Below are 72,089 nucleotides of genomic sequence, written 5' to 3'. Positions count from 1 at the left end.
TCTTTTTTGTTGTAAATGTATATAATATTGTGTGTATTTGTTTAATCTTATAGTGTAAATCTTACATTGATCGAACAATTTTATAGTGTAAAGCAATAAATAAATTTAATAAATTTATGTACGAATTGGAGGGTTTGTACTTCGTAGAATTAAGAATTAGACTAATAACTAAATAAATTAACCAAGAAACAAGTCAACAACACGTAGGAGGTCCAATTTTTTTTTTTTTTTTTTTAAGGGATTGCATTAACATTAGCTGGCCATAAAAGGCGAAGTTCTAGCTGAAAGCCTTAAGGAGTACAAACGAACGACATCTGCATTTAAAATATTACATAAGTCATTAGCAGGCGGTGAATCTAACACCACAAAATTTCCAGAAAAGGAGCAGCCTGCTCTAGCTAGGTTGTTGGCACATCTATTCACCTCCCTAAACACATGGGTGACCTTGACACCCTGGAACTGCTCCAGGAGGTACCTACGATCATTGAGCAGAAAGGAGCATGAGTTGTAAATAGGTTTCTTAGATAGAACAAGATTCACAATAACTTAAAGCATCTAGTTCTACAAGCAGATGGGTGGTGCCAAATTGGGCTGCAAGCATCAACTCGTCTCTCAAGGCCTAAAACTTGGCCACAATGCTTGTAGCATGACCAATATTCCTCATGAATCTCTTAATCCACTTCCCATGATGGTCACGGATGAGACCACCCCCACCAGCTCTCCCTGGGTTCCCCTGAGAAGCCCCATCAGAATTCAACTTGAACCATCCTTGATCAGGTCTGAGCCAGCAGATCGGGTTGACAGTGTAGTGCCTAGTTTTTTGCCTCTTGCTCACACAATAAAAGAACTCACGGGCTAGTTGGATGCACATCAAATGGAGGCTGGGATTGGCAGGTGCATTCTCGAAAACCACTTTGTTCCTATGCTTCCACAGGCACTAGATTGCAAAAGGAAATTGTGTATTCCAGGAAAAACCATTAGCTAGGACTTGGTTGCTGCATAAATAGCTTTGCTTGATCCAGTCTAGCAGATTCAATTGGAGGAAGTTTGTGAAAGTTTGGGGGGGTTCCAAGTTGTTTCCAGAATTTAAGTGCAAAGGGGCAATCTCTTAAAAGGTGGAGGATGGACTCATCTTGGCTTTGGCAAATGGGGCATGTTGTGTGGCAAAGTATGCCTCTGTCTGCAAGAACTTGTCACACCGGGACGCTATTGTGGTAGCATAGCCATATGAAGTGTTGGATTTTTGGTATGGTGTCAAGCTTCCATAGCCAACACCCCGAGAAAGAGCTGGGGCTTGTATTGTCATATGTAGCCAGGTCATAAGCCGAAGCATTATTGAATTCTCCATTCTAGGAAAATTTCCAAATCAAGGAGTCCTCTTTCTCACCAAAAATATGCATGGGGACTGCTAGGAGTTTTTCCAAAACCGCCCTTGGCAAATTAAAGGATATTTTTTTCCCAACACCATTTTCCATCTTGGAAGACACTGCAATAGTTAAATTTGTTTCTGATTGTGTGAGCAAACCCTCAATCAGCTCTCTAGTTGAGCCCCCCTTAATCCATTTACTTCCCCAAAATTGGAGGTTTGAGTTAGTCCCAACATTCCAACATACGCCTTTTTCAAACACAAGAAAGCCCACCTTGATGGCAGTCCACACAAAGGAGCATGGAAGCTTGTTAGGGTCTTTGGAATTCCTTCTTGACCATGAGAAATATTTGTTTAGCACAGTCTTAGCCCATAGTGAGTCTTTCTCATGATAGTCTCCAATTGAGTTTAGTGAGGAGGGCAATGTTCTTCGCCTATGCTTGTTGTATGCCTAGTCCACCTTCCTCCTTTGGCTTGATAATCTTGTTCCAACCAACAAGGTGTAGTTTTTTCTTTTCCACGGAAGAACCCCACATAAATTCCCTACTGATTTTTATCAATTTTGTCACAGAGATGCACTGGTAAAGTTGCTCCCTGCATCACATAGTTGGGAATAACTGTTAGGACAGACTTAAACAACATAGACCTGCCTGCAAAGGAGAGGAACCGAGCTTTCTAGCTAGCAAGTTTGGAGAGAACTCTTTGTGCAATATAATTATATTGAGATCTAGCTGCTCCTTTGTGCTTTAAAGGCATTCCCAAATATTTTACTAGACAAGTAGTTGCTTGAATGCCCAAAGATGCGTAGATTCTATCCTTAACACCTTCATGAATGTTTGGTGAGAAGTAGACCCGTGATTTCTCAATGCTAATTAGTTGTCCCGATTCATCGCAAAACTTAGCTAGCACCTCCTTAATGGCTTCAGCTCCTATTTCATTTGCTTTAGCAAAAAGCATTAGATCATCGACGAAGAACAAATGCAAGATCTCCACATTATCCTTAGAGGCTTTCATAGGTAACCATTTCTTCTCCATGCAACTCTTATTAATGAGGAAACCAAGATACTCCATACAAAGAATAAAAAGGAATGGAGAGAGAGGGTTTCCTTGACAAAGCCCTCTTAAAGGTTTAAAAGGATTCAGCTTCCCCCCATTGAACAAAATTGAAATGCTTGTTGAGGGGATGCAACTCATGATCAAGTCTATAAGCATTTGGGGCAAATGAGAGGCTCTAAGGACTTTGTGAATGAATGGCCATTCAAGATGGTCATAGACCTTGGCAAGGTCAACTTTTATAGCCATGAAACCCACCTTACCTCTCTTGTTATCCAAAGAGTGGATAAGTTCTTAAGCAATGAAAAAGTTATCTAACCCTTTTCTCCAAGGTACAAAGGTTGCTTGATTTGGGGAGATTACCTTATCGAGGAATGGTCTGATTTTCCCCACTATAATTTTAGTAACCACTTTATAAATGGTATTACATAGGCTGATCGACCTATAATTATTGAAGCTCTCTGGGTTAAGGCATTTCAGAATAAGGGAAATCATGGTTTCATTTTGAAAGTCTGGCACCACATTTGACTAAAAAACACCCATTACTTCCTTGCAAACTGATCCTTTTACATCAGCCCAAAAATTGGAAAAATCCTATGTGGAGGCCATCCAATCCTGGGGCTTTGAAGGGTTTCAAGGACCACAAACCCTGTCTAATCTCCTCTTCCATGACAAGGGCACTTAAGCAATCCTTCTCCTCCTCAGAAAAAAATAGCAAGGAAAATTATGAAGACCTATTAAGGGGATAGAAGCAAACAGCCCTGTCTTAAAAAGTTTTTGATATTCCAACAGAATGAAATTTTTAATTCCATCCTCGTTTGTTAACCATTCACCCCACGGAGTTTTTAATGCTCCTTATCTTATTGCTGTGCTTCCGAACAAGAGTTGAAACATGAAAAAAGGATGTGTTACAGTCCCTATAAGCAGCCCAATTAATTCAAGACTTCAGGGTCCAATATTCCTCTTCTTGTTACATGATTGCAAAATATTCCCTTGTGAGGTCCTTTTCAAGTTGAATGAGGAACTAATTGGGCCCATTAGAAAGTGCTTTTTGGACCCCATTTATTCTTGTCAACAGTCCTCTTTTGGGAAAAAAGGTTTCCAAAAACTGATCTATTCCATTGTTTAGCATTATCTGTGAATTTTTTGATAGCCAAGCCTAAGTTTAACTCTGAGCCCCAAGCTCTCTTCATAACCTCAAGGAACTCGAGATGGTGTAACCACATGGTTTGGAACCTAAAAGGCTTGTCATGCTTGGCAAAGGGGGGCCTATAAAGTTCAAGGAGCACCGGGCAATGGTCTGAAAACACCCTGAGAAGGTGGGTTACAGATGATTCCAGGGAAGAGGACCCTTCATTTGGGATTTGCAAAGCATCTGTCTATGTGCTCTAAAACCAAATCAGTAATTTGTCTTAAGTTAGACCAAGTGAATTTAGGTCTAGAGAATCCAAAGTCCAAAAAATTACATGCATCCAAACAATATTTAAATTCAAGGGCTCTATTAAGATTGATCCGCCTACCCCCAAATTTATCCTTGCCACAAAGAACCTCATTGAAGTCCCCTAGGAGTAACTAGGGGAGTTTATGAAGTTGTGCTACTTTAGATAAGTTAGACCTCAAAATTTTCCTCTCAACCAAACATGGGCTAGCATATATAGGGGAAATAAGCCAAGTTAAATTTGAATTACGTACCTTAACGGTGGCATGGATCTCCTACTCCATTGCTGAAAGCATAAAGACATCAACCTCATCTCTTTTCCACAGAAGCCAAAGACCACCTACGTATCCAATAGTCTCAGTGGTGAAGAAACCATCAAAAGGGAGCTCCTCAATTATTCTAATAGCTCGATCACCACCCAGCCTAGTCTCAATGATGATCATGATAGAGGGAAAGTGATTCACCATCATATCTAAAACTCATCTCCTAAAATCCAACCCCAGAGCACCTCTGCAATTCCACAACAAATATTCATTTTTACACAATGGTTGTTGGGGATCTCCACAGGTTCAGTTCCCATCCTGGCTGAGGCAATCATGCTCCATCCCAACCTCCTCAACAAGTCCTTGGAGGCCACCCATTCTAGCTTCCACATCGCCATATAAGTTAGAATTCCCTGAATGTCCTTTCTGCAACACAAGAGCAGGTCGCATTTCTTGACTTGGTTGAGAATTTGGAACAACTTCAAGGTGGGAAAATTCCTAAGGGGAGATGCAGTCGAGCCCTTGAAGTCGATCACTTTTCTATCTTGTATCAACCATCCCGATTCGTCCAAGTGGGGCACTACCAATGGCCTCTTAGGCTTGTTCAACTCCTGTGCTTTTGCCTTTGAGATTAGTGGTGCATCCGTGAGAAACTTCCACCATGGGTTCGGTGTTGCCTCCCATGTCGGATGGTCCAACGGCAAATTCCCTGTTCTTACACTTATTGGAGTTATCAGAAATATGTGCTTCCATGTCACAGTCAAGTCCTCGTCGAACCACCCCATTGTGTCCGTCAGAGCAGCTCTGATTTAGGCTATCACCTTGTCTAGAATGGCAATGGCCTTATTTCTGTGCCATATCGCCCATCCCATTATGGGCAGAGGGGGAGAGGGGTGGTCGGTGTGGGACATTGGCAGGATTGGAGCTTCCTTTAGGTAAGAATGATTTTTGGCTAGAGGATGAGTCTGAGGTGGGGCGTTTCAAGGATTTCTTTCCTTTCGCATGTGAGCTTTTCTTTTCATGAGAAGACAATGTGGCTTTTCCCTTTCTATTTACTTGTCCTTCCTTTTGATCTGATTAAACATCATGCCCACTGCTCGATGGGTTCAGACTACTGTAACTGTTACTCTTTGTGGTTTTAACACATCCTTTATGCGTGTAGGATCCTCCAAAATCACATGGTTCAGACATGGTGCCCACTGTTCCAACGACTCCTAAGGCCTGCCCTGCTTTGAATTGAAAGGTCAACTCAAGGTTAAAAGGTGTTAGGTTGCTACTGAAAATTCCTTCTTTGCCCTTAGTTGCTCTAGAATTAGAATCAAGTTGCTAGCGAGGGAGTTTAGTTCCACTGCCTTGTCCAGACTGAACCGACCTTTTCTTTTTTGTGACCAACATCCATTCTCTGAAGTTTGTGTTGTTAGGTTGGTCCTTTTGGTTCCCAACAGAGTGAGAGGGAGGTTCAACCTCTCCGGCCTTTGTCGTTGCCTGAATATGGTAACTACAATTTTCTAGTTTATGCCCCAGTATACCACAGCAGAAACAAAAAGATGAAACACCTTCATACATGATTTTTTGACGCAATTTGCCCACTCTAACTGTTGTTATCAATGGTATGGTGAGGTTAATCTGAATGCATAGGCGTGCATAACTCGCCCTCATACCCGTAGTAGTATAAAAGTCAATCCTAAGAACAGGTCCAATGGCTTCTCCAATCTCTCAAAGAACTAAGGAGTCATAGAACTCTATAGGGAGCTTAGGGAAGTGAATACACATAGTCACAGCAGAGAACGTGGCTTCTAAAGCCTTGAAGTATGGCTCCCAAGGTTTAATCGCGAGAAAATGCTCCCCGATAAACCATGCACCTGCTCGGAGAACTTTGTCATAGTCTAAATCATCACTAAATTTTATAAGGAAAAAATCTTGCCCTAAATTTACACAGTCCATCCTAGCATTTGGTTTCCATAAGGTATTGATTTTGAAAGTGAGATAGCTGTATCCAACAGATTTACCATACACTTTCACTATCAAGGCCTTTGCCCAAGGAGCTCTAATACGAGCTTTGGTTTCCTTTGAGAGTTTGACATCCACCATACCCTCAACGAGATCATCAAGTTCTGAGTCTGACTTTTCCTCATTTCCTTCAGCTTTGTCAAAACTGAAGGCCTGAGCATAAGCTCCAGGAATATCACCAATTAAGCTATCCTTATAACTCACCTATTTGCGAAAAGGAACAAAAGGTTTTTCTCTAGTGTAATCCTTGAACTTCTTCACACTCCTTACCAGCTCTGCTTCTTCTTCACTTGAACACTGGGTTGGTTGTTGGAATTCAGGCTCTATGCTAGTTCTCTCAATTAGAATTGGGCATAAAGAAGGTTTTGATTTCAATAAGAATAAGGAAGGAAAAATGTAAACAAGGTTATAGTAACAGGAAGCCAATGAGATATCAAGCTCATTGTGTCGCAATCTCATGTGGTGTGCAAGCTTTAAGTAAAAATAATAATAATAATAATAATTCACAACCACAAGTCCACTGTCTGGTACCCACATGAAGAGCTTTCAAATCTCACTTTTATCTCTTCTCTCATTAGATATCCTTTTCTCAAATCCTTCTTTTCTCTCAAGAAAGTATACCATGTTTCAGTAATACCAACTCAGCACCTGTTTTGGTATTTCTTACCTAATAAATGAGTGATACCTGTTCCAAGAGAACCACATCAGCCTGTTGCACTGGACCAAAGCAAAAGACAATTTTATCCTAAAAAATTTCAAATCGGCACCACTTTCTTCCACACTACCAAACCTAAAATTGCAAAACCCATATGTTTCTCTCTGTCTCAAATACTCCCTCTCCTTTCTCTCTCTCTCACCTTAGACCTCGTTGCCAAATATAGCCATTACCATGCATCTCTGGTCCAGCGAGATCGGAATTTTTATCCTCTAAAAACCTCAAAAATCATCTTTATTCTATTTCTAGTGTCATCGTCAAAACCCACACCACTTTCTTAGTCACCGATTCCAACACCCAACGACTCAAAGGGGTAATTTTTCCTTTTTATCTGCTTCTTTTCAATACCTTTTCAAATCTTATTTTTCATTTTCTTTTTATTTACTTGCAAACTACTGCTAGGAGGCATATTTGAGTGTGGAAATGAGACAAATTTTTATTTTCTTTTTATTTCTTTGCAACTGCGGATGGGAGACACTTTTTTTTTTCTTTTCTAATAAAAGTTTAGAAGATAGGAGGAACATTTAAGTGTAATAAGGAGATCGGTTTTTCAATTTCTCTTTATTTCTTTACAACTATAGATGGGTTTGTTCACTTATCACCACACAAAATAATGCAAATGCTCGTTTTAGCGTGGAAATGAGATAGATATGAATACTAGAACCTGAAACTTGTTGTATATGTGATAGCCTAAACAGGAAGTTTATTTTTGATATATATCCCAGTTTTTGTGAAACAAAGAGTTTAAGAAACTCATCTAGATATTGAAAATGATCTGTGAATTTGGTATTGGTGCAGGGATGTGATGCTTCTGTTCTATTCGGTTTGTTGAAGGAATTGATTCCAATAGTTAGTCTCTTTCTAAAAGTCTCCGCTAAGGTATTCAATCTATCTCTTCCTTTGTCTTTTTTTTTTTTTTTAGTTTAAGTCTCTGGTTGTGTAATTATGGAAAACTATGAGTTTTGTCTATTGAAGTTGTTCATTGGATATTCTTTTTCATGATTAGGCTAGACTAGTCATGGATTTTTCAGAAAATGCTCTTGATATAGTTGGTGACAATGAAAAAAAAGTGAAAATCATGAAATATAATATTTAGTAAATACTATGAAATTAAACTTGGAATGCTAGTGAGTTCCTAAGGAGAAGCATATAACATTTATAATAAGTATGCTTTAAACAAGGGGTTTGGCGTTCGAAAAGGGGAGATGGTGGATCAAAATTAGATTATGACTGTTTTGAGAATGCTATTTTTTATACCACTTATTGAACTAATAAGTATAACTTAATATGTGCACCATTTGTGGGAATCAACCATCATTGGAACATTGTTTTAATTGGTTGTGCCTTGTTAACAGATGAGACTATTGAGAAAAAGTGTAAAATATGCAACTAGTTCACTAGCTCTACAAGCTAGTTCTATGATACATGTTATGTTCAAAATTACTATTTTAATCTCTCTCTTTTTTCTTAGCTTTTCTTGTTAAGTTAAACCATTTGTTACTATTTCCTCTTTTTCTTAGGAGATATTCAATCATCATTATTTTCCCTAGAGTTGTCTATTGCTTATCCCATGTTTAGTTATACATGAATGCTTCAAGAAAGTACCTTAATGTCACACATGAGATAGGTACAATATGTTACTTTATAAACTTTTTACATTAGGAAGAAAAAAAAAAGGCCCTTTAACATATAAATTTTTTTCCCAAGGCCCTACCACAAGATTCTAAAGAATGATGGAGAACATTTTTGGACAGTTTTTTTGAATAGCAAACTGCACAGATATATGCATAACTAGTGGACAATATTTTTGGGCAACATATTTGACTTGGACAGCTTTTTAGATGGCATATCTAACAATTTGGACAATTGATACCTTTTGTACAACTCTTTTGGATACATTTTGTAACTAATGTGGCTAAACAAAAATGTTAGATTCGATATGAAAATGATTAATATTTTTAAATGTAATGGTAAAGTTCATTTCTATACATGCATCTTTGAATAAGACAATTGTAGATGAAGGTCGTAAAATTCATTAAGGGAGAGGCTGATAATTTTGGAGGGTGATTACAGTTCCTCCCATCTAGATAATTTGCAAATAGCCTTGAAGATGACTTTGGAGTTCTCATTTTCTTTTGCTTAAAATTAACCTTTCAAAGGACTTTTGTTGAATATGAGCAAAATTTAATTGTATTAAGATGAACTAAATACATTGATGTGCTCTCTAATTTGTGTTGCCAAAATCTTTAGCCATTCAATCTTCAATTTTTCTCAAATCCAACAATTATGATCAATTTACAAAACAATTTAATACATCAAATTTGAATTTGAGCTTTATGAGCAAATTGTTGTGCAATCATAAAATTCTGCTTAAAACTAGATTAGTCTTTACTTCAGAATTTTTTTCACCTTTGGGCGAGGTCCACCTCTATATATAAAGATGAAAACTCAAGCATGCTTAATTGTATCCTAATTGGTTTGAAGATAACATTTGCACTTACAAACTTGAAAACAATATCTCAGTGAAAAAGAAAAAAATATAATTGTCCACTATTCATATATGAAAGTTGTATGACAAACATTAAATGAAACAATCTACTTATAAGACTTTTTTCTTAAATTATGGCTCTCAAAACAACTTGCGATCATACAATTGCCTAAGTAGAAGAAATCAAATGTCTTCTTTTCTCAACATTCATAAATATAGATAGTGAGACAATTTGCAAATTACATATTCCATCAATAATGCAGCATAAGCTACTTGATATTCTCTTTCAATGTTTTACAGCATTTAAGCTCCAACCTTAGAGACTTATCTGTGCCAAAAAAAAAAAAGGGAGAAGAAGAAGGCACTCACATAAGAATAAGAAATTAAATTACCTAACACAATCATAGGCATTAAACAGTACTAGTAATTGCAGAGTAAAATAAAAAAAAAATATGAACAGATTTGCCACTACAAATTTCCAACAAATCTGATGGTATCAAAAACAAATTCAAAGAAAGAAAACATAATTTCATTCATTCATTTTGGGAATAATTAAACCCCAAAATTTTACTAAATGAAATTTATAAATTCAGTAAAACGAAAATGATATCCACCAATGAAACAATCATGAAAGAAATTGGTAATAGCTGTGTAGTAAATATCACCAGCAACAATGACATTGAAGACACAATTAAGAACATCAAACGTGCTAATAAGCACTTATGTGTTATATCATACCTTTACGGCTTTACCAACAGTAAACTAAGACAAAGTATTGTACCTGTCAAAAAATATGTCTAATTCTTCTTATCAAAATTATCCATTGACTGCTCACCTTCTCTTACAATGAGCTGTCTGCATACAAAACTTCCTTGCAACCACCTTTTCATTTGTACCACAACTCTACTGAGCCTAACACCACGTTAGGTTGATAGTCCACTCCTTAAATTTTCAAAAACCAAATAAATAAACAACAGATGTTAGGTTCTAAAGACTTAGGATTTTATGTATTTAAACTCTAATGTGTATTGTTGGTAAACCATGATCAAAACAATATGTTTAGCCGTGTTTAGACTTGCTCAAAGTTGGTTCATTTATGTAAAGTTGGAATAAACTGTTGCAGAAGTTATTTAAGCTTCTCGGCCTGGTTTGATCGATCGAAACTTAGGCTCGATTAATCGAAAATCAGGTCAGAGGCGTTTTTCTGTAGAATTCCAACTCAGCCCAAGTTTGTTTAAAACGTTTAGGGTTTTCTAATTTTCCCTAGGTATAAAAGTCAAACCTTAGCCACGTTTTAGGGTTGCTCATATTGCTGTTTGTGTAAATCTCTTGTGTGATCTGTGAGGAGCTTTCCTTTACACAAGTTTAGGATTATCAAGAAGGAGATTTCTTCAAAAGCTTGATGATCGTTCAGTTGCTGCCATAAGAGCTTAAAGAAACACAAGCGGGTGTGCTTGTACTTGCTGGAGAATCCAAGAAAAAAGGAGTCCGTGGATTCGGAGCTTGTACGTGGTCGTGTCAGTAAGTTCTACTGGTGGGTAGCAATAAGGAGTCGAGCGTGGGGGCTTGTAAGTCTTATTGTATGAACTTCGATTCTTTTAAGATAGTGGATTCAGGTTTATCTTGAGGATAGTTAGCTTAAATCCTCCCCAATTTTTTACCGGTTTGGTTTCCTGGATGATCATATCTTTGTGTTATTTATCTTTCTGCTGCTATGCGTGATATAATTGTTTGATTGTGATAACCTAGATTTGGAATTTGGACTAAGTCACAACTTGGCTAACCTAGATTAATCCAATTGTGTTTTTAAGTGGTCTAAAAACTATCAACAGAAAATAAAAATATTTTATTAACATAACTGATAATGGAAACAAAATTAACAGGAAAACTATATATATAATTGTAAGGACAAAAATTGGATTGGTCCCAAAGCAGGATTGGGCTCAATCCTAAGCGGCCCTAGACAATAAATTTGTAGAGCGTGGATGGAAGAACTAGATCTATTCCAGAAGAAAAACGATTAGATTTGGTGGTTTAAGACTGTAAAACACACGTAAGATTAGAAAATCTATCCTCGGAATAGCTCAAGTAGTTTGTATCATATGGTTTTGTTGAACAATAACATTGTACAAGAGTCACAGTTCTGATCTTAGATAATCCTTTTATTTTTTTACCTCCCTTTTCTTTAGTACATCTTTCCATGTTATATATCCCAATCTTGGTGTTGCCCCTATCACACACGTGTAGGTTAGATTCGGGGAACTCCTTCCTGTCCCATCCAGCACTTCCTAGAACCATTAACTAGTAGTTGTAAGGTTGCTTGATCACTATTCAGGCATCACTTCCACATTAATGCGGCCAGAGAGTTGGTTGGGAGTCATTTAATGCGGAAGTAGCAGCTTTTTGAAGATATTTGTTGCCCTTCTCCTTTCTTATCCCTTATCCGACATCTAACTCTTAGTGATGATGTAACTCTGAAGTAAGTCCATGATAATATGGCACTCATACTGACCTCAGACACATGTTACCGAGATGGATTTTATCCTCGGACACCTGTTGGACTTATCTCACATTATCTCCACTCCTCTCTTTACTCCGTTCTCCTTATAATCTTATCTGACCTCCTCGAATGGTCTAACGTCCTCGGATAGGGCCATAGGCCCAGTTAGTACTGCCTTAATAGTATTTCCTGATTAATTGGCCCCCATAATAGCCCCTCAAAATCTTGCTTTTCGACTCCTCGGGAGGAAAGGATGATTTTGACGTTTTCAGCCCATCTTGTTTATGTTCCTATTCCATGTTCCTAGCTTCCTATATGTCTTTCTACCTGCTTAAGGGACGCTCTTGACGCTTCGGCATCCAGAGCGTGCCAGCATTAAATTTTGGTGATGCTCCTATCCCCCACGTTCAACGGTAAGATGTAAATCGAACGGTGGAGGATTTTTCTTGTTTTACCAGCGGGAACTTTCCCGCTTGTAACTTCTACGCTACTATAAATAGCTTTCCAAATCAATTCTCTTTCTTATTTTCAGCAATCACACAATCCTAAAGCTCATACACTGAACCTGTCTCTTTCTTTCGTTTCCCTGTGCATCTACAAATACTAGAACTTTGTTTGAGGATCCTCTTTCAAACTTGTAAGTCTTCTTAAAAACCTTTTTAGCTTTCAGCTTAAACTTGTTAATTTTTCTTCGAAACCTCTTAGGAAAATGGGTAAGTTCCAATGTTTGGTTGAGTCCGAGGAGGGTATGAGAAGTTTCAAGGCTAAGTATAGGTTCCCACCAACAGTGGGCATGAGGTACGCTGCCCAGGGGGAGTGGGTCGGTGCTAGGAAAACAGGGGAGGTGGTCATTCCCATGATTGCCTTCATCGAGGGTGGGATGACCATTCCCACTGGTACTATTACTAGGAATTACCTTAGGTTTTTTAGGTTATCTCCCACACAGTGTGCCCCAAACATGTTTAAGGTCTTGGGAAGTATAGAAGCTTTAAACGAGAGAATGAACCTAAACCTAACCTACCATGATGTGAATTGGGTGTACAATCTGCACAATTTGAAAGGGTAGGGATATTACCTCAAGTCGAGGTATCTCGCAGTAAGGCTAATCCAATGCCTTCCCACTTCAAACAAGAATTTAAAAGAGGATTTCCTTATCTTCTCCGGGGAATGGCATGATGGCCTACCTTGTCCAATGGAGGAGGGAGAACTAGGTGAGGGTATAGTTGTAGATTCATGAATTTTGATTTACGTTTCTTTTTGTGTCTCAATGTCCTTGTTTCTAAAAAAGCCTCATTCTAATTTGATGATTTTGCAGACAAGCATGCTACCAAGCCCAAATTCAGCTTAGTTAACAAGGCAAGCTTCGATAGGATCTTGCAAGCCGAGGTGTATGTGAACGAAGTTGACGGTCAACTCCGAGCAGCTCATCTGATCCTTGGATACACACCCCTTTCATTCGCCTTCCAAGCTCCTAAATACGTGATCAAAGCTCGCGACCCTCAGCTCCACTGCATTTGCATTGCTTACCAAGGGTTTGTCGTTCCAGAGGGTGTTCCACTCCCTAAAGATACTTCCTACATCCAACCACTTTTCGTTGCTACTCCTTCAGTAGGAGTATCCTCATCCCAGTTCGTTCTTAAGGAAGAGGAGGGAAGAAAAGAAGAGGAAGAAGAGGAAGAAGAAGAAGAAGAAGAAGAAGAAGTAGGAAATCTAAAGGAAGTTGTAGATTTGTCAGATTCTTTGGAAGAATTCGAGGTTTTTAACCAGACTCTATCTCCCAAGGACGTTTTTGACAAAATGGGTATCCAAAGGAAGCCTCAAAGGAGTTTAATGGAGTTGATAGAAAATCAGCCTGGAAAAGGTGCACCGGGGAAACCCACCTAGTCTTAGATTCCCCCTCCTCTTCCCAAATCTCCTCCTCCTGCTCCTCACCCATCTCAGCGCATCAGACCTAAACCTACTAGTCCAAAAAGGAAGAGGGAGCAGAAAGAGAAGGATGTGGTGGAGACAAGAAGGTCCCACCCGACCCAGGAAAAGGAGGCTCAACGAGTTGCAAAGCAGCAAAGGGTCAGCCACACATCACAACGAGGCTGGGAGAGGTCGGACACTTAGCCTCTAGAGCCACAAGCTTGGTTTCCAGCACCCATGCACGATAGGAAGCCCTTGAGGGATGATGCATCACTCAGGGACTTCAACGGGGGCATTGGATGCCACATTACCTCGGCCGTGGAGGAGGCTTTGTTGCTTCCCAAGGACATGAATGAGCTGAAGAACTTGAGGAAGAATGAGGTCTTTCTCAATTGCAAAAGATATTTGGGCATGGTATAATATTAACCCCCCCCTTTTTTTTTACTTATAATCATCATTTATAGACATATACTTTCCGTTGGCTGTGGCACTAATCCTTTTCTTTTAGGCTATCCAAGCCACTTTCAGGCTGGAGGAGATTACCAATTACTGCTATCAGCAGCTGGAAGATGATAGGAAAAAACAAACGGCAGCCACACAAACCTTGATCATATCTGAAAATAACATTACCGAGCTGAAGAAAAAGTTGACCAGTGAGGAGCAGGCTCATCGTAGTGTTGACTCGGCCTTGGAAGGCATACAGAGGCAAGCTAAGGACCAGAGGAAGCGTCTGTGCGAGACAACTGACTAATTGACTGCTGTCAGGGAACAAATGGCAGCACTCAAGAAACAACTAGAGGAAGCCCAGAGGCTGAAAGACCAAGCCGAGAAGTCCAAGGTTGAAGCTGAGAAGGCTAGGATTGAGACCGAGAAGGCAAGGGACAAGGTCGAGTAGAAGGGTTATGACCTTGGAGTAGCTGAGACTGAGGAAACTCTTAAGGCAGAGGTCCCAGCTGTGAGTCGCATTTACTACGCCCAAACTTGGGATGATGCCCTAAACCGAGCTGGGGTTGAGGCTTCATCCGAGTTGAGGAAGCCAGAAAATGTGTTTTACCCTTCCGCAATACGAGCCTTGAACCTTCCTTTCGCTCAAAATGATGTGGCTTCTTCAGCTGTTGAACCAAGTAAAGAAGTGCAGCCTTAGGATCCTCCTAAAGAACCCGGTGCTTCCCAAGAAGTATCCTTAGACAAGGTTGTAGCTGTTCCAGAAGTAGGAGCAGCTTCCCAGGGCTTTCAGCAAGACTTGGCTTCAACGGTTATGCCTGTTGAGGGAGTTACCAAAGAAAAAGAGGGAACAACTACTTCTGAGGCAGATAACCCAGCCAACAAAACTTCCAAGCTTCAAATTAAGCTGAAAAAATGAGCTTTCTTTTGTAATGTAATTAAAACTTTTATAAGGGATTTTGTCCCCCCCCCCCCTTCTTTTTAGTCATATTTTAATGAAGTGTGCATTTTTACCTTTTTGAATTCGTTTGAGTTACCGTTTATTTCATTTTGGTTTTATTTGTTTTGCTACTTTGGTTTTAAGGAGTTTTCATTTTGACTGCCCTTTGTTCGCACCATAGAAAAAAGAGAAAAAACATCGTTCACACATGCTTTTAATTGGCAGTTAAAATGGACGATAACCACTGAGTCCGTGACAGTACATAGACATATTTTGAATACATATACATCTACTCCAATGAGTTTAATCTTGAGAAAATATCCAAATGTTTGATTAAATAAAGTTAAGTCCAGAGCACCTCAGCATGCTCTAAATGATACTCATGGGCTTATTGAGGTTTATATCTTTACTAGGTGATCACAAACCTTGCAACCCGGGAATGGAAATTAAGGGCTTAATCCCTTTTAAGTGCTCAAGTTCGTTTTGAACTAGCATTTTAATAGTACGAGGGTGTATTAGTTTCTATTGAACCTGTTTAGTGCTTCAATAGAGATCATAGGGTATTAATTTCCACTAAGTTTGTGGTCCAAAGAACCTAACGTAATTTAGTTTCTGTTTAATACTTCAATAGATGTCATAGGGTATTAATTTCCACTAAGTTTGTGGTCCGAGGAACCTGACATAACTTAGTTTCTGTTTAATACTTCAATAGATGTCATAGGGTATTAATTTCCACTAAGTTTGTGGTCCGAGGAACCTGACATAACTTAGTTTCTGCTTAATACTTCAATAGATGAGGAAACACATGATATATGATCGGGATGAATTGAAGGGAAACTAAACAAGACTATTTTTATTAATAATAATACATTTTTAGATTGTTTACTTTCCAAGGGTGGAGTACAACTTTTTCATCTAGATCTTCCAGATAATAGGCACCTATTCCTGCCACTGAAGCGATCCGATATGGTCCTTCCCAGTTAGGCCCCAACTTTCCCCAAGTTGGATTCTTGGTGGTCCCCAGAACTTTTCTCAGTACCAGATCTCCTACAGCCAAAGGCCTCAGCTTTACATTGGTATCATAACCTTGCTTGAGCTTATGTTGGTAGTAAGCCAGTTGGACCATTGCATTCTCCCTTCACTCTTCGTCAAATCCAGACTCCTTTCCAACAACCCATCATTACCGCCCGGGGTAAATGTGCTAGTTCTCAACGTTAGGAAACCATTTCCAAGAGGGATTACGGCCTCGGCTCCATATGTCATAGAGAAAGGGGTCTCTCATGTTGATTGTCGAGGCGTTGTTCGATACGTCCACAGGACATGTGGTAATTCCTCCACCCATTTTCCCTTTGTGTTGTCCAACCTCTTTTGAAGTCCACTCACTATAACCTTATTGACAGCTTCGGCTTGCCCATTCCCTTGAGGATAGGCCAGAGTGGAATACTTATTCTTTATCCTCAGGTCAGAACAGTATTGTCTGAAGGCTTTGCTATCGAACTGAGGGCCATTATCTGAGATAAGGGTATGGGGAACCCCGAATCGTGTAATGATATTCTTCCAGATAAACCTTTTAACATCTACGTCCCTGATATTAGCCAAAGGTTCAGCTTCGACCCACTTAGTAAAATAATCTGTGCCGGCCAATAGATACTTTTTGTTCCCTAGTGCCTTAGGAAAAGGACCTACAATATCTAAACCCCATTGAGCAAAAGGCCAAGGGCTGGAAAAAGGATTAAGAACTCCTCCAGGCTGGTGGATGTTCGGAGCGAATCTCTGACATTGGTCACATTTTCTAACATACTCTTACGCTTCTTTCTGCATATTTGGCCACCAGTATCCTTAAGTAATAGCCCAGTGAGACAGGGATCTTCCACCTGTGTGACTTCTGCAAATTCCTTCGTGCAGTTCCTCTAGGAGTGCCTCTGATATCTCGGGATGTACATAAAGCAGATATGGCCCAGAAAAGGACTGTTTATACAACTTTTTGTCCTTGGATAACCAAAACCGAGGAGCTTTCCATCGTATTTTCTCAGCTTCTAGTTTCTCCTCAGGCAATATACCGCTTTCGAGGAATAGCAGTATGGGGTCCATCTAGCTCGGCGCTAAGTTGACTTGATGGATTTGGAGCAAGTCCTTCCTTGTTGGGGTAGGGGCGCATAAATCCTCAACGATTATCACTCGGGGCAAATTCCGTGCCGAGGAGGTGGCAAGGGTTGCCAAGGAATCTACATGGGTATTCTCACCTCTGGGAATATGTGACAAGTCAAATGATTCAAATTTCGTTTGTACACACCTAACTTGACTCAAATATTCCTGCATTCTTGTATCTCGGGCTTCCAGTTCCCCTTTTACCTGGCCGACGATCAGTCTTGAATCTGAGAACACTTCCACTGCCTTCTCGCCTATTTTCTGGACCATAGTCATCCCCATTAGCAAAGCTTCATATTCCACTTCGTTGTTCGTAGCCGAGAATCCCAGCCTCAAGGACTTTTCAATGATAATCTTTTTAGGGGATACAAGAACTAGCCCCACTCCTGCTCCCCACTGGTTTGCTGCTCCGTCTACATATACTTTCCAGGATGAGATGTCTTGTGTAGAGATCAAGCTAACCGATTTTTCATCCATGTCACGTTACTTCACCTCCGCTTCTTCTGGAAGTTCAGCAAACTCGGCTACTAGATCGGCAAGGACCTGGCCCTTCACAGAGGTACGAGGCATATATTTGATTCGAAAGCTCCCAGAATCGTGCCCCATTTAGTAATCCTCCCAGTATAATCCGCACTTCGAAGTATGGATTTAAGCGGTAATTGAGTTAGAATCACCACGGTGTGCGCCTGAAAATAATGGGGGAGTTTTCGCGTAGCATGTACTACTACCAAGATAGCCTTTTCTAGTGATAAGTACCGCACCTCAGCTTTATGAAGTGACTTACTTACGTAATAGACTGGTCTCTGGATGCCACTGTCTTCTCGTATGAAAACAAAACGTACAGCATGAGGGGCCACCGCCAAATAGGCAAACAGGACCTCATTCACCTCAGGACTAGACATGATAGGTGGCCGAGATAAGTACTTTTTCAGCTGCTGAAATGCCACAACACATTCTTTAGTCCACTTAAACCCTTTCCACTTATGCAGTAAAAGGAAAAAGGGTCTGCATCTATTGGCTGATCTAGATATAAATCGGTTCAAAGCAGCAATCATCCCTGTTAGTTTCTGCACCTCCTTGGGATTCCAAGGTGCTTGTAAGCCATTAATAGCCTTAATCTGATTTGGGTTTACCTCAATTCCCCTGTGAGTCACCATGTACCCCAAGAACTTTCTGGAGCTTACACCAAATGAACACTTTGAAGCATTTAGACGTAGCTTATGCCTTCTCAGAATTCCGAAGATGCTCGTAAGATCTCCCACATGCTTGGACACCACTTTGCTTTTTACAACCATATCATTGTTATAGATTTCAATGTTCCTGCCCAATTGTGGTTCTAACATCTTAGTCATCATCCGTTGATAAGTAGACCCTACGTTTTTCAAACCAAATGGCATCACTTTGTAGTGATAGTTTCCTATGAGAGTAACAAAAGCTGTCTTTTCTTGATCATCCAATGCTAACGGTATTTGGTGATATCCTTGGAAGGCATCCAAAAAGCTCATCCGAGGATGACCTACTGTTGCATCCACCAACTGGTCTATCCTTGGCATAGGAAATGGGTCCTTGGGACAAGCCTTATTGAGGTCCGTGAAGTCCACGCACACTCACCCCTGCCTGCTTGAGCTTGGCCACCTCATTTCTAACAGCCTCGGCGTGCTCTATTGATGGACGCCGAGGTGGCTGTCTCTACGAAGTAATGGAAGGATTAACATTGATTTGATGATAGATGAAGCTTGGGTCTACACCCAGGGCTTCATACACGCTTCATGCGAACACATCAACATTTTCTCTAAGGAATTCAACCAATTGCTCACTCTCCTGCGAAAGCAGTTTGGCTCCAACCTGAAAGAATTTCTTCGGATCATCACCAATGATTATCCTCTCCAGATTTTCGCATTTTGCCTTGTCGGTTGGTCCATTTAAGGGTAATGCCGGGGTTTTTGATTGCTATAAACCATTATCGGTGGTGGTCGAGGTCTCCGCCTCTTGCTGATGTTGGATAGCCGCTACCAGGCATTGTCGGTGTAACGACCCAAGGAAAAGCGCTAGCCACATCTGCACTATACCTCAAAAGGACTAGTCACAATTGAGGCTCTTTGTAGCTGTTAATAAAGCCCAGACCTACCTAATAAATACCCGATGTGGGACTCATCACACACCTACACACATCACACAATCAATCAAATTGGGGTATCATAATCTCCCCTACTTAAATCTCTAATGTCCTCGTTAGGGCCCACTTTGTGGGGTAGTGTCTCTGAGCCCACATGGGATTACCAAGTCGGCTCTGATAATTATGATTCTGTAGACAATTAGGACTTCTGATGTTTTTGTATAGGATGTGGAAGAATAGGCTTGAATCATTGGATAATCAATGGGTATTTTATGGGTTTGATAATTGTTAGAAGCTGTGTGCCTATATGCTTAGGATCATAAGAATAGTAAAATCTTTAGTATCTCTTGTATACTATACTTTTTTCTTTGAGGTTTTATATAACTCTAAAGTGTTGTTTGTTTGGTTATAGGAAAATGCCACCCCACAATTCTACCCCTTCTAGTTCTGAGCCAAAATCTGAGAGCCTTGAGGGTGTTTTAAGCGCTATCAGAAGTCTTGCTGAGGTGGTGGAGAAGCATGTTAGTACTGGTGGAACAGTTAAGCCCAAAGATGCTGAGATTGAAGGATGTACTATTGAGCAATTCAGGAAATTGGGTCCTCCTTCATTTTTGGGCAACCCTGATCCTACAGAAGCAGAATCCTGGATAATGCAAATGGAGAAAATTTTGATGTGATTGGTTGTACTGAAGTGCAAAAAGTATCTTTTGCTTCCTTTATGCTGAAGGGGGAAGCAGAGCATTGGTGGAGATCCACCAAAAAGACTGTGCCACTTGAGGAAGATGAGATATTGACTTGGACTATTTTCCTTGATGCTTTTTATGAGTAATATTTTCCAGAAAGTGTACGGGATGAGAAAGAAGTGGAGTTTATGGAACTTATTCAAGGGAATAAAACGGTGTTACAGTATGAGGCTAAATTTACTGAGTTGTCTCGATTTGCCCCTCACATTGTGGCTGATGATGTTAGAAAGGCTAAGAAATTTCAAAGGGGACTACGACCAAGTATCAGAACTAGGATGGCAGCCTTACGATTGAAGTCATATTCTGAGGTTGTGGAGACTGCAAAAGTTGTTGAGAAGGAGTGTGAAGACTATCAGAGGATTAGGAGCCAGAATAACAAAAGGCCTAAGACTGAAGGGTTTCATAGATGGAATGAACACAATAAGCCATTTAAGAAGAAGACTACAGCAGAACCAGAGACTAAGATGGTGCAACAGGTAATGGAGGTTTGTCAGAAGTGTGGTAAAAAGCATAAGGGGGTTTGCTATCGTGAAAGTGGGGCTTGTTTTAAGTGTGGTCAAATGGGCCATCGTATCAAAGATTGCCCAGCCTTGAAGAGTGAGTTGATGGCTAAGCCTACTGATTTGAAGCAAAGGCCAAAAGTCCAAGGACGCGTGTTTGCTATTACTGAGCAAGATGCTAAGGCATCCAAGTCAGTGGTAACAGGTACCATCCCCATATTTTCTCATACTGCACAAGTTCTTATTGATCCTGGTTCTACTCATTCCTTTGTATCTTGTGCTTATATGAAATATGCTGATTGTGTGCCTGAATTGTTGGATTTTGAACTTTCTGTTTCTACTCCTTTGGGTGAAACTATAGTTGCTGAGTTTATATGTAAGTCTTGTGTGATTAAGATTGGAGGAAATTAGTTGTTGGCTGATTTGATTCTCTTAGAAATTCAAGAATTTGATGTAATATTAGGCATGGATTGGTTAGTAGCTTATCATGCTAATGTTGACTGTTACAAGAAGGAAGTGGTGTTTTGTATTCCGGGTCGACCTGAATTTGTATTTCATGGGTCAAGAGAGAGCCTCGTGCCTAATGTTATTTTTGCCATTCATGCTAATAAGTTACTTAGAAAAGGTTGTAAAGGTTATCTTGAATATGTGGTGAATTACCAGAAGGAAGGGATCAAGATTGATGACATTCCTATTGTGAAGGATTTTGTTGATGTATTTCCTGAGGATCTCCCTGGGTTACCATTTGATAGGGAGATAGAATTTGCCATTGACTTAGTGCCAGGTACTGCACCTATTTCTATGGCACCATATTGCATGGCACCTGCAGAATTGAAGGAGCTTAAATTACAATTGCAAGAGCTTTTAGAAAAGGGATTTATTTGACCTAGTGTATCTCCTTGGGGTGCTCCTGTTCTTTTTGTAAAGAAAAAGGATGGGTCTATGAGATTATGCATTGACTATAGGCAGTTGAATAAGGTCACTGTGAGGAACAAATATCCTTTACCTAGGATTGATGATTTGTTTGATCAATTGCAAGGTGCTAAAGTCTTTTCGAAGATTGACCTTAGATCAGGTTATCATCAACTCAAGGTTAAGCAGGAGGATATACCTAAGACTGCCTTTCATACTCGTTACGGACACTATGAGTTTTTGGTGATGCCATTTGGATTGACTAATGCCCCTGCTACCTTCATGGATTTAATGAACCGTGTGTTCAAGCCTTATTTGGATCAGTTTGTTATTGTTTTTATTGATGATATTTTAGTATATTCTAAAACTCAGGAGGAGCATGTGGAACATTTGAGGATGGTGTTGCAGGTCTTGAGGGAGCAAAAATTGTATGCCAAGTTTAAGAAGTGTGAGTTTTGATTAGATGAAGTAATGTTTTTAGGGCATGTAATATCTAAGGATGGCATTTTTGTGGATCCTAAAAAGGTGGAAGCTGTGGTAAGTTGGCCTAGACCAACAAATGTATCTGAAGTTCGTAGTTTCTTGGGTCTTGCAGGTTACTATAGGAGGTTTGTTGAAGGTTTTTCACGTATCGCAGGTCCCTTAACTAGGTTGACCCAAAAGAATGCTAAATTCTTGTGGAAAGATGAATGTGAAAAGAGCTTCCAAGAATTGAAAGACCGGTTAGTGTCTGCTCCAGTTTTGACATTGCCAACAGGTTTAGGAGGATTTGTAATTTACAGTGATGCTTCACAAAAAGGTCTTGGTTGTGTACTTATGCAGCATGGAAAGGTGATAGCATATGCTTCTAGGCAGCTAAAAAGGTATGAACAGAATTACCCTACTCATGACTTGGAGTTAGCCGTAGTGGTCTTTGCATTGAAGATATGGAGGCACTACTTATATGGTGAGACGTGTGAGATTTACACTGACCATAAAAGTTTGAAATATTTGTTCTCTCAAAAAGAATTGAATATGCGGCAAAGGAGATGGATTGAGTTGTTGAAAGACTATGATTGTACAATACATTATCATCCAGGCAAAGCAAATGTGGTGGCTGATGCCTTGAGTAGAAAATCCTCTGGTAGGATGGCAAGCATAATTTTGAGGAAAAGAATTTTTTTTTTGAAAAGTTGAAGGAGATTAATGTGGAGCTCCAATTTAAGGAACCAAGGGTACTTCTTGCTCATTTTCGAGTACAGCCTACCTTAGTTGAAAAGGTGAAGATTGCTCAAGGATCTGATCCTAATTTGGTAAAGATTATGGAAGAGGTAAAGGAAGGTAATTGAGCTAATTTTGGCATTCATGGTGATGGTGTTTTACGATTTAGAAATCGATTATGTGTTCCCAATAATGTTGAATTAAAAAGGGAAATTATGGAAGAGGCTCATAAATCTGCATACACTGTTCACCCGGGTAGCACCAAAATGTATCGAGATCTCAGAGAAGTGTATTGGTGGATTAATATGAAAAGAGAGATTGCAGATTTTGTATCCCGATGTTTAATTTGTCAGCAAGTTAAAATTGAACATCAAAGGCCTGCTGGATTACTTCAGCCTCTTAGTATTCCAGAGTGGAAGTGGGAACACATCTCCATGGACTTTGTGACTAGATTACCTAAGTCAGTTAAGGGTCATGATGCGATATGGGTAATAGTGGATAGATTGACCAAGTCTTCCCATTTTCTACCAATCAAGACTACGTTTTCATTGGATAGATTGGCTCAATTATATGTTATGAAAATAGTGAGATTGCATGGAGTTCCTGTCTCTATAGTCTTTGATAGAGACCTTCGCTTCACCTCTAAGTTTTGGAATAGTCTACACAAGGCTATGGGAACCAATTTAGATTTTAGTTCAGCTTTTCATCCTCAAACTGATGGGCAGTCAGAAAGAACTATACAGACACTTGAAGACATGCTAAGAGCCTGTGTGTTAGACTTGAAAGGTAGTTGGGAGACTCACTTGCCTTTAAGAGTTTGCTTATAATAACAGTTACCTTTCTAGCATAGAGATGGCTCCTTTTGAAGCATTGTATGGCCGGAGGTGTAGTTCACCTATTTGTTGGAATGAAGTGGGTGAAAGGAAGTTGCTTGGTCCAGAACTAGTTCAATTGACTACGGAGAAGATTCAGTTGATTCATGAAAGACTCCTAGCTGCTCAAAGCAGGCAAAAGAGTTATGTAGATAATAGAAGGCGAGACTTAGAGTTTCAAGTTGGGGATCATGTATTCTTAAAGGTGTCTCCATCTAAGGGTGTGATGAGGTTTGGGAAGAAAGGCAAATTAAGTCAAAGGTATATTGGACCTTTTGAGATCTTGGATAGAGTGGGCAATGTATCTTACAGGTTGGCACTGCCACTAGCTTTGTCACATATTCATAATGTATTCCATGTATTAGTGTTACAAAAATATATGCCTGATTTGTCACATGTTTTGGAATATGAGCCAATCAATGTTAGAGAGGACTTGTCCTATGAGGAGCAACTAGTGTAGATTCTTGATAGGAAGGATCAAGTGCTACGTTCCAGGAAAATATCCTTAGTGAAGGTGTTGTGGAGAAATCATACAGTCCAAGAAGCGACATGGGAAAAAGAGGAAGACATGAAAGAAAACTACCCCTATCTATTCTCTAATTAAGGTACGTCAAGTTTAGAGGACTAAACTTATTTTAAGAGGGGAAGAGTGTAATACCCCACATACTTTTATTTGAGGTTATTACTAAATTTCTTTTAAATTTAATTAATGGGCCATAGGTATTCTTTTTATTAGCAATTGCAGCTCGCTTCCCCACTAAGCCCACATCTCTAATTCAAACTATAGGGTAAAGGAAGAGACCGTTAGGGTTTTCATAGAAATGGTGTTATCAAAGAGGCTAAGAGGTTTTCCTTGGAGTTTAGAGCACATACAATTGAAGAGGCAAAATTGTTTGGGGGAATAAGATTTCGGCTACGAAATCAAGGTGAGAACCCCATCTCAATATTTCTATACTGTTTATAAATCTGAGATATATTTACGATTTTCGCAGCATGATAAGATTCAGTTATGTCTACTATTTGAGTAATCGATTTCAATGGAAAGATGGTTGTATATCTTAGCGTTATTTATGTAAAGACCCAATTGTAATACTCATAAGTTAATGGTACTTTTGTATTTGGTATTTATTACCCGTTGAAATTGAGGACCTTGGGTCTAGCAAAGGATTATATATATATTAGATTAATTCCTAAAAGTGAGTACACGATTTCATTGAATTGCCCACAGATTTCATTTGAATATAGATTCCATGATTATAACCTTAAATCCTAAAGGTGGCCCTGTATCCTTACGTTCTCAATGGGAATATTAATCTAAGGTCTATGGTATTTTGGCTGCTGCTTCTCTAATGGTAATATGAGATTTGACCCAATGAAAGGAAGCATTATTGGCCTAGAATATCAATTGTGGTTTTAGAAAATTGTTTGAACTCTTTTAGTACAGATTAGTTTTGGGGAAATATTGTTGTGGTGGGACTTTGATAATGAATAATAAATTGCTTAGTTCAATGGTATATACGAAAGTGGTTTTTCATACCTGATTTTTGTAGGATAGTAGGGAAGAAAAGGTTTGTAAGGACTAGATTTCATGCTTATTGATTAAAGCATTCTTTTGTTTAGAGCTTACGGAAGATTAAAGTGTTCAGCTGTGTTCAGAAGTATTAGCGAGAGAGGTAAGTAATTATGTATAATATGCACAAGTTTTGTCTATTAGGTTCTTAGAAGTTAAAAGTTTTCAAAAGTTTTGTATTTCAAACTTATATTTTCTAAAGTTTGACAAAAGTATTTTTGGTATCATTGAAAGAGAAATTTCAACTATTAAGTAATGTTTTAAAGAGATACTTCGAATTTTAAATTAGTTTTGAATGTCCAAATCTCATTTAAAAGATGATTTCTAACTAAACTATTTTTCGTAAATAGTTTAGTTTCAATGTAAGTTTTCTAAAAAGGTTCTTGTTCTTTAAATTTGTTAAACCAAGTGATTTCAAAGTCATATTCCTACTCTCCAAATGGTATTTAAAATATTTCTTTTAGCAAATTGAATTTCCAGGTTTACTCAAGAATTGTAATATATTTATATAAACTCCTCAATTTCTATTCGTTCCCTATGAGAGTCAAGCATCCTTTGATTTACGTTCTATTTGATATTGTGATCTTTGATATGCCTCTGTGTTTGAAAAGAAATTGTTAGTATCAAGAAAATTGTTATATTCGTATAAACTTTGCTTTGTGATATGTGACTCAAAATAAGTGTTTTAGAATTGATCAGATATATCAGATATATGTGTAAATCCACTCACAGGATTGTATGTGAGAATATGTGTTGATCCCTCACCAGCAGGGGTTAGATATTGGTATCCGCTCACAGGATTGTATGTGAGAATATGTGATGTGTATATGTGAAACTGTGCTCTGATCAATTTTATGTATGTGATTTCAAATGATTTTAAGATGTGATTACATATGTATTAAGTGATTCATTATATGCTTTGTGGAATAATTATTTTTGATATCATTGAATGAGTTTGCGAAAAAGTTAAATACTTGTGCTTTGCTTGACTCTATTCCATTGTGTATTCTGTATAATTACATACTGGATGTGTGGCTCACCACATCAATTACAATTTTCAGATTAAAGTTTAGTTGGGGAACAAAACCTTGGATTGCTTTGTAAGGTGCAAGGTAGAGCGTGGGAGTTTTAGGTGAAATCAATAATACTTGAAGTCTTAAAAGATTATTAGTTATTATTTTTATTATTCCGCTTTAGATTTCACTGTATTTTGGAGATTACTTTAAATTTGCGGAGTTTAGATTTTTGTAAGAGGTTTTATTTAAGAATATTGTTTCTTTGGAGTTTTAATTTATTTTGGATTAATTATGTTTAAGGAGTTATATAAGTTTAGCAGGTTAGTCATGCATCTAAATTCATGTTCCATGGATTTGGGTCATGACAGTCGGGCAGCAGCTTGACTTCCTACTATCTCCAAAACTTGACCACCGGATGGGTACTTCACTTTCTGGTGTAGAGTAGAGGAGACAGCCCCCAGTGTATGAAGTCAAGGTTTGCCCATAATGGCCGTGTATGTAGAGAAAACGTCTACGACGATGAAGTCCACCTCCACCACATTCGTACCTGTTTGCACAAGTAATCTGATCTAACCCTTTGGGACAACCATTCTTCCCTCAAAACTCACCAAAGGAGAACTGTAGGCCACCAAGTTCTCAAGTTTCAAATTTAGCCCCTTATACAAGTCAGGGTACATTATATTAGCAGCACTGCCTTGGTCGATCTTCACCCTTTTCACATCGTACCCGCCAATTCTCAGCGTGACCACAAGAGCATCATCATGGGGCTGTATGGTTCCAACCTTATCCTCATCTGAAAAACCAAAAACCAACGAGATGCCCATCCTGGCTTTCTTAGGCATTGAGCTATACTTCTCTGCTGGAGATCGGGATACTGACATTACCCTGAAAGGACAAGATCCAATCCTCCCCGAGGTAGCAAAAATAAAGTTTATTGTGCCAAGGGGGAGTCTCGAAGAAGCATCTCCCTACATCTACGAGCCTGCTTGGTTTACCCGACCACTGGAATGATGCAAGAATTGCTTCAAATTCCCTTCTTGGACTAGCTGGTCCAAATGGTCCCATAAATTCCTGCAATTCTCAGTTATGTGTCCATGATCCTGATGATAGTGGCAATAAAGATTCTGGTTGCGTCTCATAGGCTCTCCTGCCATCTTGTTTGACCATTTGAAAAACGGCTCATTCTTAATCTTCTCCAGTACTTGTTGCACTGGCTCTCGAAACACAGCATTAACTGCCTAGGCGTTAGTAGAACCTGATTACCCAACAAAGTCTTTTCGAGGTCGGTTATTGTTGTATCGGTTCGACCTGTAATCCCTCCTCTCCTGAGGGATCACCTTAGCCTTTCCTTTCCCCTGCAGTTGGTCTTCTTCTACTCTTCTGTACTTATCGATCCGATCCATCAATTGGCATACACTAGTAACAGGTTTACCAGTTAGAGATTTCCTTAAATCATACTCGGCTAGAAGACCAACCTTGAAAGTGCTTATGGCCACATCATCGTACTCTCCCTCTATCTCATTAAACATCTCCCAGTATCTATCCGAATAAGCCTTCAGAGTCTCACCCTTCTACATGGACATAGACAATAAGGATCCCAAAGACCGAGGAACCCTGCTACAAGTAATAAAGCGAGTACCAAAAGCCAGCACCAAAAGCCCAGGTGAGTTTTTTGAAGGAGTCGATCGAGTTAGCCCTCAAACCGTTGAACCACCTCATCGCCACCGGGCCCAAGCTAGATGGAAAGATCTTACACATCAAGGCCTCATCTTTGGAGTGAATAGTCATCCTTTGACTAAAATGGCTAACGTGTTCTACTGGGTCTGTCCAACCATTATAAATGGTGAATGTGGGTTGATGAAATCGCCGAGGAAGGCTCGCATCCTCTATGTTTCGTGTGAAGGGTGATTTAGAAACTTGACACAGCGCCTTGTTCATGGCATCGTTCCTTAAGCCTTTGCGAGGCGGGCTTTTGTACCTACATCAATGGTGGTGCTCCTCTTCATAGGAAAAGGTCTCGCTAGGCAGAGTTTTGGATCTCTGTCTATAACTACCACCATCTGTCTCTTCAAAGGATGGCTCAGAGCTGGGCGGGAACATCTTCGCCGAGCGTAACGTAACTCTCTTTTCAACTCGTCGATTTCATGTTGCATGTCTCTGTCATTCTTTGCATGGGAAACATGACTCTTCCCTCGAGACTGACTTTTACTGGTATGAGTTGTGCGCATACTTCCCTCACGGCCCCCTCTTCGTTCGAGGCTCCTGCGCGGATTACCATGCTGGGAACCCCTTGACTCTACTTGATGTAGATTAGCATCTATCTAGTGCGGTCCTGCTGCTGCCTGGTGTGAACTTGCCTCCTCCATCGTGAACGTTGTAACTGAATTTCTTTTAGACTAGATCAAGCTCTTCCCACAAATAGCGCCAATTGTAAGGACAGAAATTAGATTGGTCCCAAAGCAGGATTGGGCTCAAACCCAAGCGGCCCCAAACAATAAATTTGTAGAGCGTGGATGGAAGAACTAGATCTATTCCAAAAGAAAAACGATTAGATTTGGTGGTTTAAGACTGTAAAACACATGTAAGATTAGAAAATCTATCCTCGGAATAGCTCAAGTAGTTTGTATTATATGGTTTTGTTGAACAATAATATTGTACAAGAGTCACAGTCCTAATCTTAGATAATCCTTTTATTTTTTTGCCTCCCTTTCTTTAGTACATCTTTCCATGTTATATATCCCAGTCTTGGTGTCGCTCCTACCACACACGTGTAGGTTAGATTCGGGGAACTCCTTTCTGTCCCATCCAGCACTTCCCAGAATCATCAACTAGTAGCTGTAAGGCTGCTTGATCACTATTCAGGTATCACTTCCACATTAATGCGACTAGAGAGTTGGTTGGGAGTCATTTAATGCGAAGGTAGCAGCTTTTTGAAGATATTTGTTGCCTATCTCCTTTTTTATCCCTTATCCGACATCTAACTCTTAGTGATGATGTAACTCTGAAGTAAGTCCATGATAATATGACACTTATACTGACCTCGGACACATGTTGCCGAGATGGCTTTTATCCTCGGACACCTGTTGGACTTATTTCACATCATCTCTACTCCTCTCTTCACTCCGTTCTCTTTATAATCTTATCTGACCTCCTCGGATAGTCTAACGTCCACGGATCGGGCCATAGGCCCAGTTAGTACTGTCTTAATAGTACTTCCTGATTAACTGGCCCCCACAATAATAATAGGTAAGAGAAACTCAAATTAGAATTCCAAATTAGAGTTCCAATTTCTCACCTCCAAAGTTCATCTACATTAATACATCTTATCTGAAAAAAACACTACAATACCTAATAATATCTTTACAAAATTTTTTAAAGAGTTAACAAAATATAAAAATGACTATCAATAATATATATATATATATATATAGAGAGAGAGAGAGAGAGAGAGAGAGAGAGAGAGAGAGAGAGAGAGAGAGAGAAATTATATTATGCATCTTATTGTATATCTTTAAGTGTATCCATACATATGCATGGGGTTGCAAGCTAGTTTATAGTAAAAACAAATGTAATTTGTGCTTAGAATTCCAGATTATATTATTTCTTTGTAACTTTTAGTCTTCTAATTCTCCAAGACCATAAAAGGATCTTTACGTTACAAATCTAGTCTATACATTCATATAAATATAATGGGTAAAAATAATAGATAAGCATAGTAACTTCAATTTTTTGGCCTAATCCGAACCTACCCACAAATTGCTATTTTCTTTATCTATACGTTTGAATACATTTTGGAGGTAGAGATGAGGGCTATCAGTGTATATGGATATTTTTAAAAAGAAAAAGAAAAAGAAAAATGATAAAATTACCACAAAGAGAGAATACCAAGAGGTGGTCGGAACTGTAGATAGGGACAGTGCTTTGTGGTGGTCGAAATTGGAGGTAATTGCTGTAGTTTGTGGTGGTCATAACTGGAGGTTGGGGAGAGCGGTGTGTCAAGGAAATGGAAGCTGTAGTTGCTGGTAGAATGGAGAGAGAGAGAGAGAGAGAGAGAAAGAGAGAGAGAGAGAGAGAGAGAAGAACTAAAGAAGAGTAAAGTTGATTTGGGAATTAGATTCCAAAAAACAGAAGAAGGAGAAAGAGAGGAGTTATAGGGCGGGGTTTTGAAAAAATTTCAGGGTCAAGATGGTCTTTTTGTTTGGATTAGTTAAGTAGTCTGATGTGGTTATTTGAAATAGGTGTCACTTGTTCATTGGATAGGAAACACCAAAATAAATGCTGAGTTGGTATTACTGAAGCATGATATACTTTCTCATTTTCTCTCTTTAAACACCCAAAGTTAGGCTAGTTCAAATCTCACATTTTTCAGTTTTTGCCAGCCGCACGATAGCCATCAACATTTTCAATTTTTACTAGTCACATGGTAGCCATCAACAGCCAACAAATGGTCTACTCCACACAAAACTTCTAGGCCCTTTCTTTTAATCCTTGTTCTTGTCGTCATCTTTCATCTGCTTCCTCTTCTTCTGTTCTTCATCTTCTTCTTCTTCTTTTTTCCTTTTAAAAGAGCTTTGGTCTGAACCGTGAGAGTCGTTCACAGTTCTCAAACCCGGGTGGTTCAACCGAGGTTCGCACGGTCCACTTGGTTTTTTGTGTAAAACAGGTTTTGGAAGTTAAAGAACCGTCTCAAGGAACAGTTTCCGGTTAAACCGATCGGACCATGCGGTCCGGTCCAAGTTTCAAAACCACGATCTTAATATGGACTCCTTATGTCAAGAGTTCAATTGGGACTTCCTTATATTTCTAATGTAGATGTATATGGTTCAAATCCCCAACCCTAACTACTGAATTATCAAGGGGGAAAAAAAAGAAAAAAAAGCTTCTTACCACATGTTAGCCAATAGCTATCAGCAATCGGCACACTACCAACTCTCCCCTAGCAAGGCCCAAATTGGCCACTTCAATTTTCAGCCAATTAAAGCCCAACATAGCAAAAATGGCACACCGTGTTGTAACTTGCAGCCCCGAAAGATTGATGTACATAGGTGAAGCAGCCCAGACCCATAGCTGCAATCCCAATGTAATTGGAAAGCTTCTATGCACATTGCACGTTGCACCCCTTATCTTGGACAAACACATGGGCTGGGCTAGGCTAAGATGCCAAAAGTTTAACTATGCACTCCAAAATCTTCAATAGACTAGAATTGAAATAGGCCATGCTTGAAATTTTGGTTGTGGCTTGTGCCAAACCCATGACCCGGCCCATTTACTCTCTCTCTCTCTCTCTATATATATATATGTGTGTGTGTGTGTGTGTGTGTGTGTACACCCACAAAATTCAACTGTTATAATAAGTTAGGGTATGTTTGGTTGGGGTGAAATAGAGAGGATGGAAAATAGAAAGAGAAAAATATGGTGGAAAATGACATTTTCCATTGTTTGGTTGAGAAGGGGAGGGGGAGAGAAAAGTGGTGGGGTCCATAAGTTTTCTCTCCTCCCCCTTCAAAATATAATCTCTTCAAATTGGAGAGAAAATTGGAGTGAAAAGTGGAAAAAATATTTGAACAAAACTGCCCCCACCTCCTTTTTACGTTTCTGTCTCTTTTTTTTCTTTTTTTCTTTTGACTTTTCCTTTGTAATGTTGGCTTTTTGTTTTTTGTATTTTTTTTTTCTTTGGTTTTGTCAGGTGGTGGATTCTTCTTCTTTTCCTTCTTTTTTTTTTCTTAATTTTTATTTTTATTATTTTTTTAAGAAAACACTTTTGGATGATTTCTTATGCTATTTTTTGAAATGTCTACTTTCATCTATACACAATTTTTTTTAAAGCATAATGTATTACTTTTTGTTTTATTTAAGAGGGACATGATGGTAAATTTATACAAACTTTATTTTCAACCAAACCAAAAGGTTTTACATCCCTCCACTTTTCCACCCTCTCAACTAAACACAAATGAAGAAAACTAAAAACTTTTCTATCTTCCCACTTTTCCATCCTCCCTCTATTTTTTATCCTCTCACTTTTCTATCCTCCCAACCAAACGGACCCTTAGAGAAAGTGGATTCAAATCATAGTTCTCATTAGGAAGGAGATCAAGTAATGATACAGAATAACATACTTCTCCATTCACTAGGCAAAACTCTACCATTTTATTCCTATACTATCCAGTTAAAGTCACCAAAAACAGCACATGGCCTAGAGAAAGCTTTAACCATGTCTTCTACATTTTCCCAAAAGTTTTTTCTTTTGGTCCTCATAAACACAAAACATCATCTAAGGAGCTCTATCCGAATTTGAGTAAATCAAAGAGGCTATCATATTATTGTCAGAAAAAACTAATTCTAACTCTACACCCTTCCTACAAAAAAATGGCTAAGCTACATCCACACAAAAGTGTTCAAAAAATTTCAGCTTATTTGAGATTTCTCGACTTTTGGAGATTTTATCTTTGTTTCAAACAGGAAGACAAGATCCAGATTAGACTCACGAATCAACTTCCTAATAGCCTTAACTGTTGGGCTCTACCAGGACCTGAGCAGTAAGTTAAATGGCAATAATAACTATGTAGTAATTGATTTTGTTGAAAAATCAAAAATCAAATCCTAGTTCGACCTAATACATGTTTTTCACTAACACAATTTATTTGCATTGCCTTTTCCCATTGCTACTCAAAAAATTTTTTTTGATCAGGTATTGCTACTCAAATTAGACGTACCCTTTAATTTTCTTTTTAATTTATGTTAGTACTAAGAACTTATGTAACAATCACTACCGTCCAAAAGTATTTAGGGCTAGTCCAAGGCCTAGGTTTAAGTTCCCCACTACAAAAAGACCTCAAACCTTCATGAAAAAAAAGGCCCCACACCCTATTATAAAATTATCCAAATTTGTATGAGATCTTCTTGACTCTTGGAGATTTTATCTTTGGGTGCGTTTGAATCGACTTCAAACGAATTTCGGAAATCAATTTCCGGAAAATTCTGCGTTTGGCTGTCACGGAAAACATTATTTTCCGGAAATTGATTTCATGTTGATCGAAATTTTCAGCCTTGACCACGGAAATGAATTTCTGCCTTCATTTTCACTTCAAAGCATTTCCGGAAAAAGAGAGAGAGAGAGAGAGAGAGAGAGCGCGCGCGCGCGAGAGAGGAGAAGAACATTCCAGTCAGTCCGATGATCGCCGGCGGACTCCGAGCTCCAGGCGGCGCCGATCTCGCGAGCTCCAGTCCGACGCCGCGAAGATCGCGATCGACGGCGTGATCTCACCTTCGCGAGATCGCGCCGTCGCGAGATCGCGCAGTTGATCGCGATCTCGCCTTCGACCGAGATCGCGATCGACGGCGTGATCTCGCGAAGCGTCGATCGCAATCTCGCGACGCGTCGATCGCGATCTTGCCCGCGCCGTTGATCGCGATCGACGACGCGATCTCGCGAAGCGTCGATCGCGAGATCGCGCCGTCGCCATTGATCGCGAGATCGCGCCGGCGAGATCGCGATCGTTGATGATTTTTTCTGGATTTGTGTTTTCCTTCTTCTTTTCCAAACACCAAAAAATATTTTCCGGAAATTTTTTTGAAATGCAACCAAACACATGGAAACATTTTCCTTTTCCGGAAATTAGCATTTCCGGAAAATATGTATTTTCCGGAAAATGTTTTACAGCAACCAAACACAGCCTTTGTTTCAGATAGGAAAACAAGATTCGGATTATACTCATGAATCAGCTCCCTAATTGCTTTAACTATTAGGGGTCTACTAGCACCCTAGCAGTAAGTTAAATGGTGTTAATAACCACGTAGTAATTGCTTGTGTTGAAAAATCAAAAATCAAATCTCAATTCGACCTAACACGCGTTTTTCACTAACACTATTTATTTGCATCGCCTTTTTCCAATGCTACTAAAAAAAATTATTTTTTTGGCAAAAATCACATTTTTCTCCTTACATTTTCATACGATTCTACTTTAGTCCTTAACTTTTATTTCCACCGCTTTTAGTCCCTATCATAAAAAACACATTTTGTTTTTGTCCCTACCGTTACATCAGAGATGGAAAATACACACGTAACAAACAGAGTGCACTGTTGGCACACTAAAAACTGACGTGACCATTAAAATAATAATAAAAATATCAAGTCAGCATCTAAATTAAAAAAAAATTATTAATTTTAACTAAATAAAAAAATAAAAAACTAAAAATTACATGAATTGAGATCTAAGTATGCCTTGAACAAGAATAATAAAAACACAAACCCAGAAATTAAAAAAAAAAAAAAAATTCTGGGTTGGTGAGGTCAATTTAAAGCTTAGGGGTTTGTTTTATTTTTTTTTTTTTTGGTAGATCCGAAGCTCAGGGGTTTGGTTTTTTTGAGATCTGACAAGGAAAGAATCTCGAACCGACCGTGCAGTGTCACCACACTACTCCCCGCAGGTTGTTTCCAAGTAACATTCACCACTGTCCCAGTTCCACTCAACACACAAACCCCTCTCCCTCTTCGCCTCGCGTAATTCGACACGCTCTCCACTATGTCCGCAGCGTTCGACTCTTCCAGCATGTGCGATCGGAGAGCGTTCAGACTGTCCCGAGTTACGATTATCGGTGGCTTCGGCTTGTTCTTCGATCCAGGTGGTCGGCCACGTGGACGGCGGTTCGAGTTTGTAGTGGCTGCACCGGAGCTTGTGGCTTGTGCATCGGAGTCATGCTTGTGATCTCCTTCGTCTGGAGAGTCCAGAGAATCGGAAGGTTGAGGATTATCAATAAAAAGAGGTCTCTGAGTCTGAGTCTGAGTCTGATTCTGAAGGTGCAATTCAGGCCTGAGAAGGTGATGAACATAGCGAGCTGAACCGACTTGACCTGGGTTATGAGACCGTACAACAGAGAGAGGTTGGTGAGGTTGATTTCAAGCTCAGGGGTTTCGTTTTTTTTTTTTTTGTTTTTTTTTTTATTATTAATAAATTTCTATGTTTGTGTTTTTAAATCTATATTTGTCTTCTTGTTGTTCTCGTTCAAAACATACTTAGATCTCAATTTATGTGATTTTTAGTTTTTAATTTTTTTACTTAATTAAAATTAATAACTTTTTTTTAATTTAGATATTAACGTGACATTTTTTAATGCCAAATAACATTTATTATTATTATTTTAATGACCGAGTCAGCTTTTAATATGCCTATAATGCATTCCGTTTGCCACGTGTGTATTTTCCATCTCTGATAAAACGACAGGAACAAAAACAAGACACGTTTTTCAGAATAAGAACTAAAAACGGTGGAATTAAAAATTAAGGACCAAAATGAAAATTGGGTGAAAATATAAAGACGAAAATGTGATTTTTGCCTATTTTTTTTATCAGATATTGTTACTCAAATTAGACGTATCCTTTATTTTTCTTTTTAATTTATGTTAATACTAAGAACTTATGTAACAATCACTACCTTCCAAAAGTATTTAGGGCTAGCCCATGGCCTAGGTTTAAGTCTCCTACTACAAAAAGACCTCAAACCTTCATGAAAAAAAAAAAGCTTGACACTCTATTATAAAATTTATCCAAATTTTTATGAGACCTTCTTGATTCTTGGAGATTTTATCTTTGTTTCAAATAGGAAGATAATATCCAGATTAGACTCATGAACCAACTCCCTAATAGCCCTAATTGTCGGGGCTCTACTAGCACCCTAGTAGTAAGTTAAATGGCAATAATAACTACGTAGTAAATTGTGTTGAAAAATCAAAAATCAAATCCCAGTTCCACCTAACAAATGTTTTTCCCTAATACCATTTATTTGCATCGCCTTTTCCCATTGCTACTCAAAAAAAAAAAAAAAAAAAAAAAATCTTTTTTTTTTAATCGAATATCGCTACTCAAATTAGACGTACCCTTTCTTTTTCTATTTAATTTATGTTAATACTAAGAACTTATGTAGCAATCACTACCATCCAAAAGTATTTAGGGGTAGCACAAGACCTAGGTTTTAGTCCCCCCACTACAAAAAGACCTCAAACTGTCAATAAAAAAAGGCCCCACACCCTATTATAAAATTATCCAAGTTTTTATGAGATCTTCTTGACACTCGGAGATTTTATCTTTGTTTTAGATAGGAAGACAAGATCTGGATTAGACTCACTATTTAGCTCCCTAATAGCCCTAACTATTGGGACTCTACCAGCACCCCAGCAGTTAGTTAAATGGAAATAATAACTATGTAGTAACTGATTGTGTTAAAAAATAAAAAATCAAATCCTAGTTCGACCTAACATGCGTTTTTCACTATCACCGTTTATTTGCATTGCCTGTTTCCATTGCTACTCAAATTTTTTTTTTTTTTTTAATTGGATATTGCTACTCAAATTAGACGTACCCTTTTTTTTTTCTTTTTAATTTATGTTAATACTAAGAGCTTATGTAACAATCACTACCATCCAAAAGTATTTAGGACTAGTCCAAGGCCTAAGTTTAAGTCCCCCTAATACAAAAAGGCCTCAAACCTTCATAAAAAAGGCCCCATGCCCTCTTGGAGATTTTATCTAGTTTCTAATAGGAAGACAAGATCTGGATTAGACTCACGAATCAGCTCCCTAATAGCCCTAACTGTTGGGGCTCTACTAGCACCCTGGCAGTAAGTTAAATAACAATAATAACTACGTAGTAACTAATTGTGTTGAAAAATCAAATGCCAATTCGACCTAACACGCGTTTTTCACTATCACCATTTATTTGCATGGCATTTTTCCATTACTACCCTTTTTTTTTTTTTTTTGATTGGATATTTCTACTCAAATTAGACGTACCCTTTCTTTCTTTTTCTTTTTCTTTTTTAAAAGGAAAAAATGACAGAACGACTAGTTTGGAGTATTTTTTTGATACATGCCTATTTTTTAAGTGGGTATTTTTCCTATGTAGCATAACATGAGACATTGCAAGATTTAACTTTCTTTCAACTTTTACTATTATATATAGTATATGATATGATAAGATTAGCAATGGAATTTAGATATATGAACCAATCTAATATCTAAACTATGTGAGGTAATACAACTTACTCATGACTCATGATTCTATCATATATAAGTGCTATCACAATAAGAATATGGTTCACAATTTTTTCAATTAGATAAAAGAATGATGCTGCATTTCCAAAAGAAGCAATATTAGATATTCATTGAAAGTCTGGTGTTGCAGTAGATGGTCATGTTACATTCAGTAGTGGCTGGGAATGGGTCAGATTTGTTGAATAGTAAAATGCTATCTTCAACTTGTCACAGTGAATTATAATTTGGGTCCGGGTAACGTGTGCCCTAAGGGCACACATTAACAAATCCAGTTTTGAAAAAGTTTTATTGGGAATTGAAAAAGTTGTCAAAACTTTTTCAATTTCCAATAAATTTTTTCCTAAATTGGTTTACTATTATATGCCTTTAGGACACACATTAGTAAAATCCTTATAATTTTATTCATCAGCTTTTTAGTTTTATATAATATCCTGGCAATCTAATTTGGTAATATGCATGCAACCCCATAATTATTTCTATCCCGATGCATTGTTCTTTTCTCCAAAATTATTTCTTATCATTCATGGCTACTAAATGTAGCTAGTTCTTACTACTTTTGAGCTGTCAGTAGTAATAATAATGCCCGTTTTCCAAAACTTTTCTCAAGGGCAATTCTAAAAAGGAAAAAATAGGACAGTCAAATGCATATTGAAAAGTGGATAAGTAATGCAAGTTGATAAAAGGTACATAGAAATAAGAAATTTACTTATATTAATTGGAAGAACGATTACAAAAGATTTAAACAATATTCTCGATCGAAATCTGATTGTATACTCGATATAAAAGACTTTGAGAAGAATCTTGATCAAAATCTATTGAGTGGATAAATCTAAACTACAAATAGAGTCGGCTAAGGCTAGACCATGGGCTGAGTTGGGCTGGCTTGGCCCCTTTTTACTAGACTCGTGTGCCTAGTGGGCAAGAAATAAAAGGCATTGACCAGTGAACGGGTCAGGTTTGGCTTACCCTAAAGGGAAAACCCTTGCCCATGGCTCTACATATGGGTAATGTCTATTTTGTCTTGAATGGATTGGGCCTAATGGGCTTTTAATGCCATTAATTTTTTTTTTTTAACAAGCTTTCAATAGGCTTATAAAATTTAATAAAAATATTATAATTATATTATATTACAAAACAAAAGCACAAAAAAAAAAAAAAAAAAACCCCATTAATACCATTGCACACCCTTGATGCAACGATCACTCTACAAATATAAATGCTTGTGGGGTGTGGGAGGTAAGAGCCGGAGTTCAAGTCTCTAGAAGTGAGCTTTCACACACATATATACCTAGATTAGGTTAAAATATAATTCCTATCTTGTATTAAAAAAAAAAACATTAATTAACTTGTATTAATTGGAATAATTAATTAAGTACATTGATGTATTCATAAATATATTAGAGTGAGAATAGTTGTATCACTACAAAATATGTATTTAGTAAGATAATAAAATAAAATAAAAGGTGTATATCGTAACTGGGTTGGCACCAACATTCACTTGTCTATTATTTTCAATTCTCAATCAATTTGTATTTGAATATCAAGTGATTTTATCTTTGAAAAAAATGAAATAACTTGTTACATAAATTTTGCAACTAATTGCTAATTGTTAAAGAATTAAAACTTATTTCAATTCATCTTTGCTTGGACAGTTTAAGATTATTAGTGATTCTATTGTTCAGTGAAATTGCAATAATATCTTAGATAAATTGGATTTGATTTTTCTATAATTTAAAATTTATTTTAATCTTGTTTTATTATATTTTTGTATTACAGATAGTGTTTATTTTATTTATCAATATTTACTAGAAAATATTAATTTATATATGAAAAACTTTATAAAAAAAGTAAGAGAGAAGAATAGACAAATGAATTGAATATCAAATAGGATTTCAATTAGTAAAACCCAAATATAAGAACTTAAATAATAATTTTGCATCTTAAAAAATAGGAAGATTGAATTTTAAATTAAAAATTATAACTGATATATATATATATATATATATATTATAAAAAACCTTTTTCACTTAAAATTATCATCTTAGACTTCAAATTATATCGAGCCGTCCTCAATTACGAATTTATGGTATTTCTTTCTTTGAGCCTTGTTGTCCATTTAATACTTGTTCCCCACATGTTAGATTTGGACCCTTGGAATCTTTACTACTTACATGTCAATGCTTTATATTCACGTGGAATCGTATCCTTTTTCAATGTGTTTAAACATTGCTTGGCTTTATCACATGGACGGAGCCATTCATGGACTAAGGGGTGGGGAAATGGGCCCCCTAATTTTTTTTTAAAAAATATAATTATAAAACTATATTTTTAGGTACTAATTTTAACAATTTCGTTCAATAAAATTAATACCATTCATGTGAGAGAAAGAAGTACACATTTATGGTACTCCGAGAGTACGATTTGGACCCTTAAAATCTTTACTACTTACATGTCAATGCTTTATATTCACGTGGAATCGTATCCTTTTTCAATGTGTTTAAACATTGCTTGGCTTTATCACATGGACGGAGCCATTCATGGACTAGGGGGTGGGGAAATGGCCCCCTTAAAAATTTTTTAAAATATAATTATAAAACTATATATTTAGGTACTAATTTTAGCAATTTAGTTCAATAAAATTATCACCATTCATGTGAGAGGAGGGAGTACGCATTTATGGTATTCCGAGAGTACACAATAATTTCCCTTCTTTCTTTGAGCCTTGTTGTCCATTTAATACTTGTTCCCCACATGTTAGATTTGGACCCTTGGAATCTTTACTACTTACATGTCAATGCTTTATATTCAATGCTTTATATTCAAGTGGAATTGTATCCTTTTTCAATGTGTTTAAACATTGCTGGCTTTGTCACATGGACGGAGCCATTCATGGACTAGGGGGTGGGGAAATGGCCCCCCTAAATTTTTTTTTTTAAATATAATTATAAAACTATATATTTAGGTATTAATTTTAGCAATTTCGTTCAATAAAATTACATTTTGTCTCCCTTATTGATCATTATAAGAGAAATGCTATAGCTATAGCTACAAACTTTTTTACAGATTATTAAGGCAGCAAATTTTTATTGGTTTGCATCTGGGTCCACTCCTTACATCATTTTTTTACTTATTAATAACTACTAATCACAACAAAAATTTGTAGATCTAGTTTTTTCTTTCTTTTTTAAAGTCCATAAAAAAAAAAAAAAAACTTTATAGATCTAAAATCTACAAAAACAATATACAAGCCCAAAATATTATCCCAACAACAAAAATTACCAATAGGCAATAAAAATAAAAAAATAAAAAAATTTGAGACTGATCCACTAATTTTACCACAAAAAAAAAAAAACAACTTAGTCCTTTAAAAAACTTTAAACAAAATAATTTTGTTCTTACTCTCACAAGCAGGCAGAGAGGTTTTGATCAAATCAATCTTACAAGCCATGCCCACCTTCACAATGAACTGCTTTAAGTTACCAAAGAGTTTGTGCAAAGATATAGAGTCGCTCATACGAAAGTTCTGGTGGGGATATAGTGGGGATCAACGAAAAATCCACTGGATGGCCTGGAATAAGCTTTGCCTTCCTAAATGTCAAGGCGGCTTGGGATTTCGTGAGATCGAAAATTTTAATCTTGCACTCCTTGGGAAGCAAGTATGGAGGTTGATTCACAATAGTGATTCTTTGTTCTACAAGGTGTTTAAAGCTAGGTTCTTTCCAGCTTGCTCAATCATGGATGAGGGGGTCAAAACCACGGGGTCCTATGCGTGGCAGAGCATACTTAAGGCATGACATGTTATTGACTTGGGTTCTTCATGGCGAATTGGAGATGGAAGGAGCGTTCGAATTAGAGGAGATAAGTGGCTGTCCGGTTTGTATTCCAGCAAAGTCCTTTCTCCTCAAAAGTTCTTTCCAATGAATGCCAAGGTATGTGCCTTAATGATTGAAAATGGGGCAAGCTGGGATGAAAACAGGGTCAGAGGAGAATTCTTACCATTTGAGGCTAGGGAGATTCTTAGCATCCCTTTAAGCTCTCGCCAATCGGCTGATATCAGAATATGGAAGGAAACAAAAAATGGCAGATACTCCACGAAATCAGCTTATAGACTCCTAGCTAAGTCAGCAAGCAAAAATCAACCAGGCCCATCGAGCTCATTGGTCCATAAGAAATTCTGGTCCACCATTTGGATGCTTAATATTCCAAATAAGATTAAGCATTTCCTTTGGAGAGCTTGCTCTGAATCATTACCAACAAAGAAGAATCTCAGTCGCAGAAATCTAGTCACCAATGCCAATTGTGATCTCTGCCATGATAAACCTAAAGATGTTTTACATGCTCTTTGGGATTGTTATTTGGTTAAGGAAATTTGGTGGCAGGAGGATTTATGTAAACCCCACATTGCTGAACAATTCGTGTCTTTTCAGGACTTGTTTTTGGGAATCCTTAACAAGCACGACCATTATTTGGTTGGGAGATTTGCAGTTATTGCCTAGAGTATTTGGTACAAAAGGAATACGACTCGGACTGGCTCACCCTCGCTGCCAAGAACACAGATCCATGCTGATGCCTTAGAATGCCTCAATGAGTTTCATCAGGTCCAAGACATGCCCACGGTCTCACATCAACCTCCAACACCAGTCCATTGGTGCCCACTTCCTAATTCCTGGTGTAAGGTTAATTTTGATGGTGCCATATTTCAAGAGCTAGGAGCTGCAGGTATAGGGGCAGTCATCAGAGACCATGAAGGTAGAGTAATTGGTGCTATGTCAGAACGAATTGCTTTACCCCCATCCGTTGAACACGTTGAGGCTCTAGCATGTAGAAGGGCAATTCTATTTGCAAAGGACCTCAATCTTCAGGCCGTAACATTTGAAGGTGATTCTGAAACCATTATAAACTACCTCAACTCAGATGAAGACTGTTTGGCCTCCTTTGGCCATCTGATTGAGGATTCTTGGCACCTGATATCTAGTTTCCAAGCTGTTACATTCTCACATGTAAAACAAAATGGGAACAATGTAGCTGATAAATTAGCTAAATTAGCCAGACAATCCCATGTTCCACGGATGTGGGTTGAGGACATCCATAGTGATGCTTCCAATTTTGTATTGATTGACAGAAGTTTCTGTTGATGATTGATTGAATAAATGGTCTTCTTTCTCCAAAAAAAAAAAAAAAAAAAAAAAAAAAAGCCACACTCTACACACACATAAAAATAATAATAATAAAAGAAAACCTTTGTCAACTAAGTAATAGAGCTGAAAGCCGAAATCATTGCATATAGCTAACAATAAAACTGCCCCCCCTAACTTCAAGTCCTGGCTCCGTCCCTGCTTTATTATGAAGTGGCACAGTTTCTTACTATATATTATTCTTCAAAACTAGTCAATACATGGTATAAATTTTATTTAGAAACTGAATTCGTCAATAAATTATTGCCATTAATATGTTAGGATTTTAATATATGTAGTTCTAGAATTTAAGCATTAGAATAACACTCATAAATTAAAAATTATGTTGGGGTTTGTGGTTTATTAGCACAAAATCCTTCACATTCACTAATCTAACAGCTAGTATTTGTTAGGTTGTTTCTTTCACCAACCCATATGAAAACCAGTCGTGTAGACGAAAACCATGATTTAGTACCAGTTCTATTTTATTTTCCTAGTTCAACCAACAGTCCACGTTTTAGATATTAAGAGGTCCATTAATATCTAAACATGGGCTGTTGAATCGTTCATTTCTTGCACAAAAACAATCCCTTGAATTTTACTTTACACAGTCAAAGTTGGTTGATACGGTCCAAACCAAATTAGGGAAATTGCTTCGTTTGCGTTTCTGTGTCATTACTCACTTTTTTATCCTTAATATCTTAAACTCCATAGAAAATGTGGGGAAAAATTGATTTGGCCAAGAAATCCATGTGTTCGGACCTCAAGGACCAAAGTATAACTTAAACTAGACGTACATCAATTAATTAGTGGTGCATCAATTTGACTATGCCCTTTACTCCAAAAATTTTTAAAAATAAAATAAAATGGTTTGTTGGTTATCAAGAACATGCCTGTGTCTTATTTCTGCTATTATTGAGTCAATAGCTTATGAACTTGGGCATGCCAAGCACATTTCGTCTATATATGTGGGTCTAATACTCTAATTTTCAAAATAAATTAGATTCTCAAAAAATAAAAAATAATACTCTAATTTTGTGATCTTTGATACCACAATATATGAAGAATAACCCTCCCATTCTTTTATGAAAAAAAAAAAAAAAAAAAAAAAAAAACAGCAACGTTGCGAAGGGAGATGTGGCTCTGTGCAAACGCTCCAAGTGGAATATACAGAGATGCTGTGCCGACTAAAAATAAAGGCATATTAATTACAATCACCAAAAAAAAAAAAAAAAAAATTCTGTGTAGTTATTTATATATGTACGAATGTTGAATAGTAGCATGACTGACAAAAATTCATGACTATTTTGCATTAAAAAAAAAAAAAAAAAAAAAACTGACTATAACAGATTTAGGTAGGTTAGAAATTAATTTGAAGTTGGAAAGTTGACTCTTATTTCAAAAGCTGAGTTAAGTTTAAAGAACTAAACCATATCGTAGCTGGGTGAAGAAGTTCTTGATAGTGATTCTCAAAAAAAAAAAAGTTCTTGATAGCGGTGTTACGTTTGTGATTGCATAGATAGCTAGCAAAAGTTTCGGCTTCATTAGGCAAACGTTTCATTTCTAAATGTTACAAGGTATGTGAATGTCATCGCCTATATATGCTGCTATGCATAAATTAACTTTAAGGAAATGTTAAAATTAATATCAATTTTACAATAAATCATTTACAAATTAACTTATCTAATACTTAATATGGTTGGTGTCACATTGGCTATATAATGATTTTTTATTTTTATTTTATTTTTTAAATAAAGGATTCTTTTCATTAGAACCGGTTACATGGGTACATTACTATGTATTTATTAATGAATAAAATCTGGGACCCTCCACTGGCCAAGTCTCAAAATCTTATAATGCCATGCATGACATGTTAATTAGTGAGTGTGCTACATCAATTATTCTGTCATGCGTATGTGCTTACTAGTTAACACATCAATTTATAAGTCCTCTGTAATAAAATTTATAATAGTCTTAGCACATCAATTTATAATAAATTTTGTTGGGAATGAGTATTATAATCTCCCAAATTCCATTAATTTGCCAACCAACTTGTGGTACATTGATGATTGATCTCTATTAATCAGTTTTCACCAAAATCATCAGCAAGTAGGCTACACCTAGGCATAAACTTCTGAACATCATTTTCATGATATGATACATGTTCATGAACTTGAGCTCTCTTTACAGAAAACCTAGAATTCTCCTCTGCTATTAAATGCTCCAAGTTGAAATGACTGAATCTAGCGATTGCTAGCTGTGCACTCGCGATAGCTCAGTGCTTCAGTCTGCTTAGTCCTTACCAACACATATAGACCCCGCAATCTGATCCCCCATTGCCGTGTGATGACGTACAAGGCAGATCTATTGCATGAGGGGCCAAGACGTGTCTTTAGAGTTAACACAAGCTGAGCGTACGATAGGTTTGATTAAATGGCATTAGTTTATAACATTCAATTAGGTAAACAAGCAGTTGGGGTCCACTCAATAGGCAAAACATTCAGAAAATAAAAGACAGTTGGGTCCATTTGATAACTTTAGATAGACGTGTGCATGGGTCAGGTTGGATCAGGTTAAGGGGATTTTTTGACCCAACCCATCATAGTGGGTCAAAAAAAATTCAACTCAACCTAATCCATCACATAAGTCCAACCCAACCCAACCCACATGGGTCGGGTTGAACCCATGGGTTTAACAATTTTTTTTATTATTATTAAATTGAGTAGAAAAAAAAATATAAATATTAATATATTAAAAAAACCTAAAGATTAGTATCAATGTAACTCCTTAAAGGCAAACAACACTAATGACTAAACAACAATAGTAATTTATTAGAATTTGTGTGAATTAATTGGCTTTTATATAAGATAGGAAGAATTGGTTATTTAAAAAATAATAATTATATAATATATTTTTTATATATATTAAATTAGTATTAGTAGGAGGAATCGAGGAAATGCTGCTCTATAGCTGGTTTTTTTTTTAAATTATAAATATATATATATATATATATATATATATATATATATAAGTGCCCTACAGCTGATTTAAAAAAAAAATTGATTAAATATATAATATATTTTAAATATATATTAAATATGGTGGGTCGGGTCGGGTTTGATGGGTTTGTAATTTTATGACCCAAACCCAACCCGACTCACTATAAAAAAAAATTTTGTAACCCAACCCAACCCACCAAGCCTTAAAAACCAACCCAACCCAACGGATCGGGTTGGGTTGGGTTTGGCGGGTCGATGGGTTTTCTGCACACCCCTAACTTTAGACATTTTTTATGGTGTTCATATATGTGGTTTGAGCCTCATCTTCCATACATCCATTATCTACCTATCTCAAAAATTATGTAAACAAATAGTTGCTACCATGGATAAAACTTAGTTAGATACGCCTTCTTTAGGTATAATACATTAAAATTTCTAATTAAATTTAAATACATAATTACATTGAAGTAAATTGTATTTATAGAAAAAATTACATTACTTGTGCTTCATTACTCAATATAACATCAAGGAATCTAATTTAATACCACTAAGATATTATAGGTAAGTTTTACCCTTTAACACCCTATACCCAGGGGCAATTTAATACCACTAAGATATTATAGGTAAGTTTTACCCTTTGACACCCTATTCCCAGGGGCGGAGGGACATAAAGCCTTGGGGGCCCCCCAAGTTTTGAAACACTTATAGTATTGTTTAAAAATAAATTAGGCCCCTACAAAATATAATGATTGGCCCCTCCAAATTTTTTTACAGAGGCAAGATTACTCTTAACTTAAATCATATCATACTAAAAGAAAAGATAACCAAACAGTTCATCTACTTGTATTGCATGCCAAAAAAACTGGAGTTTTCTAAACTATTGGATAGAAGAACCTTAGTTTTAGAGTTCCAATTAGCTATGGATGTTCACCATCTTCACAGTTCATGCTTATTTTTTACTGTTGTTTTGCTTTGTTTTCGAATAATGAAAACTTATGGCTTTCCTTAAAAAATGTCACAAATGTTAGTCTAGTGTTAGTTTTTATGTTTTTTCCCTTTAAAATGTAGCAATGACCGCATTTAGCTATTTAAAATTCCAATATTTAGTTAGTTTCTCAAGTGTACACCACAACAAAACACACACTTATACCAAAACCAAATAAAACCCTAGCCTCCAGGTGCCTTTCTTTTTATTTTTTCTAAGAATACAAATTGTTTACAATTGTGAAATGCAATGTGCATTGCTTGAATTGGTGTGTTTTTCTTTCTCATTCTTGGTCTTCAAATTTAATATATTTATTTTTCTCATCATTATCTCCACAATCATCATTTTTTTCCACACAATTTGATCTTTTTCTCATATCACCAATTTGTTTTCCTCATAGTTATATTTTTTTTTTCTCACATTATCATCATAGTTATAGTTATATTTCAATAATAAAATATGGTTATTGGTTATGAGTTATGACTAACCTATAAATACATGATTCGGCCCCCAAGTGAAAAATCCTGGCTACGCCCTTGTCTATACCCATATGTAGATATTATCATATAAAATAATATTTTTGGATAAGAGTTTTTTTTTTGGGGGTGAAGAATAATATAAAATAATATTGAACTTTCTAATATATATATATCCAATCATCTTTTCCCCCAAAAAAATCAATCAACAATATTTTACGTAGTGTGTGTAGATGTTAAACTCGAAATAAAAATTAAATAGCACATGAAAACACGCCAGCTTAATGACCTATTATGCATAAAATTGCATATAAGCACAAAAAGCTTCTTTGGTTAGTTTTCTTTTTGGTCGGCTTCTGTTGATACAGATAAGCAAATACTTTGACTCACAATTTTGCCACCTCTTTTTGTGGGATCCATACGATCTATCTCTGACTCTAAGGCTTTCTTCTTCTAGTTGTTGCTGCTTTATGTATACTCATCTCTGTTCCTCACCAATTTATGATGTTGTTGCTGTATACTCATCTGTATTGCCCACCTAATTATGGTGGATGGCTCGTGGGACTTTCTTTCAAAAAAAAATAATCTTTATCTTTAATTAGAAAAAATATTATATATATAAATTAAAAGATAATCAGAAAAATGTTTAATAGATTTTTTATCTTGTGCTGACCTTGACTAATATTTTTGATGATAATGTAAGGTCAAATGTAAAAAATTTAGAATTAAGGTTTTGTTGCTATAACGTTTTTGCCAAAGTAATTGTTTTTATTTATTTATTTAATTTTTGGATATGTAGATAGGGAGATGTTAGATATATTATGGCCCCAATAGCCTAAACCAACTGTAGACTCATGTATTTGTAGAATAAACTAGTTAATCTTAGGTTAGTCTATGGTTAATTTAGAGTTAGTTAAGTATTTTCTAGCATATAAACCTTACATTTGGTACATTGTACTACAAGTATTTAAGAGACATATGTAGCTGTCAAGAGATTTCACATTATGGATTTCGGCTATTAGGTTGAAGTATTAGGTTGAAGTCGAACCATGTAAATCTTTGTGTGCTCTCTCTTTCATGGTTCTTGAAGGTTGAGATTTTGATTTTTTTAATTTGTCTTTGTAGTTTTTTATTTTTTTTTATTTTTTTTTTTTTAGAGATAATTACAACATGCTGCTAATTTCGTAGCTCGAACCCTTTCCCCCCTAGACCCTCAAACACTTTGTACATGGAGAAATGCCAATTTAGCTACAAGGCCTTTGGCTATTTGTCTTTATAGTTGATACTATATAAGCAATCAAAAACAATAATTTTAGCACCACACACTTTCACACATTATTTATCACAATTGTTTTATGTGGTAGACTACGATTGACTATATGTTACTTCTACATAGATCTACAATCTTTTCTTCATTACTCAATTATGGTAAATGATGTGTGAAAGTATATAGTCCTATAATTATTCAATCAATAGAGGCATAAGAGAAGAAGTTGCACACGTCTTGGCAGCAAGAAGGTATGGAAAGTATTAAAAATCTCATTTATGAAGCGTTATTGTTAAGTTGTGGCAAAGGGTCTATGAAAGTATATGATCCTATAATTATTCAATCAATAAAGGCATTAGAGAAGAAATTGCACACATCTTGGCAGCAAGATGGGAAAGAAAGTACTAAAATTTTCATTTATTAAGCGCGGCTGTTAATCTGCCATATAAATAAGATGTGGTCTACATGAACAGCTTAATGTGGCTGGGATTTACTGTTTCAACCTTTCAACCATCACAAATTGACAAGACAATTACTTCAAGACAATTAGAATTAATTAATAGGAGGAATTATTATGTGGGAAGACCCAAAACAAAAGTTATGACATACTAATACGGCAATTGTTTTGATTCTCAAAAACAAAACAGAAAACCAAACAACCGACAATTGTTTTCATTATAAAATATAAAATGATTTTATTATTATTATTATTAGTTAGAAATATGAGATTTTAAACTCCAAATATCTCTCTTGAGAAATCAAGAAATGAATACTAATTGAGTTACAAGATTTTTAGTAATAAAAATAAATAAATAAATCTATGCTCTTAGAGCATTTCTTGACTTTTCTCATAAACAAAATGACAATTTTTACCACAATTCTCTTGACTCAAGTGGTATTTATTATGGGTTTATTTGTTTAAGGCCAACTTATTTGTTTAAACCCATATTTTCTCTTACTTTTCAACTAATAAACTACCAACATACAAGCTAACCAAATACACAGTCCCTTTAAAAACTTAACGTAACCAAAAAAAAAAAAAAGACAACTGTTTGATATAATGTTCATTTTAACATTATCAAATTAACATTGTTACAAGTAAGTACTTCACAACTCCAAGAACACTGGTAATAATTTCATGGAGGGACTACACACTTGAAGGAGGAGTAAATAAATATTCTGCCAACCTCAGGACATGTTTTTATCCACTTTTTTTTTGGTTGGATAGAAACTTATGGTGACTTCAGGCCATAAATATTAAAAGGAGTAGTAGATTATTACACTTATAATTTGGTCTCAACCACTTGAATTCCTCCATATTTCTTCTAGTTCTCTAGCAAATGCCTTTTGCCTTCCTACAACAATTGTAATATGATCTTTTTTCTCAATCACCTTGATACGAGCTCGAGGTATTTTTGTTTGCACATGGTAGCTACATTCAACTGGTATAAGTTCATCATCTTTGCCATGGAATATAGTAACCTCACATTTTAGGTTGTCTCGAACTGCTTCCAAATATGTATCAATTTTGCTAGCGGTACCACAAATAATGTTGTGAAGGGTATGCCATGCAGCATTGTGGGTGTGGCAAAAGAAACCTTCGAGCAAGAATGTCCTAATCCTGTAAAACATTTCAAGAAAAATAATAATAATTAAAGAAAATCATAATAATTAAATGATTGATGACAATGTTAGATAGATGTCTTTGTCAATAAGCTCTAGTTTGAATCGAAGGGAAGGCCAACAACGCACAATAAATGAACAACCAAATTTGATGGGCTGTCCCCATGTGTCTTGATTCACGCTTGAAGTCTGAACAACATTTCACCTAAAACTGCCCAAATAGTGGAAAAGAACTATGACTTAGCCACTGTAGTAATGTGACGGGTGTGCCCTCAATTTTTCTTCTTATAAACACAATATTTACTATGTGCCATTGATTATGTCAAATAAAAGTTGGTAGATTCATATGAAACCAATAGTTCATCGATCACAAACACACGTGTTATTAATTTGTGATGAAAGTGATAGAAAAATCGTGTGATATATATAAAATTAATGTGATAAAAAAGTGACGTATGAATCTTTCAAATTTTGTCATAATTTTTACAATTTAAATAAAAAATAAAATATTTTGTATCACTTATTTATTAATTTCTTTATACATTTTATAGTAAGATTGGTAAAACTTTTTTTTTTTTTTTTCAAGAGGCACATGCATTGTGCTTATGGGGAAATTAGATTTTCTATATGTTTTAAGACATTCACTTCAACATGTATATTTCAAGTAATCCCTTGCTGAATCACTTAAACTTTGATACTTCCTTCCATTATGTTTCTCATATCACTTAAACCTCATATATGTTTAGTTTTTTAAATTAATGTTAATTTCCTCCTTTTATTAATTATTTGAGTTAATTACAATTTACACACTTGTAATTTTGGTTGGAATCTAGTATTTTAACTTTGTGGGTTAAAGCTACACTCTATTCACTTTAGATCAAATTAAAATACACATATGTGAATCATATACCTCGAAAAGAAATTTATAAAATAAAAAATAATTTGAAAACATTTAATTCATATATTGGCTAAGGTATAATTAATATATTTTATAGATACCACTATACTTTTATCCAACCTACTTTAAACAAAACAAAATAAAATAAGTTATATGAAACATAAACTAAATTCATTAAATAAAAATTTGAACTCAAGTATAAATGTGAGTAATAGTGTAATAAACAATTTGACCGACAAAATTGGGAATATTTATTATTAAAATTCTTATATCATTTTTTCTCCCAAAAAAAAATTCTTATATCATTTATAAATGACTATCTTTTCACGAATAGTTTAACTCCCCTTATCCCAATTTTGTATTCATTTCCAATGGCCTCAAATTAGAGTTCAGAGCTATATTTTTCTTCTCTCAGCCAAAAAAAAAAAAAAATCTATATTTTTCTTCTTTACCTGAAAAGGAGATCAAAATGACATTTCTTCAAACCATTAAAGCCAACTATATTTTTGTCTATTATGCCGTGTACCAATCAATATCTGAACTGTATACTTTCATCCCATATTATATCGTCTTGTCAATTTCAATATGACTTTGATGTTCGAGTACCAACATGCAGTAACACCATTATGATCTTGGCCCCCACTAATTGAAACTCCCCTGTTACTATCTTTTTCTTTGTACTAGCCGGGGCACGGGCACGGCCATTTCAAGAGTAAAGATGAGACACCTATCTTTAAACTCTCACGACAATTTTTGTTTGGTAGAAGGGAAATTCGTTAAACAAACAAAACTAAGGAGGAAGAGAAGAATCAGAGATGGTCCTGTTAACATACAATTTCACTTCAATTTCACACCTTGTTAATTTGTGTAATGTCGACTAAAAGTATTATGTCGACTAAAAGTACAAGAGAGTAGAAAATGTCTATCACTCATTATTGCACATATTAACAAGTTGTGAAATTAAGTGTATATTTCGCAAAATTATTTTTGGTAAATTATTTTACTATTCAACTTATTTTTGTTACTATTCATGGGCCCTACTGCACTTTATGGTACTATTCATGAGTCCCACCATATTATTTCAGCTAACTTTTACCTTTATCTACAGTACTTTCAGCAAATTTTCAGTAAAATGTTTTCAATTTTAGAAAAGTAAACGGATCTCAAACATACCCTAAGTGTAAATTTGAATGTGTTCTTATAATTTTTCTTTTAAAAGTATATCTTGGACAAATCTTACTTATGATCTTTTTTATTTTTATTTTTTATTGCAGAGTTATAGATTTTCCATTGTGAGTTGTGAGGATAATTGTCTTTTGATCTTGAGAGAAGTACTTTACTGACCTAAATGAAAAAAAAGAAAAAAAAAAGGTTTAGCTAGCGAGCGTGAGGGACAAAATAAAAAAAAAGTACGTTATGTTTCTAATATGATCCATTTAGAGGTAGGTAGCCTATAATTGTATTAATAATAAACCTATGCATGGAAAAAATTTAGATCCAAACCAATTTTGGAATTATATTTTTCCAATCTACTATGCGACAGTTCATATAATAATTCACAAGTAGTTTTAATCATATGATTTTTTAAAATAAGCCATGTGACTTGTATAAATAATATAGATGGATAGTCTTATAAGTCTTTACGTAGTAAATTAGAGAAGATACATTCAAAGTATTTTGAAACTAAACTTTGTCAAACAAATATTGTTCTTGCATTAAATGTTAGTGGTGTTTGTTTAAAAAAAAAATAAAAACATATTTTGGTTGTGTTTTTATATGTTGAGTTTGACGTTTTGACCCCAAGAAAAAAATAAGGTAAAGAACTGGTTGGATCTTGGATGGGTACTATGGTAGTTGGATTATAAAATAGAGAAATTGCGCTGATTTGGAAAGCCTCTAGATGAAAATATGCACATGACTACATGGCGTACTCAAAAATTAATGTATAGAATTTGAGAGGTTGAGTGAGCATTGACACAGTCTAAGGTGGTAGGTTGAACAATTACCTGTTTCTAGTAATAAGTTTGGCAAGAAATTCCCACCACCTGTGGTTTTTGCATATGAGAAGACAAATAGTCCTGGATATGTGTTCGTACCAGCATGCCATTGAAGCTCCAAACCCAATCAGTGGCCAAACACGCCTTGGTGCTATCCTTCTCATCATATACTGTGTGGCTTGTTCACTCTTTGGTGCCGGGAAATATGGCTGCCATGTTATACCAAAAATGATCATACATATCATGCAGAAAGAATTTTCAATATCGATTTATATTAGAAAAATGTTACGTTTATAACGATTTCACTGCATATTCTATGTTGCAAGATGCTAATAATACATAATAAAAAAGTAATTTTCTTGACTGTTTCAAAATGAAAATCAATAACAACTCATTATTTAGAATTTTTTGTGCGAAAATATTGTTGCATATCACTGTTCTTTATATTATCTTGGTTAAGTATGAATGGTTAATGGCGTGAGTGCCACTTTCCAAACAAGAGGTAAGGTTCGTGTCCCAATAAGGGGAATTAAGTGGAAATTGGGGGTAGTTCTAAGACACCTGGCCTAATAACCGCCCCAAGATTTGGACAGTTGGTCGGACAGCAGACCTTTCAATTGGGAATTTGGGAGACCTTATTAGTTTGACACTAAAGCATTATTCCCCTGAATAAATTATTATTATTATTATTTTTTGATAAACCATGAATAAACTAATATATTATCTAGGTTAACATAAATTATTAATTAGGTCTATCTTGTTATTATTATCTCCTACATGCGGCGTATGTATTAATATTATCTAACGTTAAAGAGATGATTAACATGTATGTCACATCAAAAAAGAAAAAGAAAAAAAACTAATATGTCAAAATCACAAAATACTATTTGTTGCCGACGAATTCCTCCACTCACAAGTGAATTAGTCTCATCTATGAGTCTCTCGTGAGGTCCGCCCCTTATGATATAAGGATTGTAATTTATACTATGGATGTAATAATTTCTCATAAATAAAGGTAGATAAAATAAATAAATATTTTTTATTTCATTTTTAGTATTTCACTTTATATTTTATAAACTATGAAATGTTATGCATTTGATTTTTTTTTTTTTCATTTTAAAATTTAATTATTTGTTAAATAAAAAAAAAATTACATAATACAAACTGTGATTGGTAAAAGATAAAGTGAAACACTCATAATAAGACAAAGCATTTTAAATACAAACTTTTTGTGCCATTTTTTGTATTCTATTTTATATTTCATAAATTATAATTTGACATGTATGATTTTTTTAAAAAAAAATTTTGGTTATTTTAGAAGAAAATATTTTTGTATATATAAAACACGCTGTGGTTGATGGTGGAGTATAAAGCAGAATACCAAAATGAAACAAAAGACTTGTATTCAAAAGGTTTTAATTTAATTAAAAAATGGTCGATTCCTTGTCAGAAATAAATAATTTAACAACTAGACTTTTTTTTTTTAGTGGTTTTATTTTGTAGAAAAAAAACCGTGTTTTTTTATTTTATAATTTATAAGTAAATAAAACAATTTGAAAATTAACAGGAAAATGACTCTAATTTTTAGGTCATGTTTTAGTAAGAGTTAAAGTTGTATTTTTACCAAATTGTCATTTATTTTTTTCTCTACTTAAACATAGGATAGAGCATTTTTGAACTAAAAAAAATGAAAAATCCAAACAGGAGGAGTCCTTTAAATAATAGTATAGATAAAGAAATGTACCGGTGCAAGAAGGGTTAGGGATTTCACATAGCCAGGGTACTTAACCGCGAGTGCTAGAGCCAAAATGCAACCTAAAGAATGAGCCACAATGTGGAAGGATTTAACTTGATGTGGTTCGATGACAGAGCGTTCAATCATGTCTAAATGCTCTCTTAGCGTGTAGAGGGAGTCAGTCGGCTTAGGACTCCTTCCAAATCCAAGAAGATCAATGGCAAACAAGCGATAGCTAGATTTAGCAACACTTGAGAAATTCGGGAACAATGTCTCTGTCCAAAATGCCGATGATGAAATGAAGCCATGAATGAACAACACATCTTCTTGTGCTTTTTCTGACATCATAAGCAAAGACCAACTTTAAGATATAGATTTTATAAAGAAGAATCATTAGCGATAATTAATCAGATTACTTTTTAACCATTAGCTTAAAAACGATCAAAGGACATTAACAAAGTAGGTTTACCTACGTATTTATTAGTGAAATGACAAACTACCGTATATTCCAAAAAGTTATACCGTGTGAATAAATGAAGTTAAACCAAAAAAAAAGTTTAACCATTTTAACTTTTTAAATATGGATTAAAAGGAAGATAATATTTGAACTTGTACCCATCTATTCTGAAACCAAAATAAAATAATATTTGTCACAAAAAATTCAATCGCGTTAAGAAATTATGCAAAATTAATTATTTAACTATTATTCTAACATAAATAATAAATTGTTACCTTTGGGGCCTTCGGCCCTTACAAAAAGAGTTTCTTTGCAAGAAGAGGTCCAAGAGTTGCAAAAGCTACAATCACAATCGGACCATCTTGGAATGGGATGTAATAGCTGCCTCCCCATCTTTCCTTGAAGCATTTCAACAAGGGAAGAGTTTACAGTGAATGATGAACGTACCGTGCCACCTTTCTTGATTTTCTCACAAGATTGCACAAAGGTCTTATCAACCTTGAGCCTTTTGAGTTCGGTCACAGTCAAATTTGAGACCTCAGACACTAGAGAAGGACGTGTATAAAGGGTGTCTGAGATCTCCTCCAATTGCACCTTGGTGGAACTAAGGCAAACAATCTTGGATTCACCTTGTTCTGAAACCAAGATTTTGCCACTGCTAGTGATGACTTCTTTGCCAGACGAGCAATAACATGGTTTCCATTCAGCTTCAATAAAGAAATCAACTAATTTGTAAACATAACAAAGAAGGAAATCAATGAGGTCTAGAACAGAAAAGACAATGAAGCTCACAGCCTCGTTTATAACTCTCCCAGTTAATATTAAAACAGATTTGCTTTTGCCCATCACAGCCATTTCACAGAACAACCACCAGGAACACACAATATTAGTGGAAATAAACACCCAACAGAGAGAGAGAGAGAGAGAGAGAGAGAGAGAGAGGGTGGGTCACAAGGAAAATGTGAAGGTACCCATATTGGCTTATTAGATTCTCAGTGTAAATAGCTCCCTCTCTCTTCTTTTAACAAGAAAATCCCTATGCAACCCAAATGAGAAACACAACAGAAGAATGTAAATCTGGGTTCTTTAGGTGTTTCTGGCAAATGGGTCGTGGAAACAAACCTACCATTTCCAACCTTCTTTGGTACCACACTCCCTAATGATGTCTCATGCACTTGAAAGAGTGTGGGAGTGCTTCTCTTAAAGATTAATGTTCAGAGAGAGAGATTGAGAGAGATTGAGACACACACTAACAGATGGTAGTACAGATAAATGAATTAATTGTATCATTTAACATCGTTTGTTGGCCTAGGAAAAGGTTAGGTGGTGGTTGAACCCCCAGGTGAAGAAACATGTATATCTTCTACTCTTCAAAAAAAAAAAAAATAGCCTACTAACAATTATGCTTTTCGTTTCTATACTACATCTTCCAATGACATTTTGTTTACGAAAGAGACAGAAAGAAGTGTTCCTTCTTTCTTTTCCTTCTTATTAAAGCCAAGAGAAGAAAAAAGGGCTACTATCTTGTCCTTCACAAATTCTAGGTTGCATTTTTCTCATCCACTTAGTTAGATTTCATTCTCTCTATATATTTATAATTAAGAATAGCCCAACTCATTAATGTCAAAATTATTATTATCATTTTTTCAACAAAATACGTCTCCAAACCTAGAGCATTTATTGCACGCTGTCTTAGCCACATGACTCCCATCCCCCTTAGGTTACAAAGCCCATCACCACCGTCTTTTAATTTTTTTTTTTTTTTTTTTTTTTTGATGAATACCGTCTTTTAAATTATAGTAATAAATGTAAGATGCATATATTTTATCAGACAATACTTATGTGCTGTTTTTTAGGTTCACCTCTTAAAATTCAGCTATCTGGATTTTTTCTCATGAAATAGAAGTATATTTTTTAGTTAAGTAACCACATGGCTGAATTTTAAAAAGGAAACCTAAAGAACAACACTTAAATTATAGTAATCACATGACTCCCATCCCCCTTAGGTTACAAAGCCCATCACGACCGTCTTTTAAATTATAGTAATAAATGTAAGATGCATATATTCTATCAAGCAAGACTTAGGTGCTATTCTTTAGATTCCCTTCTTAAAATTCAGCTATATGGATTTTTTCTCATGGGATGGAAGTATATTTTTTAGTTAAGTAACTACATGACTGAATTTTAAGAGGTGAACCTAAAGAACAACACTTAAAGTATTGTATTTAAGTTTTGTCATATTCTATCTGTATGATATTTAGGCCAACTACAAGTAGGGAGTACTTGTATTGAAGATCAAGGAATTAAACACCTGTAAATAATACAATAACTAGTAAAAATCCACTATTAGTACTTAATTTGGCCTAACTAGTGGTTAATATTGATGCAATATATATGTGGGGGCCCGGGGACCAAGGAAAGGTTCAATAAGCTGTTATCGTCATTATTAAGGTATCATAAGCCCGAAGAGGGGATCCACCCGAGGATGGGAGGGGAAGAGACAAGAGACTACTGGGAAGTCCAAATGAGGAGGATGAGGTGTAGAGAGAGAATCATGGAAAGTAGGGGAAGTCTCCAGTGAGAGTTATCCTACTGCCTCCACATTAAATGACCGACAACAGCTTTATTAGCTGCATTGATGAGGAAGTGACTTGAACAGTAGAATCCACAGCTAACCAACTCCTTCTACCACCTTCAACAGAAGTTTAAGGGGACAAGTGTCATAGTGAGAGCCTGGATAGGTGGAGATGGAGGGCCAAGATGTAAAGGGCTGAGAAGTATATAAGGAAAAGGAACTTCTAAGTGAAAGGGAGGCAGAGAAAAACAAAGGAAAGAGAGAAACTAGAACAAGAGCATTGAGAGAAGAAAGTGAACAGTGTATAATTCTGTGTAAGATTGCCTCCTCGGGCAAGCTTGTGATAAGCCTTATATATACGTAAACTTTGATTTGTAGTGAAGCTCTCCCTATTTTTGTCCTCGGGCTAAGCCCTTTCCTTTTTTGTTTAACCTACTCTCTTACAAATATCTGTTGATTTGGGCCTAGTTGAGCTGCACAATCCTTACTATTCTAAGTGGGATTGGGCTATTTGATTTTTATGTCCTTACAATTGGCGCCGTTTGTGGGAAAAAGTATTGTTATGGGTTTATCCTAAGTAGTCATGGCCAACTTGGAGCAAAATAGAGAGGAGTCTATTGGTTCACAAAGGGAAAATTAATTTGTAAATTTGGAGCGAATGAGAGACAGGCACCATACACCAAGTGTCATGGTAGAGTCTTATCACACTGAACATACAGAAAGGAGTCACTTGAGGACCAAAAGTCATATTTCACATGATCAAGAGACTCGAAAGTTGCAGCTTGAGATAGATCACTTGCACAATAAACTGCGGCGAAAGGAGCATGATAGGAGTTCTTCACCCTCATCAAGTGATGGATCAAGGGGAAGTAGGGATCGCTCATATTGCCATAGGTCAAGAACTCCATCCAATGAGTCCTTCTCAGCATCGTCACACTAGGATAAACTAGAAAAAGGCAAGTACAAAAGCGAGCAAGGGTCATCTTACCATAGCATGGGGAATGATGCGATGAGTAAAGCACTTCTACAAATTTCTAAATCACCCTTTGTTAGAAGAATCAATAAGGCCAGGCTTCCCCACCGGTTTTCACAGCCAACATTTACCATTTACAACAGAAGGTCTAACCATGTGGAGCATGCGAGCCATTTCAATCAAAAGAGGGCAGTTCATTCTGGCAATAAAGCCCTCATGTGCAAGGTTTTCCCCTCCAGCCTCGAGCTTGTGGCTATGCAGTGGTTTGATGCTTTAGAGGAGGGGTCAATAAGATCTTTTGAGGAGCTAACAAGGGCATTTGGAGCAAGATTTGTAACATGTAGTAAAACCCCTGGACTTTCTTTTGTCCATGGCCATGAGGGCGGGTGAGACTCTCAAGACCTACTTGGATAGGTATTGGGAAACATACAATGAAATAGATGGAGATTTTGAAGATGTAACAATGAGAACATTTAAAGTGGGGCTCCCAATGAAACATGAATTGTGGAAATCATTGTGAATGAAGCTTGTCCTTAGGGCAAAGCTAAGGTTTTCCTAGAGAAAATGGATCGTCGGGGAGGAGGATATCATAATAACTACTGTAGGAGAGACTTCTCCAATCAGACATCATCTGCGGGGGCTCAAGTGATTAATTCATTATTTAAAGAGCCATTCTATCAAATATTAGAAAAGATAAAGAATAAACCATATTTCAAATGGCCCAATAAGATGGGTGGGGATCCTTCCAAGAGGAACCAGAGCCTTCATTGCCATTATCATCAAGAAAAAGGGCACACCACAGAGGACTATAGAACTTTACGGGATCACTTAGATCAACTGGTGAAGGCAAGGAAGCTAAGTCAGTTCTTGCATCAGCCTATAGGTCAGTTTAGGCATTCAGGAGTTGGGTATCAGAGGGGTGGAGCTCCTTGGCTAGCATTAGGCACAATAAATGTGATTTTCGCTAAGCCCAGGTGCGACGCTGGGACCTATTTGGGGTCATGTCTATGGCTATGGGCCTTGATTCAGGAGATAGGGATCGGACACTCAAAAAGGCCAAGATGGTGGCCACACCCATTTTGGGTTTTCCGGAGGAGGATAAGGAGGGAACATTCCAGCCACATGATGATGTCTTGGTAGTAACCATTAGGATTGGTGGCTATGATGTAAAAAGGGTCCTGGTAGACCAGGGGAGTGGAGCGATGATCATGTACCCTGACCTGTATAAAGGGTTGAATTTAAAGCCCAAGGACTTGGAGAGGTATGACTTACCATTGATAGGCTTTGATGGGAGGATGGTAGTCCCCTGCAGGATACGAGGAAGTGCAATTCAGTTTCATTGTTGTGGAGGCCTATTCCCCTTACACAGCTATGTTGGCCAGACCATGGCTTTATGCTATTGGAGCAATCTCGTCAATCTTACACTTGAAAGTTAAGTACCCCACACAAGGAAGAGTTGGGGAATTAGTAGGAAATCAAGCAATGGCTAGGCAATGTCTGATAACTACCATTACACGGTAATCACAGGTCAAGCCATGGTAGAAAAGGAGTGAATCCTATAGCAATCAAAGGGTCCCGAAGTAGGACTTGGTACCGAGTCTCAGGGGGTGCTGTTCGAGGAGTTGGAAAAGATTATGATTGGATAGGATGAAGAAAATTTCTTTCAAGTGGGGTCTTAGTTGCCATTCTTAGAAAAGACAGCCTTGGTGAAGTTCTTAGAGGACAACATGGATGTGTTTGCCTGGAGTACCTATGATGTACTTGGGATTGACCCCGAGTTTATATGTCATCAACTGAATGTGAATCCAGAGGCGACACCACAAAGGCAACCACATCGGCGTTCGTCAAAAGAGCATACTGAGGCAATAAGGGTAGAAGTAAACAAACTTAAGCAAGCAGGGGCAATCAAAGAGATCTTTTACCCCAAGTGGTTGGCTAATATCATAGTAGTAAAGAAGAAAAATGGGAAGTGGTGTGTGTGCATGGGCTTCACGGATTTGAATATTGTTTGCCCGAAGGATCCTTTCCCTATTCCTCAGATTGATCAACTGGTGGATGCAACAGTTGGACATCTTCGGATGAGTTTCTTGGATGTCTTCCAAAGGTACCACCAGATACCTTTAGCATTAGCTAATCAAGAAAAAACTGTTTTCTGCGCACCTAATGGAAATTACCATTATTGGGTGATGTCCATTGGCCTTAAGAATGCGGGATCCACGTATCAAAGAATGGTGACATAGATGTTTGAGTTACAGATTGGGAGGAATGTGGAGGCGTATATTGATGATATGATGGTAAAGAGCAAGCAGGTTGTAAAGCACTTAGCATATTTGGGGGAGGTGTTCTCGATGTTGAGGGAACATAGGCTGAGCTTAAATGCATCTAAGTGTTCTTTTGGGATCAGCTCGGGAAAGTTTCTAGGCTATATGATTACACACTGAGGAATTGAGGTCAATCCTGATCAGATTAAGGCCATTAATAGCTTGCATCCTCCTCGGAATCCTAAGGAGGTACAAAAACTAACGGGGATGGCAGCAGCTCTGAATAGATTAATCTCCCGATCAGCGGATAGGTGTCGTCCATTTTTTCAGCACCTCCACAAGTGGAAGGACTTTCAATGGACCGAGGAGTATATGTTGGCCTTTGAGGAGCTCAAGTAATATTTGTCACACCCTTTAGTCCTTTCTAGACACAAGAAAGAGGAAGTTTTGTATGTGTACTTGGCAGTCACAAATTATGCAGTTAGTCTATTTTTGGTCAGAAATGAGATTGGGGTGCAAAGACCCATCTGCTATGTTAGCAAGTCCTTGCATGAAGCTAAGACACGCTATTTACCCCTGGAAAAGGTGGTGTTGGCCATTATACACGCTATGAGGAAGCTTCCACATTATTTTCAGGCACATACTGTGGTGGTGCTCACCCAGCTTCCCTTGTAAGCACTCTTACGAAAATCGGATTACACGGACAGAATCACTAAATAGGGGACCATGTTGGGTGCCTATGATGTCAGATATATGCCTCGTACTGCAATAAAAAGAAAGGTTTTCGTAGATTTCGTGGCGGAGTTTACAGAAAGTGTAACTGATGAGGGAAAAGGAATAGTGGAGACTATGTCAATCTCAGTCTCTATTGTCCCTACTTGGGAGGTGTACACTAATGGAGCAGCCAACCAAAAAGGAGCATGGGTAGTAGTTGTATGAATAACTCCCGAGAAGCTGGTGATGGAAAAGTCATTGCGGTTGGGTTTCCTAATTATTAATAATGAAGTTGAGTACAAGACTTTGTTAGCTGGAATGGCGATGGTTAACAAATTGAAAGGAAAAGTCATAGAGGTATATTCAGACTCACGATTGGTGGTGGGCTAGGTTAATGGAGAGTTTAAGGCTCGGGATGAATGCATGCAGAGATATCTCGTTAAGGTTAGACAAGCTCAGGTTTAGTTTAAGGGCTTTACTCTAAAGAAAATCCCAAGGGGACAAAACTCTCATGCAGATTCTTTGGCTATGCTAGCAACCTTTCTAGGGTCAAATCTGCCTTAGGTCATTATTGTTAAAGACATAGCTAGTTCCACTCTTGTGGAGAAGCCCTTGGTCGGGGTACATAGTATCTAAATTGGCCCAAGCTGGATGGACCCTTTGGTTACTTTCTTGAAACAAGGATTGTTACCTAAGGATAAGGTAAGTCAGAGAAAATACATAGGAATGATCCCCATTATTGGTTGTCCGAAGAACAAAAGTTATATAAACGTTCTCATTCGAGGCCATATTTATTGTCTGTACATCCTGAGGTAGTGGAGCCCTTGTTAGAAGAGTTGCATAAGGGAATATGTGGGAGTCATACAAGAGGGAGGTTTTTGGCCCACAAAGCCCTTACTCAAGGATATTGGTGGCCAAGCATGCAAAGAACATCTCAGGATTATGTGAGGAAGTGTGATTAGTGTAAGAGGTATGCCTCGAATATTCACTAACCTAAGGGGTTCTGAATTCACTTTCCAGCCCTTGGCCGTTTGCTTAGTGAGGCTTGGATATAGTGGGACCATTTCCTCGAGCCGTGGGAAACCGAAGATGGCTTCTTGTCGGGACAGACTACTTTACTAAGTGGGTAGAGGCTGAACCTCTATCCAATATCAGGGATATGTGGATGCTAAGAGGTTTATATGGAGAAATATCATCACCAGGTTTGGAGTCCCATACACATTAATCTCGGACAATGGTCTTTAATTTGATAGTAAAGCCTTCCGAAGATATTGTGAGGAGTTGGGGATCAGGAGTAGGTATTCTACTCCAGCTTACCCACAAGGGAATGGTCAGGCCGTTGCTACAAATAAGGCCATAGTGTCTGGGTTGAAGAAAAGGTTGGATGACAACAAAGGGAGGTGGATGGATGAACTGCCCCATGTGTTGTAGACTTATGGCACTACACCCTAAAGATCAACTGGGGAGACTCTTTTTTCAATGACTTATGGGGCAAAAGCAGTAATCCCTATTGAGGCAGGGTTCCCAACCCTAAGAACTGATCAGTTTAGCATCGAGGAGAATAATTGCTTGCTCTCAACGTACTTAGATTTAGTTGAGGAAAGAAGAGAAGTGGCTGCAATGAAGATGACACATTATTAGCAGAGGCTTAAGTAAGGATATGACAAGGGAGTGAAGTTAAGGCCATTAGCCCCAGAAGATATAGTTTTGAGGAAGGTAGTAGGGACAACCAAAAACTAGGCCTGGGGAAAGTTGGTTCCCAATTGGGAAGGCTCCTATAGAATAATATCAGTGGCTAGTATTGGAGCTTATTATTTGGAAGACTTGGGTGAAAATGTAGTTCCATGTCCTTGGAATGTAACTAATCTACGACATTATTACTTTTAATGATATGAAGTTCTTTTTATTCATATATGGTTCATCTGTGCCTTATTATGGTTGTGAGTAATTGGGTGGTTGCTTAAGTAAAAAGTTTTTAAGTGTTAAACAAAACCTTGATCTTGTTTGACTCCTCGGCAAGGAAGTCAATACCATACTGGAGGCTGTACCAATTTGACCAATGGTACGATATATTTCAGATACCGGTCAATAATGGTGTACCGTTTCGGATTTATCGCTAATTTTTACTATTTTATTCAATATACAAAGTTATAATGATATTTTTTGATAAAAATTTAGTTATAATGATTATTTTATTGGTATGTTTAATGTTTTATATAATACTTTAGAGTAAATAAAGAGAGGTTTTTTTTTTTTTTTTTTTTGAGAAAAAAAAAAAAGTAAATAAAGAATACTCTTCAAGAAATTATATAGAAAAGTATCTACTCTAAAATTTTAATCAACAAAAATAAAAATAGAAAATTCTCAACTCATTAAAATCAAATGTCTACTCACTGTCACGTCATCTAGTTCAAGTCTCTGCATTGGCTTTTTTACATTAAAGGTAATTTCTCTTAAATAAATAATGAAAGAAGCCAACTCATTTCCCATTAAAATTATGGTTTCCAAGCAATCTGATATAGTTTTCCAAGCAATCTAATAAACTCCTTTCCAGACCTTTACTTTGTCTTCCCAACCCATTTCTCAATTTTCGTCTCTTCCTCTCCCCAATTCTCTGTCCGTGTCTTCCCCAGTTCCTTAAAAAATCTGTAACAAAAAAGTCTCTCTTTTACAGGTTCGGTCTTTCATTCACTCTACCTCTTTCTCTCTCCTAAAAGTGGACTTTTCGGTTTTGTAAGTTTAAAAAACTAGAGTGTTCATCGGTTACCTTTTTCATTTTTCTCCTTCTTTCTGCTAGGCTTTCTTGGCTTACTCAGATTTGCATTTCATGTTTCGTGTTTCGGCCCGATATCCATTTACCAGTCGAAACAGTTGGATTTCATCGTTACGGCCAGTATGCGGCTAGTACAACCGATATTTTTTCCGGTACGAAACAGGGGGTGTACTTGTACCGGTGCACTGGCCGGTACGGTATATACCAGCCGGGACGGTACGATATCACCCACACTACTCCTCGGGTCACAAATTTTGGATAAATTAACTTTTGTGGAAAAATTTTTCTAAGTGTTAAATGGAACCTTAGTCTTGTTCGACTCCTTGGGCCACAAACCTTAGGTAAATTAACCTATATGGAAAAAAATTTCTAAGTATTAAACAGAATCTGGGTCTTGTTCGACTCATTTGGTTACAAACCTTGGGTAAATTAACCTTTGTGGAAAAAAATTTCTAAGTGTTAAACAGAACCTCGGTCTTGTTCAACTCCTCGGATCAAAAACCTTGGGTAAATTAACCTTTGTCGAAAAAAGTTTCTAAAAGTTAAACAGAACCTCGGTCTTGTTCAGTTCCTCGGGTCACAAACCTAACCTTCGTGGAAAAAAGTGTCTAAGTGTTAAACAGAACATTGATCTTGTTCAATTCCTCGGGTCACAAACCTTGGGTAAGTTAACCTTTGTGGAAAAAAATTTCTAAGTGTTAAATAGAACCTCGGTCTTATTCAACTCCTCCGGTCACAAACCTTGGACAAGCTAGCATTTAAGTGGAATTTTCTAAGTATCGGATAGAACCATAAGTCTTGCTTGCTTCCTCAGGTTACAAGCATAAGGTAGTTTGGTCTTTTAGTATTTTAAGTCCAAGGTAAGGTAAGTGTTGTTTGAAATTTTTACTAAATGTCAAAATATGGTTACAAATCACCCTAAGTGTTAGTTTAGTAACTTCCTTAAAGTTCATTTCATGTTGAATAGGATAGTGAGGGTAATTAATTCGGTTAGTCAAAGGTTAGTATGTTACAGATAATAAAAATAAATAAATAAATAAAATAGTAGGAGATATACTCAGACATATTAAACTTAGATGGATGAAATTTTATAAAGTAAAAGTTAGGTGTTTTCATTAAAGTTTAGGAGTTGGATTACAATAGAAGGAAAAGGGGCATCAACTAAACTTAAGCCTAATTACAAAATTAACTAATTGTGTCTTAACCTAGGACTCAATTATGTTGATGTTTCTTTCTCCTTTCCCCCTTCTTTTACTTTCTCCTTCTCCCTCTTTTTCCTCTTCAACTATCCCATTTCAGCTGCTTCTTTTGTCTCCACGTCCACAACAGCTACTAGAGATGGCTACTCTTGCCCTTTCTCTATAGCAGGTGGGGAAGCTGGAGTAGTAACAGGCTAGACTGAGTCAGAGGCAGAGGCAGAGCCAGGATCAGTTGAAGACTGAGAGAGGCTGGGGGCCAAGCATAAGGCTGGAGGGTAATATACTCTATCAAGGGCTCTAAACTTTGATTCAATGCTAACCCCAATTGTAGTGAAGGCTTGACCCCATACCTCAAGGAAAAAGGACTAAGCAATGTCCCTGAGTTGGGCAGTCAGACTTTAGGCAGTCTTAGTCATACCCGTATCATAGACCGCCTGCTCGGCCTTAGCCTTCTTGACATCCTTTGTCTCTAGTTGCTTTTGTTGTTGTTTACCTTCACCATGGTTAAGGCTAGCTAGTTTTCAGCTTTCTTTTAAGCCTTTAGGGACTCTGCAGCTTATTTCTCATAGCTAGCCAAGGCTGCCTCGGCATTCTTCCAAGACTTCTCTACCTCGATCAATTGGGAGAGGGCCTCTTTGAGCTTTTTATCAATCTCTTCATGGCCCCTCTCAGCTACTTCCAGCTTGCCTTCAGCCTCGCGAGCCTAACCAAGGGCATGGTCCACCCATCCTTCTGCCACAAAGGTTGCTTGGACGGATTGCAAAATTACTAAGGGTTAGAGTTTGTAAATGTTTTATGTTAAGTTGTACAAAGAAGAAGGTGATTATATACCTTGGCAAGATCTCTTTTTAGTGACAGGAAGACCTTGTGCTTCCAAAAAGACCGAAGCTCTTGCATGTCCTAGGGTAAAAGGAGGGTCTTTTCCAAGCATTCAACTAAGATGCCTAACCTACCCTTCTAGGTATCCTTGAGGTTGGCATCATCCATAACAAGGTTCCCTGAACTTAGCACAAAAGAAGGCCTCCAGGCAGGGGCCTTTACTTGTTGCTCCCCTTCAGTTCCTTGGGAGACCTCAGAGGGAACACTTTTCTTTTGCTGAGCCCTAGTAGTTTGGGCTTCCTTGTTTGAGGGCTGCTGGGAAGAGCGTGTAACTTCCCCCTCTTCAATATCCTCGGATCCTTTTCCCCCTTGTACTATTTTCCTCTTTTTATCCGCGGCGTCACCAGAGGACGCGTGCGTGGGGGCAGGAGTTGGTGGTCGAGGGACCATAGGAACTGCTTGGGAGGCACCCCTAGCATGAGCAGTGAACAGTGCTAGCAAATATGGGATCTTTTCCTTAAGCACCATCCATTCAGGTATGCTGGCTTCCTCTTGGCTAATGCTTACTTGAGCAGGGAGTAAGCAACATTGGGAAGTATTAGGAAGGTCTTTGGAGTCCTCTTGCTGGAAGAAGACTTCAAAGTCCCTATTTGTCACTTCCTGGACAGGTTCGGGAGTAGGCTCCTGAACTTTGTCATCTAAAAGTAATGGGAGGCTCCTAGGAGTAGAGGAGTTTGGTTGCACATAGGGCTGGGAGTTGAGTGTCTTGGGTTCTAGTTGGAGGAGGTTCGGTTAACAGAAAATCGAGGATTGCTACGTCGATCAACTCTTGCCTGGAGTCTTTAGCTCTAATCATGTGCTTGGGACTTTGGAAACGCTTGGGAATAGGGGTGAAACTGAGGATCATGTGTACCGCTCGAAGCTAACCGTCCTTTTGAAGGAAAATTTTTTATTTCAGGATTCAGTTGAGTTCGGGAAAGTTTACAAAGCTCTTGTTCAGGGCGGTGTGATGTTCATCTGTAAGTGAACAAATAGCGTAAGTTATAGATTAAAAATAAAAAATAAAAATAAGAAAAAATAATAAAAAAACCTTTACGGAAATTTTATTGATGTAAGTAAGAAAAACCCTACACACATCTAATGTTTATGGGAACCCTACCTGGTTCCCCCTCTTAGGTGGGACAATACAAACCATCGTGCCAGTCTCTCGAGACGATGAGGAAGTCCTCATCCATGCCCTTGTTGGACTCAAGCATACAAGAGATTAGCCTTGCAGAAGGTACCCTACATTTAATATAGTAATTTTTTTCCTTCCCTTTTTGGCAATTGCATACCCAGTTTACGTCATGCCATGTAAGGTTGGTCCCCATTTTACGATTTATCATATCTACACTATCGAGAACCCTAAAAATGTTGGGGGTACATTAGGTAGGAGACAATCTATAGTTTATAAGGAAGTCTCTAGTAACCCTACCCATAAGAATTTCCATCTCGCATTCTATAAAGGCGATTATCAGAATCACTACTAAGTCGAGAGGTCTATTCAAGACCAACTACTCGCCCAATTCGCAATGCCGGTGTTCAACACCGTTAGGGATCCTATATTGAGCCTTAAAAGTAGCCATGTCTTCGAGGGTATCCACTAACCTAGCAAATATACCCATGGAAACCTATGGTATAGGCAACAAGGAGTCTAAATATAAAAGTAAAAAAAAAAAAAATCAAACACACTTATAAGCAATGAAAGAATCTCTCCTTGGACTGCTACTTCAACAAAAAATGGCTAAATGAGTAAAAGGAGAAGATTTAACCTCAACCTCTCCTTATATAGAGGTAAAAAATGAGCGGTAAAGTTCCTGCTCATAAATACGATTAAATAAGGACCGTATGATCATCATCGTACCGTAGAACGTAGGGGGACAAACAGTCGCCTGACACGATAAATATGAGATCGTGGATTCTGAAGCGTTAGGGATTTGCTAGAGACATCTGAAGAGAAGTTGTCACATGGGAACGTGTTTAGCACATATCACATGGAAAAGGTTTGACTAAAACCTTACTTTTTACCTCAAGGTTAATAGCAAGGTTTTAAGGGGCTATTGTGGGGGCCTAATGATCGAGGAAAGGTTCGATAAGTTATTATCATCATTATTAAGGCATCATAAGCCCGAAGAGGGGGTCCACTGAGGATGGGAGGGGAAGAGAAAAGAGACTTCTAGGAAATCCGAATGAGGAGGATGAAGTGTAGAGAGAGAATCATGGAAAGTAGGGGAAGTCTCCAGTGAGAGTTATCCTACTGCCTCAATATTAAATGATTGACAACAGCTTTATCAACTGCATTGATAAGGAAGTGACCTGAACAGTGGAATCCATAGCTAAGCAACTCCTTCTACCAACTTCAATAGAAGTTTAAAGGGACAAGTGTCATAGTGAGAGCCTGGGTAGGTGGAGATGGAGGGCCAAGATGTAAAGGGCTAAGAAGTATATAAAGAAAAAGAACTTCCAAGTGAAAGGGAGGCAAAGAAAAACAAGGGAAAGAGAGAAACATAAATAGGAGTATTGAGAGAAGAAAGTGAATAGTGTATCATTCTATGTAAGAATTGCCTCCTCGGGCAAGCTTGTGATAAGCCTTATATATACGTAAACTTTGATTTGTAGTGAAACTCTCCATATTTTTGTCCTTGGGTTAAACCGCTTCCTTTTTTGTTTAACCCACTCTCTTACAAATATATGTTGATTTGGGCTTAGTTGAGCTGCACAATCCTCACTATTCTAAGTGCGTTGTGCTATTTGATTTTTGTGTCCTTACAATATATATATATATATATGATATATGATATATATTTAATTAATATTTTTTAATAAATAAAAAATCAAATTAGAGAATATATATATATATATATATATAAAAGAGCATTCCTAATTTAATTAAAAATTATTAAAATAATATCAAACTTAATTTTATCAAATGCAATGATGACTAATGATAAAAACCAAATTAACAGAGTTTAATTATAGTTTAAAATAACATAGTTTGACACTATATATAACTCTAAAAAACTTTAAAGATATATGTTACAATGATGTGAGAAAATGTGGACTTTCAAAAGTTTGTGTTACAACCTTAGAGGAAATTAATAAATAATTATAGACTAGTTGGAAATCCAACTTTAGTTCTTAATTTGGCCTACTAGTCGCTAATTTTGAGCAATACAAAAAAATGTCAATAAAATAATTTATATATGATACATATTTAATTAATAAGTATTGAATATGTAAAAAGTCAAATTAATCAGATATATAACTTATAGAAAAGAATATACCAAATGTAATTAGAAGTTACTTGGAGAATACTAAACCAAACTTTATCACGTGAAATAATTAATAAGTACAAAAACAAAATTAAACTAACATAATTTAATTATTTTAAACTACAAAGCTTAGCACTATTTATAACTCTAAAAATCAATTTAAAATTTTATACATATTTAATTAATAAGTATTAAATAAAAAGTATTAATTAGATAACTTATAGAAAATAATATATCAAATGTAATTAGAATTTATTTGGAGAAGATTAAATCTAAATTAATCAGGTGAAATAATTACTAATTAGAAAAACAAAATTAAACTAACATAGTTTATTTAGTTTAAACTAATAAAGTTAAATTCTCAAAAAAAAAACTAATAAAGTTTAGCACTTTTTCTAACACTGTCAATTTTGTCTGACGAGCAAGAAAATGCCCCTTAAGTTTAGATAGGGTAAAAGTTACCAAGACTTTTGAATGGAGTTATGGTATGCTTTTGTACTAAAACTCTTTTCTCTCTCCCTTTTGTGTGTGTGTGTTTGTTTCTCCAAAAAAAAAAAGGTTTAGATAGGGTAATGTGCCTTTATTAATAGTATATTAGAATATTAAGACACTTCTTTCTTAAAGTCAAGTTTCACACTTCTTACTTTAGAAAGATTGCATTTTGACTTTTATCTGGAGAATATCCCATAACCACTTAATAACTCAATAAATTTATAGGGAAAAAAAAACATACTAATTTAATTAGAACTCATCTAGAGAAAATCAAAGCTAATTTTATCTAGTGAAATGATAATTAATTATAAAAAATAAAAAATAAACCTTTTTTTATTAAGAAGATATAAAAAACCAACTTAAACTAACATTTTTTTAATTAGTTCAAAGGTTAAACTACGTATTTGGTTCCTATCCTTTACATCATATTTTAATTTGGTCCATAAACTTTCAATTGTGTCAATTTAATCCTCAACCTTTTAGTGCCATGTCAATTTAGTCCCTGTCATTATCTCTTGGATGAAAATTGCTAACATAGCTAATGACTAAAATAAAAAATTAGTTTCCGTTGATGTGACAATAAACTAATCTTTTATTTTGGCCGTTAGCCACATCAGTTTTTCTATCTAAGAGATAATGGCAAAAACTAAATTAAGATGGCACTCAAAGGTTAGGGACCAAATTTATACAATTAAAAAGTTAAGGACCAAATTGAAATATGGTGTAAAGGATAACAGGAACCAAATACGTAATTTACCATAGTTAAAAATAACACAGTTTAACACCAATTATAACTCTAAAAATGAAATTAAAAAATATATATTAAAATAATGCTGTAAAAAATGTAAGCACTCAAAAACTTATGTGGTAACCTTAGAGAAATTTAACAAAAGGTTGAAGGTTATCTTGTTCAAATTGATTGGACGTTAGTCCATGATGATTTGGGTTGACCAATCGATAATCCATGTAGTGCACATAATTTTTTTTTTTTTAATTATATAAAAATACTTGTAACTTTATTAAGATAAAGATAAATTCAATACATCATGAGCCAAAACCAACTCAATAATAATTGGATCCTCCTCTACCCAAGTTACAAACTAACTAATCATTTTCTTCAAAAGCTTTTGCTTCAGCTTCTAGTGTCCAAACGAGTAGTGGAGCTTCTTGCTTAATGCAGCTACAACTCTACCTGCATGATCTCTATTAGGGTTATGTTGTATTGTAATTGGCTAATCCGTTGACAAAATGCACTTTGCTTGTAATTAGGTAGATCTAAGATGGGTTTAATACTTCAAGAAACATGTTATTCAAATCAAGTATTAAAGACATGTTGGTCCAAGAAACAAGTGAAGAAAAACTTTTCTTTAAGTCTCAACAGATAGCTCGACAGATGTTTGCTATCAAGACTTAATATGAAACTCGATAGATAGCTTCATAGCAGCTCAATCTATCGAGAATTATGATTTTAAGATTTCCAGATCTGAAATTTGGCCCAAGCTTGCGTAATGTTTTAGGGTTTTTTTTCTCACAACCCTAGACATATATAAGGCTTATTTTGAGAGCCATCACATACGGATACGGAGACCAAGAGACTTGTTTTCTCTATGAGAAATTACTGCGTTTATACACCATAGGGTTTTGTAACAAAGTGCTTCCTAATCTTCATTGTTGATGAAGTGAAGAACTTTGCAGCCAACAACATCTATTCAAGTTGCTGGAGTTAGTCATGTACTAGGATCCGTGCAAAAGGTTAGTCACGAATTGGAGGTTTATGCATCAAAGGAAAGAAGGCTACTACAAGATCAAGTCCAATTGGGTATTGGAGCGAAGGTTCAACTGTAAGTTGGTATTTTGGGATAGGCCAGGGTAGTTGATAAGATTCTTTATACTTGTAACCGCTTGATTGTTGATTAGTGGATTCTTGAAAGTGGTGACCTTAAAATCACCCAGTGGGGTTTTTGGCTGGTGAGATTTTTCCTATTTGTCATCAAATCACTGTGTCTAATTTATTTTCCGCTATTCTTAGTATTTTTGGTGATTTGTTGGTGCCTTCGTGATTTGCATGCAATTGAACCTAATTAATCAACTTGGGTAATTGAATTAATTAATC

The 72,089-nt window shown here is 36.7% G+C and overlaps 2 protein-coding genes across 2 annotated transcripts; both read right to left on the bottom strand.

Annotated features, from left to right (window-relative positions):
• Positions 1-34,504: 34,504 nt before the first annotated feature.
• LOC115962278 (AT-hook motif nuclear-localized protein 29-like) lies at positions 34,505-35,086 on the bottom strand (the record flags this gene model as incomplete). The annotated part of the gene is made up of 1 exon (XM_031081187.1): positions 34,505-35,086. A coding segment is annotated over one exon (582 nt), but the record flags the coding sequence as incomplete, so codon positions are not given.
• A 14,114-nt stretch (positions 35,087-49,200) lies between these two features.
• LOC115975182 (probable lysophospholipase BODYGUARD 3) lies at positions 49,201-56,371 on the bottom strand. Its single transcript, XM_031095874.1, has 4 exons — positions 55,135-56,371; positions 54,412-54,740; positions 52,677-52,876; positions 49,201-49,770 (listed from the first exon to the last, which is right to left on the bottom strand). The coding sequence occupies exons 1-4, from the start codon at positions 55,712-55,714 to the stop codon at positions 49,446-49,448; spliced, it is 1,434 nt and encodes a 477-aa protein (XP_030951734.1). The 5' UTR covers positions 55,715-56,371; the 3' UTR covers positions 49,201-49,445.
• Positions 56,372-72,089: the final 15,718 nt, after the last annotated feature.

This window comes from Quercus lobata, chromosome 2 (assembly GCF_001633185.2).
Source record: "Quercus lobata isolate SW786 chromosome 2, ValleyOak3.0 Primary Assembly, whole genome shotgun sequence".
NCBI classification, from domain to species: domain Eukaryota; kingdom Viridiplantae; phylum Streptophyta; class Magnoliopsida; order Fagales; family Fagaceae; genus Quercus; species Quercus lobata.
Note: the sequence above shows the minus strand (reverse complement) of the source record. Positions and strands in the feature narration are given on the sequence as shown.

Bases quoted from the DNA above. Each gene is read 5' to 3' on its own strand.
- LOC115975182 (XM_031095874.1), bottom strand. From the start codon at position 55,714: ATGGCTGTGATGGGCAAAAGCAAATCTGTTTTAATATTAACTGGGAGA. The intron at 52,877-54,411 runs GTACATTTCTTT...ATAACATGGCAG, and splicing joins CCCTAACCCTTCTTGCACCG to CCATATTTCCCGGCACCAAA. The intron at 49,771-52,676 runs GTAATTGTTCAA...AATGTTTTACAG, and splicing joins AAACTTATTACTAGAAACAG to GATTAGGACATTCTTGCTCG.